This window comes from Tasmannia lanceolata, unplaced genomic scaffold (assembly GCF_043159265.1).
Source record: "Tasmannia lanceolata isolate RefF3 unplaced genomic scaffold, GAP_Taslan_0.1 ptg000037l, whole genome shotgun sequence".
Lineage (NCBI taxonomy): Eukaryota > Viridiplantae > Streptophyta > Magnoliopsida > Canellales > Winteraceae > Tasmannia > Tasmannia lanceolata.
This window is the reverse complement of record NW_027518714.1, coordinates 50,175,681-50,246,913: the sequence shown is the minus strand read 5'-3', so window position 1 is coordinate 50,246,913 and position 71,233 is coordinate 50,175,681. Positions and strand designations below refer to the sequence as shown.

The 71,233-nt window shown below is 39.9% G+C and overlaps 5 protein-coding genes across 5 annotated transcripts; 4 read left to right on the top strand and 1 right to left on the bottom strand.

The window, feature by feature from the left end:
- Positions 1-8,537: 8,537 nt before the first annotated feature.
- LOC143861534 (uncharacterized) lies at positions 8,538-10,474 on the top strand. Its single transcript, XM_077372448.1, has 4 exons — positions 8,538-8,654; positions 8,748-8,965; positions 9,086-9,599; positions 9,710-10,474. The coding sequence occupies exons 1-4, from the start codon at positions 8,538-8,540 to the stop codon at positions 10,472-10,474; spliced, it is 1,614 nt and encodes a 537-aa protein (XP_077228563.1).
- A 5,968-nt stretch (positions 10,475-16,442) lies between these two features.
- On the top strand, positions 16,443-18,280 carry LOC143861532 (putative aldo-keto reductase 3). The gene is made up of 5 exons (XM_077372447.1): positions 16,443-16,646; positions 16,734-16,934; positions 17,201-17,373; positions 17,543-17,645; positions 17,933-18,280. The coding sequence occupies exons 1-5, from the start codon at positions 16,443-16,445 to the stop codon at positions 18,278-18,280; spliced, it is 1,029 nt and encodes a 342-aa protein (XP_077228562.1).
- Positions 18,281-23,092: 4,812 nt separating this feature from the next.
- LOC143861009 (putative aldo-keto reductase 2) lies at positions 23,093-28,132 on the top strand. Its single transcript, XM_077371893.1, has 5 exons — positions 23,093-23,473; positions 23,550-23,750; positions 23,841-24,013; positions 24,122-24,224; positions 27,505-28,132. The coding sequence occupies exons 1-5, from the start codon at positions 23,270-23,272 to the stop codon at positions 27,850-27,852; spliced, it is 1,029 nt and encodes a 342-aa protein (XP_077228008.1). The 5' UTR covers positions 23,093-23,269; the 3' UTR covers positions 27,853-28,132.
- An 8,232-nt stretch (positions 28,133-36,364) lies between these two features.
- On the top strand, positions 36,365-49,228 carry LOC143861531 (uncharacterized). Its single transcript, XM_077372446.1, has 11 exons — positions 36,365-36,563; positions 36,807-37,207; positions 37,300-37,821; positions 38,251-38,495; positions 38,581-38,814; positions 39,150-39,332; positions 39,953-40,076; positions 40,119-40,196; positions 40,442-40,507; positions 40,592-40,660; positions 49,196-49,228. Exons 1-11 carry the CDS (start codon positions 36,365-36,367, stop codon positions 49,226-49,228), a joined length of 2,154 nt encoding a protein of 717 aa, XP_077228561.1.
- Positions 49,229-53,128: 3,900 nt separating this feature from the next.
- On the bottom strand, positions 53,129-70,947 carry LOC143861772 (succinate dehydrogenase [ubiquinone] iron-sulfur subunit 2, mitochondrial-like). Its single transcript, XM_077372689.1, has 2 exons — positions 70,248-70,947; positions 53,129-53,636 (listed from the first exon to the last, which is right to left on the bottom strand). Exons 1-2 carry the CDS (start codon positions 70,883-70,885, stop codon positions 53,456-53,458), a joined length of 819 nt encoding a protein of 272 aa, XP_077228804.1. The 5' UTR covers positions 70,886-70,947; the 3' UTR covers positions 53,129-53,455.
- Positions 70,948-71,233: the final 286 nt, after the last annotated feature.

Sequence of the window (71,233 nt, the reverse complement as noted above, 5' to 3'; positions counted from 1 at the left end):
CTTAAAATGTTATGCTCGTTTTCTATAAAATACCGAGTTTGCCCTTTTACTTTAACGGGAATACCTCCATTTAAAAATCAGCTAGACTAACTTCTGTTTGTGTAAATTTCTTTTTCTAGAAGCAAAAGCTTGCATTGACCAAGCAACTGAATCTCAGACCTCGACAAGTAGAGGTTTGGTTCCAAAACCGCAGAGCATAGACTATTTTCTTTATTTTTATTTTTATTTTCAGTTTAGAGCCGAGATGTATTATTTGTATCTAATAGGGAAATTAAAAACAAGACGAAGCTGAAGTAGAGGGTTGACCCTGACCCTCTATAGATAGGAGGGTTAGGATCAACCTATGAAAATAATTTTTGGGGCACAACCTATTTAGGCCGTGGCCTGTCTAATGGACAGTTTGGATCATCCTATGTTGCGGGCGATACTGTAATTTTAATAAAGTGAGAAGCGCGATCATCAAAATACAATAGTGCTTATAACATTTTCCTAAGTTTATTAGCTTTAATGAAATCGTTATTTCGATCTCCTATTCCCATCTCCTAGAATCCTCAGTTGATCTCTTTCTCTTTCCCAGGTAAGTCATCTTGGAACCGCTTCATGGATTTGATTCTTTTTTCTTTTTTTTTTGGCCTAAATTGCTGCCATTAGGGGCTGCAACAGGTCAGGTTGGGCCGGGTTTTTCAAAACCCTAGCCCAACCTTGGATCCCATAATCTTAGCCCTGACCCGCCCTGACCCTAGTCAGGGCCAAAAATCCTCAACCCAACCCTTGCCCACCCTGATTGGCCCTGATTATGTCGGGTCGGGCCAAGCAATTATACATGTTTTCGGTCTATTTTATTGTCAAAATACTTCAACATGATCTATTTGATATATGTGATTTTTGGTCACATAAATACCGAATCAAAACCCAATAGATGGAGAAATGAGAACAGAAAAATCAATTTCCCATACAACATTACAACATGAAAGTGGTAGTATGCTAATTGGCCCCATTAAATGAAGAGAAAGGAGGTTGTTGCATATAATCCGAGAATGAAATCAAGAATACATTTATGTAAAAGTGTAAACAGGGTCAGGCCGGGCCGGGTCGGGTTGGCCCGTGATATCAACCCTTAGTCCGACCCGACCCTGAGTCAGGGCCTAAAAAATGAATCCAAGCCCGCCCTTAGGTTGGAAAATCCAGCTCAGACCCATGTTCGGGTTCAAGGTGGGTCAGGGCGAGTAAAGGCTCACAGGGCCAAACTTGCACCCCTAGCTGCCATACACTTGTTGAATTTTGTAAACTGCTATCGAATGGGTTAGGGCTTTGATCTGCTAATGAAGTTCTACTTCTACTCTCTGACCTAATTCTTCCACAATAGTTGTACGAACCCCCTTCTGGACCGCATACTATGCTTGAGACAATAACCTTCACTACAATACCAATTTGATGCAAGCCACATCGTGGAACAATGTTGAATATGGAAGAATCTATCCATGAACTATCAAAATGGTTTATAATCAATCTAAGGTTTCAATAAAATAAAAGAAAACAAAAAAGAAGAAACCTAAACATTTTATATATGAGTTTTTATACAGTGCCCGAGCGTGAAGTCCCATGCAGGTGGTACCACCCTTGATATTTGATCCAACAGCAGCCCAGATCAAATATCAAGGGTGATACAAGTATCGTACCGCATTGTATCAAATATCAAGGGTGATACTTGTATCGTTTTGCCTACACCGGACCTAATGCTCGGGCACCATATAATTTCTCTTTTATATGTACTTCAACAATTCTCACCACCTACTCAGTCTTCGCATTTTTCCTATGTTCTATTCCGAGAGACAAATAGATGAGAGAAAGGTAGGGAGAAGCAAAAAGGGTAACAAAAGAACCAAGGAACAGCTCACATATAGCATCTAGTTTGGCCTAGATATAAAAGGAAATTCTTTATTTTTTTACCCTACAAATATCTCCGCGAATGCAAATGTTTACGGCCGGTCAATGTGCCCTTAAAAAATTCAAGAGACTCCTCGAGTTAAATTGAATCAACATGTTATTGACTAAGAGAACCTAAAACTTACTCGAACAACCTGAGTTTGATGACGAGTTGACTCAAATTCCGTTCAAGCCGAGCCAAATTGTCTTAGTTTCGAGTTTTCTCAATAAGTTCTAATAGTATGATTCTTATTCCTTATCACTTTATAGAACTTTGAGGTTTACCTTCATCTAAGGAAGAGGGGGTGGGGGGTTCGGGGGTTACACTCTAATGCTAAATTAAGGGATTTTTCAAGGGACATGATATTTCTAACTTTGTTGGATTTTGCCTATTTTCAAACCTAATAGGAGGATATACATGGCATATGGATCTATCTTCCATAGGCTAGAGTTCACAAGGAGGAAATCTTCTAAAAGGTTACCACATCTCTACTTTATTTAGCATTATCTTATATATAGAGACTCGATTAAGTCTAAAAGAGCCACCTGATATTCTTTTCCATTTGCTTGAGTAGTCAAAATTGATATCCTTCTACCAACTCTGCAAGCTTTCTTCAACTTGAATATGTTAGAAGTTCTGTTGAGGATGGTGGGAAAAAGAGAAGAGAAGAGATGCTTCAAGGCATGATTCGCCCCCACCAGTAAGTGTGCAAGGGTACCACGAATTTGCTTCCAAGATACAATGAAGCCTGGTGTTGTAACGTGGCCACATATTCCGATTGCAAGGGATTACGATTTGGAAAGTTTCCGAAGTCCAAAATGCCTATAAATCCTACGCATCTCTGATATCTTGTTCTTCGTGGATTCGAAGAATAGCTCTTCGTGGACTCGACAAGCACCCTTCGTGGATTCGAAGGTTTATTTGATCGGTGCTTGACGGTGATCAATCCTTGACTCGTTCTTCTCGCTTCCGGCTATGCCAGGTGGTATCAGGGCCCTGCTACATTCCATACATGGATTCCCACGGAGAATGGAAAAATCAAGAAACCGTGACGGTGGATATGTTTAGCACTCTCCAGGCTACCGTCAATCGAATAGCGGAGCAACTGGCACGGTTTAATCCTACTGAGCGCGAGCAACCCCAAATCGACGATGGTGATCGGCAACGGTATGCTCAAGCTCTACGTCGAGTTCCACGCTCCGGCCCTAGAGTTACATATTTTTCTAACGATTATTACTCTAGCGATGAGGAATTCGAAGACATCATCCATCCGAGGTATATTCGTGATTGCGCTCCGAAATCCGCGGTTCGTAATCGCGATTACTGTATTAAGGTGGATTTGCCCAATTTTAATGTCCAACTCCTTCACGAAGATTTTCTTGATTGGCTAGCGACATTCGAAAGATTTTTTTGACTACATGGAAGTTCCTGAGGAGAAAAAGACAAAACTTGTGGCCATCAAACTCAATGGAGGTGCTTCGGCATTGTGGGATCAACTACAACTCCCACGTACAAGGATGGGGAAGCGACCAATCCGGACATGGGCACGGATGTGTCAAGTCCTTTGTGAGAGGTTTCTACCCCTTGATTATGATTATGATCAAACGACTTTTTGCATGAGTCAAACCGTGGTAGAGACACCGCAGACCGTGAAAGAGAAGGTGACTTTGGATGTTCCTGTTGGAACAAAAAAGCTGCCACTGGCATTTCCAACACAAGGAAAAGGATGCGGAGATGTTCTTTCTACTTTGTCAACAACCAAAGCCCCATGTCATGATTCGTACGAGTCACAGTTTGAGCAACGAATCATGTACTACAAGAGCAACCAATTGGGTCACAAATCCGATCTGTGTCCCCAAGGTGGTCGGCGTACTACACATCTAGCTGTTGGTGACGATCTTGAAGATGACGATCTGAGGCAGTGTAATATAAAGGAGCATAAAGAGGAGCAAAATATGGAAGAAGACTTCATTCCTACCATTTGTGCTTCCGAGCAATACTTAGTGATGCATCAAGTTCTGTGTCCAACAAAGTAGAGGAGGACCCCAAATCCTTTCAAGTGGAGCAACAATTATGTTTGGCACTAAAAGAATCCCTTGTCAAATCAAAGAAGGAAAAGAAAAAGAAGCGAATCTACAAATGTGTCAAAAAGAAGAAAAAGAAGCTCGACGAGTCCAAATCTAAGTACAATGCCAAAAGGACCAAGCATCAATTTAGTAAGGTCTTTGAAGTTGGAGATTCTATAACGACATCACCAATGAACTCGAGGTCAAGTTCTCTTCAAGTGGAGGGGAATGACGTGGCCACATATTCCGATTGCAAGGGATTATGATTTGGAAAGTTTCTGAAGTCCAAAATGCCTCTAAATCCTACGCATCTCTGAAATCTTGTTCTTCGTGGATTCAAAGAATAGCTCTTCGTGGACTTGACGAGCGCCCTTTGTGGATTCGAAGGTTTATTTGATCGGTGGTTAACGGAGATCAATCCTTGACTCGTTCTTCGCGCTTCCGGCTATGCCATGTTGTATACACCAAATGGTTGTTAGCACTTTGCACTCAGCGGGAACTAACCCAAGAATCACCTTTGAATGGAACAAGTACGTGAGATCCCTAGTTACTGCTTCTACATAAAATAGTAAACTAGAATAAGTTTGTAAAACAGTCACTTTGAAAAAGGGCTTTTCAAGAGAGTAATTGCTTTGGAAATTGTCAAACAGAAGTCCACAAGTGTATTTCTTATTCTATCTGTAATGGAACGTTTCTGCTATTTTTTATGCAGTTTCTGGCACCCTTTCTGTATGATTTGCACCCTTAGAGAGCACATATTCAGAGCGTGTTCAATTCTGGCCGTTAGATCGTGCTCATCCGTGAATCTACCGTCCGGATCGATCCTGGAGTAACTATTGGTTTGTGTAAAACCTTCCTCCAGCCCTGTAACTGCTAGATCAATCATCCATGGTCCAGATCGCACCCTCTGGGCTCATGACCATTGTGACAATGGGACACAACCCAACAGTCATCATCCACTAGCTATTACAAACGATCCAACGACTCGGATCGCACCCGCCCAAGCACTAGCTGTTGGAGCGCACTGGGCTGACTGTTTGGTCATCCCACAGGCCCAAGCCTCTTGACCGACCCAACCCGACCGAGCTACCTGACCGACCCCGATCAGACCTATCTACTTGACCGATCCAATCAACGGTCCAGATCTAATCTGAAAAAATTTAAGTGCTCCAATTGCTCCCTCCAGCCCCCTAACCGCTAGATCAATCATCCATGATGCAGGTCGCACCCTCTGGGCTCATGACCATTGGGACAATGGGACACAATCCAACGGTCATCATCCAGTAGCCATTACACACTATCCGACAACTCGAATCTCACCCGCTCAAGCACTAGCCGTTGGATCGCACTGGGCCGACCGTTTGGTCATCCCACGGGCCCGAGTCTCTTGACCAACCCAACCCGACCAAGCTACCTGACCGACCTACTCGACCCATCCAATCAACGGTCCAGATCTAATCTAGAAAAATTTAAGTGCTCCAATTGCTCCTTGTGAAGTGAGCCATAAAAAGCGCCCTACAGCCCACGCCGCGCGTGTGCGAATGGTGCATTGTACCATCCCGCGGGTCCACCCAATGGCTAAAACCCATTGTGCCATAAAGCAATAGAGAGAAGTGTGAAAAGCTATATAAACATCTGTCCTACTTTTTACCTAACCGATGTGGATTATCTTTTCAAAGCTACTTTACTCTCTTTTCTAAATGCACCCACTTGTACAAAACAAAAGCGCTTTTCTTTGTAAACTACTTTCAAAAGCTATTTATTTTGAAAATATATTAACGGAATATCCTCAAAATAATCAACATTTTTGGATGTAGCATGAGTAATTCTCGACACCTCATTTTTCTTCAACCATTCAGCTTCGTAATGTAGACCCAATGCCACGGAAATCTAATTACTTACATGTCAAGAAACAGACATAGAAGGAGCAGTCTCAGTTGGTGTAAATACCCAAAAATACCCCCACTAAAATTTTCGTCCCCTCTTTTAAAGAGGGGCATTTTTGTCCGCTCAAGTTTTACTCTGATTAGGGCTTTCTAATAAAGCCTATAAATAGATTATTGTGCTAAACAAACCCTAAAAACGGTTGTGCAGCCCTAGAAGGAGAATTTGGAGAAAGAGAAGAAGAAGAGCAAGGAGATCACGACTTTGGAGTCGAAGCCGCGAATCCAGGTAAGATCTATGAACTATGAAAGCTTTGGATAATTAGAAACTCTAAATCTAGGGTTCGAAAATATAAAAGAAATAAGAACCTTGATCAATATGGATTAGGAATAAGAAACCTCCGGATTGATCTTGAGTTTTCTTGGTTTCGATATTAGACTACGATTCCAACAAACTCAAAGTTGATTATTAAGAATCCGAATTCTGAATTTTTAAGTATGGAGATCCGAATGAAAATCTTTAGCTATTTTTCATAAATCATGCGTTTGAACTCAGAGCATGAGATTGGATTAGATGGATTCCTCTCGTCGATACCAGTCCAACGAATCCAACCTTGCACGAATCAGAGCTAAATCGAAAAAGTTATGGCCTCGTGAAGTTTCGGGACGAATCTGGAATTTTCCCGAAAAACCCAGTCTGCGACCTTCGGACTTCCGAAGAAACCTTCTGACTTCCGAAGGGAGGCCAGTAGTATTGGTATGTGACCTTTGGACTTCCGAATGGAGGCAAGTAGTATTGGTCTGTGACCTTCGGACTTCCGAAGGGAGGCCAGTAGAATTGGTTCGAGGCCTTCGGACTTCCGAAGAAACCTTTTGACCTCCGAACCCTGAAAATGTGTAAAACTTTGAAAAATCATAACTCCTTCATCTCTTATCCGTTTTCGATGATTTTGTACTCTATGAACTCGGCAGAAGACGTACTTTATGATAAAAATAGATTCAGAAGTGTTTGAAGACTACATGATAATGATAATTCTAAGAACACCCTTATTTGTTGTCTATGCCCTGGTCAGATTGGAACATTGAAACATAATCAGATTTAAGGAAAGAACGAACGGCATTTAGGTACGTAATAACGTACTAATTTAGGTATTATAAACCCTTTTTCCCTTTTGAATCAATATTGACTTTAGAAATCTGTATTGAGACCTTTGAACTACTGAACTAGCTTTGGTCTAGTATGTCTGTTTCTGTTTGGCCGATCTAGTGTTTTACCACTATTATTCTGAACCTTAGAAATAACTGTTATGAATATCTGTTCTGACTAAATGCTTAGAACTATTTGAATAAGAACCTTGGACACTTTTGAACACTTCTGTCGAGGCTTGGATAATTTCTAGACCCTGCCATATGGGGTTAAAACATTTGGCAACTCTGGACCCACCGTGGGGGTAGTACACTGGAACTTCTGGCCCGTCAGTGGGATAAAACGCTGGCTCTGTCGACTTGTATCTGAACTTTGAGGAACTGGTTCCAATACCGTGGACTGTCGGTGTATAAGCAATAACATGTCTTCTGAACCATGCTGATGACTCCGAAGTGTATTTGAACTCTGAAAACCTTTGAATTGATCAGAACTTAGACTTTGAGTTTGCTTTATTGCACCTTTAAATCAGAACCATATTTGATATACATTATATCTACCTCGTGCCCACTGTTCAGTCAAGAATCCAACATTCAGTTTTGACTTTGTTAATTGACCCTATTGAACCCTGTTAAGTTTAGACTGTACTTAGAGTAGTGCTTTATTATGTACTGAGCTTTTCAGCTGACTGTGGTTATATATTATTCTCAGGTTTTGATCCTCGTGAGGTTAACGGGGAGCAGGACGCTTAGTTCTGGATTTTGACTTTGGCTCAGAGACTAGTTTAGTTTATTCATTTTCAGATTCTTTAGGAAGTGAGTACTTTGAATAAGATGCAAAGACCTTATTATATTATTGCTTATTTCTGCTTTGACTCTTTGGGGAGAGATGAGTTTTGATTTGACTCTGATGGGTCCGTATTAATTTGACTATGACACTTTAATTATGAATGCCAGGTTATTTCTGTTTTCTGCTTTGTAGCCTTGTACATTTGTGGGACTTGTCTTGCAGGTGTATGGCGCTGCCACGTCCTACGCCCAGGGTGGGGTTTGGGGCGTGACAGAAAGTGGTATCAGAGCTTAGGCTTTAGGTCCTAAGTAGAATTATCTGAGCAAAAGATTTTGACTGCGAGAATTGGGGATTTAAATAAGGAGCCATTAGAAAGCGCTTGATAAGTTTGTGTGTATCGGGGACGCCTGACAACATATAAATCAGTCGCGCAATTAGATCCTAATTATAAATTCAAATGCACCTAGGGACGCTTGGGAAGCATGCGAATTTGTGGTTGGGTAACAATCATGAGAAATATGTGATGGATAGATATTGGCTCTAAATGGGAATGTTTTGTATTACTATATGAATACGATATATGTCTGTAGCTATATTCTAGTTAGTTACTGATCAAGCATTCTATTGGATTGAATTTAGGATTATAGCAACTCGAGGAGGACGTGTTGGTCGTGGAACTCGAGCCAATCGTACTAGAGCCCTCAATGACATTATAGAGGGAAATCAGAATGTGGCTCAAGGAGAGCCAGAAATTCAGGAAAAATCAGAACCAAGGAGTTCAAGAAGAACAAATGGTTCAGGATCCTCCAGTTCAAGGAAGTCAAGCACAAAATGAGAATCTTGAGGTACCTCCGCCTCAAGATAATATTGAACAAGAAAGAACTGAAATGAGGAATTTCATGAGAGCCATGATTGGATTGGCAAATTAACAATGTCAGCAACCTCAGCAACAGCAACCACAAGTTCAAGTACCACCAGTGGCAGGACAACCACATCAAGTATTTGGAATTTCTGAATTCATGAGACTTTCACCAAAAGTCTTTAAGAAATCGACTGCGGCGGATGATGCCGAGTCTTGGTTGGAGAATGCTGAGAAGGCCTTTGAGGCAATGAATTGTAATAGAAATGAAGACAGGGTGAAATATGCCACCTATATGTTAGAAGGGAGAGCCCTTCATTGGTGGAAGGGAATCCAAATAAAATATGAGCACCATCGGGGACCTTTCACTTGGGCAACGTTTCGCACCTAGTTTCTTGCGAGATTCTTTCCTCGCAGCACTCTGTACCGCATGCATCAGGAATTTACCCAGTTGGTGCTAGGAGATATGACTGTGGATGACTATGAGGTGGAATTTGATAGGCTAGCTCGTTGCGTACCTTCTTTGGTACCTGACGATGAAGCCAAGAGAAATAATTTTGAATTTGGATTAGCAATGTATCTAAAGAAGGGGATAGCCGGATCTACGGCCCCTGAATCTTATGAAGATTTAGTAAAAAGGGCAAAGAAACTTGAAGTAGTTCATCAGGAAGCTAGGGCCTATGCTCAAGCCAATCAGAAGAAAAGAAATAGAGAAGGTGAAAATAAAGGACAAGCTCGTAGGGATCACCCCCGAGTCAGCAAGCGCCCAAACCTCCTGCCTTCAAAGAGCCTAGAGGAAAGCAAGGAAATCATGGGGGCTATCAGAATAAGTCAGCATCGAATAGACCAGATGCCCCTAAATGTGAACGTTGTGGAAAGAACCACCCTACTAAGACTTGTCGGTGGAATACTGGGGCTTGTTTCCGATGTGGCGAGATAGGCCACAGAAATGCAGAGTGTCCTCATCCAGCAGGAGATACCCAATCAGTTCAGGGGACGCCAACTGTTCGAGCTTAGACAGTTCAGACTCAGACTATTCAGAGTAGAGCTGCACCTGTTAATTCTCAAGGGCAGCAAAGGAATGAAAGACCTCGTGTTCTAGCTCGAGCTTATGCTCTCACTCATCAGGACGCTCAGGCTGTTGGCACAGTAGTATCAGGTACTTTGCCTATAGCATTCTCTTATAGTTATGTATTATTTGATTCTGGTGCGACACACTCATTTGTTTCATCTGCTTTTGTTACACTACATTGTTTACCTACTTCACCTCTTGATTATGATCTGTGTGTTAGCACCCCAATAGGAAAAGAAATTTTGACTAACCGAATTAGTAAGATGTGTCATGTCAGAATTGGAAATAGGGAACTATTAGCAGAACTTATCTTGCTAGAGATGTCTGATTTCGATGTGATTTTGGGTATGGAGTGGTTGTCTACCCATTATGCTTTAGTACATTGCTATAAGAAGGTGGTAAATTTTGAAATACCGGGAGAAGAGAAGTTTTGTTTTGAAGGGAGTGGAGCTCACTCAACTCCTATGGTTTTGTCTACTATGCAAGCTTGTCGACTTCTAAGACAAGGTTGTAAAGCTTTCTTGGCCTCAGTAGTCGAGGCCAATGATAATGAAATGAAGATTGAGAATATCCCTGTGGTTAGGGAGTTTCCAGATGCGTTTCCTGAAGACCTTCCAGGTCTGCCTCCGAATAGAGAAGTTGAATTTTCTATTGACCTCACTCCTGGAACGGCACCTATTTCTAAGGCCCCGTATCGTATGGCACCCTTAGAAATGAAAGAATTGAAGACTTAGTTGGAAGAACTCTTAGAGAAGGGTTTTGTGTGACCCAATGTTTCACCATGGGAGCACCAGTGTTATTTGTTAAGAAGAAAGATGAAAGTATGAGATTATGTATAGATTACAGGGAATTGAACAAGGTTACTATAAAGAATAAATATCCGCTTCCGCGGATAGATGATTTGTTTGATCAATTGCAAGGGGCATGTGTATTTTCCAAAATCGATCTTCGATCGGGATATCATCAGTTGAGAATCAAATCAGAAGACATTCCGAAAACGGCCTTCCGAACTCGGTATGGCCATTATGAGTTTCTTGTTATGCCATTTGGTTTAACTAATGCCCCGACAGCTTTTTTGGATCTAATGAACAGGATATTCAAACCTTTATTAGACCAGTTCGTAGTTGTGTTCATTGACGACATTCTGATATATTCTAGAAGTCAGTATGACCACGAGCATCATTTGAGAGTTGTTATAGAAATCTTAAGAAAAGAGAAGCTTTATGGAAAACTGAAGAAATGTGAATTCTGGCTTGACTCGATCTTCTTTTTGGGTCATGTGGTCTCTAAAGACGGTGTCTCAGTAGACCCAAAGAAGATTGAGGCAGTAACATTGTGGAATAGGCCGAATAATGTTCTTGAAATTCGTAGTTTTCTGGGATTGGCGGGATACTACCGTCGTTTTGTTCAGAACTTTTCACGTTTGGCTGCCCCTTTGACCCGTTTGACACCGAAAGGAATAAAATTTGTTTGGTTTGAAGATTGTAAAAAGAGCTTTCAGGAATTGAAAAAGATGCTAGTTTCTGCTCCCATCCTAACCTTGCTTGTTGGCGGAATGGGATTTGTGATTTACAGTGATGCCTCGAAGAAAGGCTTAGGTTGTGTGTTGATGCAGAATGGCAAAGAGATTGCGTATGCTTCACGTCAGTTGAGACCTTATGAAGAGAATTATTCGACTCATTATTTGGAATTAGCAGCGGTGGTGTTTGCCTTGAAAATCTGGAGGCATTATCTGTATGGAGAACCTTGTGAAATCTTCACTGATCATAAGTGTCAGAAGTATATCTTTACTCGGAAAGAATTGAACATGAGACAGAGGCGTTGGCTAGAACTATTGAAGGACTACGACTTGATCATAAGCTATCACCCTGGGAAGGCTAATGTGGTAGCTGATGCTCTAAGTCGAAAGTCGTCTGTGAATTTGGCAACTTTGATTACTTCTCAGAAATACATTTTGGAAGACCTCCAAAGATCAGGGATAGAAGTTCGTGGTCCAAACTTTGGGGTGTTGATGGCAGCACTCCAAGTTCGGCCCACATTGCATGAAAGAATCAGAATAGCTCAGGAATCCGACCCAGAATTTTGTAAAATCAGAAATAAGTTAGAAGAAGGATCTGAATCTGAATCTGAATTCTGAACTCACAATGACGGTACCCTGATGTTTGGTAACCGTATTTGTGTTCTGAATGACTCGGTTTTGAAAAATGAAATTTTGAAGGAAGCGCACAGTTCGCGTTATTCTGTACACCCTGGAGGTACAAAAATGTATAAGGACCTGAAAGGGAATTTCTGGTGGATTAACATGAAGAGAGAAATAGCTCAGTATGTATCACAGTGCCTCACTTGTCAGGTGATTAAAGCAGAACATCAGAGACCACCCGGGACATTGCAACAACTTCCTATTCCCGAATGGAAGTGGGAGGAGATTATGATGGACTTTGTGTCGGCTCTACCTCGTACTCCCTCAAGCAATGATTCCGCGTGGGTAATTGTGGACAGATTGACAAAGACAGCTCATTTCATACCCATCAGAACCTGCCTGACACCTGAAAGGTTGGCCAAATTGTATGTTGATCAGATAGTGAAGTATCATGGTGTGCCTAAAACTATTGTATCAGATAGAGACCCTCGTTTTGTATCCCAATTTTGGAATAGCTTACATTCAGCAATGGGATCTTCCCTTAAATTCAGTACAGCTTTCATCCTCAGACAGATGGACAATCTGAAAGAACTATTCAAATTTGAGAAGATATGCTCAGGGCTTGTGTTTTGAATTTGAAAGGATATTGGAATGACCCTCTTCCCTTGATTGAATTCTCCTACAATAACAGTTATCAGACCAATATTAAGATGGCACCTTTTGAGGCCTTTATGGGAGAAGATGTAGATCACCTATATGTTGGGTGATGTAGGTGAGGGAAGACTCTTAGGCCCGGATTTGGTTCAGCAAGCAGTGGGTAAAATCCATTTGATTAGGGAGTATCTTCGCACGGCACAGAGCCGGCAAAAGAGCTATGCAGATATCAGACGAAGAGAATTGAAATTTCAGATCGAAGATAAGGTACTTTTAAAAGTGTTACCCACAAAGGGAGTGATGCGGTTTGGGGTTAGAGGAAAACTCAGCCCAAGATTTGTGGAACCATATGAAATATTAGAAAAGATTGAAAAAGTAGCCTATCGATTGGCTTTACCTCCATCATTGTCTGGAGTGCACAATGTGTTTCATGTTTCTATGTTACGAAAGTACATATCGGATTCGAATCATGTGATTGCATTAGAACCTCTGAATCTGAGAGAAGATCTGTCATTCGAAGAACCGCCTGTCCGTATCCGTATTGTGGATCGTAAGAACCAAGTTCTCAGGAGAAGAAATATTCCATATGTGAAAGTTCAGTGGCAAAATCACTCAGAACGTGAAGCCACCTGGGAGCTGGAAGAGAAAATGAGATCGACATATCCGTTTCTGTTTGAGAACTCAGGTACGTGATAAGTTAATTTCAAGGACGAAATTTTTGTAAGGAGGGTAGAATGTAAATAACCAAAAATACCCCCACTTAAATTTCCGTCCCCTCTTTTAAAGAGGGGCATTTTTGTCCATTCAAGTTTGACTCTGATTAGGGCTTTCTAATAAAGCCTATAAATAGATTATTGTGGCTAAACAAACCCTAAAAACGGTTCTGCAGCCCTAGAAAGAGAATTTGGAGAAAGAAAAGATGAAGAGCAAGGAGATCGTAAATTCGGAGTCGAAGCCGTGAATCCAGGTAAGATCTATGAACTATGAAAGCTTTGGATAATTAGAAACTCTAAATCTAGGGTTTGAAAATAGAAAAGAAATAAGAACTTTGATCCATATGGATTAGGCATAAGAAACCTCCGGATTGATCTTGAGTTTTCTTGGTTTCGATATTAGACTACGATTCCAACAAACTCAAAGTCGATTATTAAGAATCCGAATTCTGAATTTTTAAGTATGGAGATCCGAATGAGAATCTTTAGCGAGTTTTCATAAATTGTCCGTTTGAACTCAGAGCATGAGATTGGATTAGATGGATTCCTCTCGTCGATACGAGTCCAACGAATCCAACCTCGCACGAATCAAAGCTAAATCGAAGAAGTTATGGCCTCGTGAAGTTTCGGGACGAATCTGGAATTTTCCCGAAAAACCCAGTCTGCGACGTTCGGACTTCCGAAGGAAGGCCAGTAGTATTGGTCTGCGACCTTCGGACTTCAGAAGGGAGGCAAGTACTATTAGTCTGTGACCTGCGGACTTCCGAAGGGAGGCCAGTAGAATTGGTTCGAGGCCTTCGGACTTCCGAACCCTAAAAATGTGTAAAACTTTGAAAAATCATAACTCCTTCATCTCTTATCCGCTTTCGATGCTTTTGTACTCTATAGACTCGGCAGAAGACGTACTTTATGATAAAAATAGATTCAGAAGTGTTTTAAGACTCCATGATAATGGTAATTCTAAGAACACCCTTATTTGTTGTCTATGCTCTGCTCAGATTGGAACATTGAAACATAATCAGATTTAAGGAAAGAACGAACGGCATTTAGGTACGTAATAACGTACTACTTTGGGTATTATAAACCCTTTTTCCCTTTTGAATCAATATTGACTTTAGAAATCTGTATTGAGACCTTTGAACTACTGAACTAGCTTTGGTCTAGTATGTCTGTTTCTGTTTGGCCGATCTAGTGTTTTACCACTATTATTCTGAACCTTAGAAATAACTTTTATGAATATTTGTTCTGACTAAATGCTTAGAACTATTTGAATAAGAACCTTGGACACTTTTGAACACTTCTGTCGAGGCTTGGATAATTTCTAGACCCTGCCATATGGGGTTAAAACATTTGGCAACTCTGGACCCACCGTGGGGGTAGTACACTGGAACTTCTGGCCCGTCAGTAGGATAAAACGCTGGCCCTGTCGACTTGTATCTGAGCTTTGAGGAACTGGTTCCAATACCGTGGACTGTCGGTGTATAAGCAATAACATGTCTTCTGAACCATGCCGATGACTCCGAAGTATGTTTGAACTCTGAAAACCTTTGAATTGATCAGAACTTAGACTTTGAGTTTTCTTTATTGCACCTTTAAATCAGAACCATATTTGATATACACTATATCTACCTCGTGCCCACTGTTCAGTCAAAAATCCAACATTCAGTTTTGACTTTGTTAATTGACCCTATTGAACCCTGTTAAGTTTAGATTGTACTTAGAGTAGTATTTTATTATGTACTGAGCTTTTCAGCTGACTGTGGTTATATATTATTCTCAAGTTTTGATCCTCGTGAGGTTAACGGGGAGCAGGACGCTTAGTTCTGAATTTTGACTTTGGCTCAGAGATTAGTTTAGTTTATTCATTTTCAAATTCTTTAGGAAGTGAGTACTTTGAATAAGATGTAAAGACCTTATTATATTATTGCTTATTTCCGCTTTGACTCTTTGGGGAGAGATGAGTTTTGATTTGACTCTGATGGGTCCGTATTAATTTGACTGTGACACTTTAATTATGAATGCCAGGTTATTTCTATTTTCTGCTTTGTAGCCTTGTACATTTGTAGGACTTGTCTTGCAAGTGTATGGCGCTGCCACGTCCTACGCCCAAGGTGGGGTTTGGGGCGTGACAGTTGGCGCAAAACAGACATGGCAATGCTTTGAAATTTTAAATTCAATGAACCCGAATGCACCTAATTAAAAAACATCGGATCAACAATTAGTATAATAATCGGGATTTGAGCACTAGATGCACATACCTCCATGTGCTTCTTGGAAAAGTACAATTTCTGCTCTTCATTGCCAGTTTCAAAATTGAATGGAGAATACAAATGACGTTTTCATCAAGAAAGGTAAGAAAGTCTATTATGGTTAAGGGTGTCAATTTTGGCTCGGGCTCGGAGGCTCGCTCGAGCTCGGCTCGAATCCTTAATGAGCCGAGCAGAGCTGGCTCTCCAGGCTCGTTAAGCTTAACGAGCCGAGCCCAATTTAGGCCAGGCTCGGCTCGGCTCGGCTCGTTAAGGCTCGTTAAGAATTTATTATATATTTAATTATGCATTAAAAGGGTTGTCCAGGGAGTGAAAGGGGGGGGCAAAATATGTCACTTCATTTTTGGAACCCCATTTGTTACTAGGACCACCCCCATAGTGTAAAAAAAGTAGTCAAATTACACTAATAGGGCTGTCCAGGGAAGATGAGGGGTGTGAACATAATATAACCCGAGCTTGGTAAGGCTCGCGAGCCGCTCGCGAGCCTGACCGAGCCGAGCCGAGCCTGAGTCTGGTTCGAGCCTGAGTCTGGTTCGAGCCGAGCTTTTGAGCTTAACGAGCCGAGCCGAGCCGAGCCGAGCCTGGCCAAGCTCGGCTCGGCTCGGCTCGGCTCGTTTACACCCCTAATTATGGTATGCCATGAGATATGTACATGGATTTAGTGCGGGTCAATATAAACTATTGAGTAACTAATAACCCATGGCCAACGGTGTGCACAAGTGCATACGTCAGGTCTCACTTTGGGACATACTTTTTTCTGAAGAAGGCTTTTCATGTCGACTCGATGGGAACGCCAGACTAAATAGTGAGAAATGATAATTCCATGGGCAAATCATACTTATAAATTCTCTGGCTCGTGGATTAGAAGTTGCATATCAATTTGCATTCAACTGAGAAGTTCAATTGGAGTCTGAAATTTGTGGTTGTGATGGAGAGAATTAAGCTTGGGTCACAAGGTCTAGAGGTTTCATCACAAGGGCTAGGTTGCATGGGCATGTCTTATAATTATGGACCTCCCAAGCCAGAAGATGACATGATCCGCCTCATTGGTCATGCCGTCCAGACCGGAGTAACATTTCTCGACACCTCCGACCTTTATTGGCCTGTCACCAACGAAATCCTTCTCGGAAAGGTCTGTTTTCTCTAATCAGTGACGGGTGTCAGACCATATAGCATAAGTTTAACTGAATAGGAGCTTTTGATGGTTTGTTTTTTGCAGGCTCTGAAGGGAATAAGGGATAAGGTGCAGGTTACTACCAAGTGTGGTGCTAGATATTGTGGTGATGGGAGTGTACAAGTGAGGGGAGACCCTGCATATGTTCGCTCGTCGTGTGAGGATAGCTTGAAGAGGCTCGACACGAACTATATCGATCTCCTTTACCAATGTCGGATGGATACTAAAGCTCCCATTGAAGTTACGGTATGACAGATTAGGCATTAAAAAATTATGTCAAATGGAATTAGAGATTTTGTTATAATTTCACTAAACCTCTGTTTCTTTGGACAGAACCGAGCAAAAAAAAGGAATTTTACACCCATTTTTAAGTTGGAAAGGGCGTAAAATTTGTTTTACGCCCATTTTTAAGTGCGAAAAGGGCGTAAAATTTGTTTTACAACCATTTTACGTGGAAAGAAATGGAATCTAAAGATTTTTGTAATATGGGTTTAGAGATTTTGTATTACTAGATTGGAGCGATGAAGGAACTCGTAGAGGAAGGGAAGATCAGGTATATTGGACTCTGTGAGGCTTCGGCATCGACGATAAGAAGAGCGCATGCTGTTCATCCGATAACAGCCATCCAATTGGAATGGTCACTATGGTGTAGAGAAGTAGAGGAAGAGATAGTCCCTACATGCAGGTGAGCTTTGTGAAATAGGAAGAGATAGTCCCCCTTTGGTGCTGTGTGTTCTTTCTTCTACTCTCTTTGCCTTCTATGAGTTTTTGCCTTTGTTGTTGTACCTTTTGTTCTCTCCTTATAATAAATTCAGCTTACACCATTGACTTGTTTAAATTTCTTTGGTGATCAGGGAGCTTGGAATTGGAATTGTGGCATTCAGCCCTCTGGGCAGGGGTTTCTTTTCATTGGGTCCCAGCGTCGTCAATAATTTGGCACACAATGACTTCAGAAAGGTGTCTTTCTCTTCTCTTTCCCCTTTCCCCTTTCCCCATAGTTATACAGTATCTTAAACCATCTAGTAAAGCTCTGCACTCTCCCTGCATATTTTTGATAAATATGGACAATTGCCTTTTAATTTTCTAGCGTTACATTTGAAGGCCTCACAAATTGGAGTGTTTGTAGCATCACTCATCCACAATGAGGTCTAACAAATGAATGGTTTGGATAATCAAATATCAACAATTACTGTATAGCAGCTTGTTTTTGGGATGTATCAAGGAAACTAGATTGTCTTGTTCAGGTATTGCCGAAGTTCCAAGGAAGTAACATGGACCATAATGCAGCCTTGTTTGCGCGATTGGAGGAAATATCGAAGAGGAAAGGGTGCAGTCCGGGTCAGATGGCATTGGCTTGGGTTCATAACCAAGGAAGAGATGTGTGTCCAATCCCAGGAACCACCAAAATCGAAAACTTAAACAAGAACATCAAGGCCTCTTCTATCAAACTCACAGATGAAGAGATGAATGAACTGAATGTCATTAGCGGGGAGGGTGGATCAAAGGGTGATAGGTATCCTGAAGCAATTATGAAGTTCACTTGGGCCAATTCAGACACTCCCCCACTCTCCTCATGGACACCTCAACCATGAATGTCTTTTTTCCATTCTTGATAGTAATGTTTGTTGGTAGTATTAGTTGTTGTTAATGTCCTTTATTTTCATGCTTGGAATTAGATAGAATAATGACCCATGGAATGGATTCATCACACGTTCCAAATTATGTCTTAATTTGTTGTCTTAATCGGACTTGTTTCTATATGTTGCAAATTATTTCTTTGCAGTCTGAATCGGAGTTGGTTTTGGACAGTTCTGTTTGTAGACTAGACCCTTTGGGTCTATTTACCACGGGGGGGTCCAAATGTTGTCTATAATTGAATTTTAGGTGGAAATCGAATTGTTACCTCCGGCCATGATGATCAGCCGGAAACTACATACAATGCTCATGATCCAACCGTTGACGAAGTTCCTGGCGTTTCCTTGGTAGATCAGGGACCACCCAGAGAAGAACCTTAAAAGCCTTAGTTTCTCATAACGTTTATTGCTCTCATTAAGCAAGCACACAGAAAGAAAAATGTTGATGAGATGTTGTCTCTACATGTAGGGGTTTAAATGGATATTCGAAAATTCGATTACCGTCCCCATCCGAATCCGTTTAAAGCGAATATTATCAAATCCGTTTCAAGTGGATATTATCCGAATCCGATTATGATGGTGAAGGTCGGTCTTGAAGTTGAAGGTGGCAGTGATAGGGGAGCTCGGAGTCGGTGGTGAAGAAAAAGAAGAAAAGGGGGTATTTAATGGAGGTGGGTTTGGTTGGAGTTTAGAGGAAAGCATTGCCGGAGTTAATGGAGCTCGTCGGAGCTAGGGTAAACGGAGGTGGTAGGTGGCGGATCTAATGGTGGCTGGCCTGAGAAGATGGGGTGGAGGTAACAATGATGTAGAGGTGGCTGACGTTGGCGATGACAGGGGGTGGCTGGTGGTGGTTGATTTCTTGAATAAAGATGAGGATGAGGCGGAGAAGATGGGGTCGAAAGAACTCGCCGGCGGGAAGGTGTGGGTTGAGCTGAGTGATGAGGGTGCGAAGAAGCTCATGGGGTCGGCCTCCCCCTCTCTATTTGCGCCGCCCCCCCCCCCCCCCCCCGAATGAGAAGACTCTCTCCTCCTTGAAACCCTAGTTCGGTGGGGGTTTAACAAAGGGAAGTGATATATTTTACCCCTCCTTCTTTACTTGGACAGCCCTCATCTAGTGTATTTACTACCACTCTTTACCTTACAAAAGGGGTGGCTCGGGTAAAGAAACAGGGGATAAAGAAAATGCTATGATATATTTAATCCCCCTTTATCTGATAGGCATCCCCCCATTCAGACCATTCACCCCACTGCTGTAAAAAACGGAAATGTTATTTGCGCAACCCCGCTTTGATAATTACCCTAATTGACCCTATTTTCAATTATTGCACAGCCTTCCTTATCTTTTAATATTGAAAAGAGGCCGATGTAAGCACATCCAGGTTCTAATAAAGGCACTATTCAGCTGGTCCTTAGTTTTGCATAAGCGAATTGATATCAGCACACACGTATTTGATATCTGCACAAATTCAGCATGCCTTTTCTGTCAATTTTCGTCCATTTCACTTGAAATTTTGCGGGCACCCTCCTTGAAAAATTAACCATCCTTTAGGAACTTTACACTTGTCATCGAGCACCACAGGTTGACAAAACTTCGGATTTTCCTTGCATTTGGGCCTAACTCCTCGGGAATTTCTTCAACTTCGAGACCTCGACTCTATTTGGGGACTTTAGGGTCCAGTCAAAATGGGGTGTCTACACCCAATGATTTGTTGCTGAAAATAATGCCCAAGTGGATGATAAATGGGACATCTAAAACCAACACAAGACTGCTACATCTTCAATACAATGGGATTAAACCATTTTGATACATTTCAAAATATAATGAAACCAATATATGCAAGTCTGTCTTTATTGCAAACTTCTCTATATATATGTATATACATATAGGATTTCATATGGTGACAGTGTACCTAAAGTTCAGTACTTTTCAAAAACTGGTGTACGGCTTGCACCATATGATGATCCAACCGTCCAATTGATGGGCCATTTTGTAAATATGTTATGCCTAATAAATGTTTCCATAGGATAATCCTAGAACAGTTGGGTTGCTAATAAGGCTCACTAGATCCATTGGGGGGATAGATTTTGAACCCAAAACTGATTGTTGGCACAAAATTAAGGTCCCAAATCATTTTTAGGTTTTTGTTTTTTTTTTTTTTTTTTTGAGAATTTATGTTGTATCTAAAACTGATTATTAGATTCAGAAAATTAAACCTACAAAATATAATTGTAGCCTCTTATGTTAAAGGCACCCTATTGCAGAAAGAAAATTACTCATGTTTTAGTTTTGGTAATGACACCCCATCTCTACCGTAAATAAAAATAAATAAATTCTAATATGTGTGCGGGGCCGGTTGTTACACCAACACTGTGAAATTAGCACTTATTTTAATTTTGGGATTTGCTAGGTAATTTCACGGAAAGGCATTTTGGGGTTGACTTTTGCTTGAGATTTGCTTGAGAATACACCTCTAATAGATTAAGATCCTGGTTGGATGCCAATTGCAAGGGATCCCCAAGCATTACCTAAGCAAACAAAATGCACTTTTTGGATTACTTGGTGTGTTTGTTTGCCAAACTAACATCCAAATCCTTAGAGATTACCATACAACAAAAAGGTGTAATAATTGTGTGTTTGGTGAGGTGGTGTCACTACTTTTTCCATATGAAATATCTCAAAAAAGACAAGATTTCATGGGTAATCCTCCTCTCCTCTCTTTCTATCTCTCACATTCCCGGTTAACTTGCATCCAAACATAATAAAGCTCATGGTTTTCCCAAAGTTTGCATGACATCCAAAATCCCGCCCCCCTTCCATAGAAATCACTTCCCTAAGCATCCAAACAAAGCCCGCATGGTTGTTCTCTAATGCAAAAGTCAGCTGCGAATCCCTAGCAAATCCCTTTAATATTTGTATATCAGCCACGCTTCCTTACTTACAGCCAGTGGCGGAGCCAAGATTTATACATAAAGGGGGCAAAATAAGATAATATATTTAATCCAAAAAAATACATTGTTAATGAAAAACTCACTACAGTTGTCCTCGACGAGTCGATCATGTTCTAAAAGCAATGCATGATTGTTTCATTATCAATGCTACAAAATATATCATTTTCAATGTAAGTAATCAAACTCTCAGTCATCCATTGATCTGTCATCCGATTCCGTAAATTTCTAGGGTTTTATCATAAATATCTAGGGCAAATCTCATCAATCAAATGCTTTAGTCTTCAGAAATACAAAAAATAAAAGAAAAAAGGAAAAAAATCTGCCCTTACCTCCTCCTCCTCCTCCTCCTCCTTGTTCTTCTTCTTATTCTTCTTCTTTACTTCTTAGATGAGAGTGGGAGGGGCGAAGTTGAATCGAATGACTTGAGAGTTGCCGAGTTGGGACGGTGGGACCATGGGAGTGGAGGGGCGAGTAGTTTCCAGAGAAAGGAAAAAAAAACTCTATTTTTTTAGAGTGAATTTCAAGTTAGGGTTTATTTTAGGGCAGTGATATTTTCCTAATTTCCCCCCTTTGATGGATAAAATCACCCCCGAGTCCTAGACATTTTCCTTTAAGTTTCAAAAGTAAAGGAAAACGTCAAAAGTGAAGAATTTATCCTCGTGCAGTGAACCAATCTCATTAGGGGTGTAAACGAGCCGAGCCGAGCTGAGCTTGGCCAGGCTCGGCTCGGCTCGTTAAGCTCAAAAGCTCTGCTCGGCTCGGCTCGGGCTCGGCTAGGCTCGGTCAGGCTCGGCTAGGCTCGCAAGCCTTACCGAGCTCGGGTTATTCACACACCCTCATCTTCCCTGGACAACCCTACTAGTGTAATTTGACTACTTTTTTTACACTATGGGGGGTGGTCCTAGTAACAAATGGGATTCCAAAAATGAAGTGACATATTTTGCCCCCCGCTTTCACTCCCTGGACAACCCTTTTAATGTATAAATTAATATAATATATATATATATATATATATATATATTTAAATATATTAAATTCTTAACGAGCCGAGCCGAGCTGATTCTGGCCTAAATTAGGCTCGGCTCGTTAAGCTTAACGAGCCTGGCGAGCCAAGATTCGAGCCGAGCTTTTTTCGAGCCTAGCTCGAGCGAGCCTCCGAGCTCGAGCCAAAATTGACACCCTTAAATCTCATGATCTACGAAAAGTATCATTGTCCTACTTTAATTTTATATTTTGCTACTTTTCAACCGTTGTTTTCTAGAAAAGTTACTTTTCATTTGTTGTTTTCTAGAAAAGCATAGAAAAACTTTTCCAAAACTTTTAAAACATGTACTTTATTTAGTTTTTTTTTTTTTCAACTCATGGGGGCAGCTGCCCCCTTATTACATACCTGGCTCCGCCCCTGCTTACAGCTGAATACTGACGATAGTGATATTTTTCAATTTCTTTACTTATTTTTTTATGCAACTACCATTTGGTTTCCCAATAACAAATATTATATACCAACTAGAACTTTCAGCTGTGATGCAACTACCACGTGGTTTCCCAATACCAAATATTATATACCAACTAGAACTTTCAGCTGTAATAAAATAGAATAGGTAAACACTTTGAAAATGGAACTTCTCTCTCATGAGTGGGGTAGTTTTGTCATCTTCAGAAAAATAGCAAAAATGGGGGAAATACTACCAGCACAACCATGTTTTAATAATTGCACAAGCTTAGCTTGTCCTTCTTTCTTGGCTTTTGCCTACGGCACACTTAAGATTGCACCCACTCGTTAGCAAAACCCTTCTTTTATAATTGGTTTGTAGACAAGATGAGTTAGATCAATTATTAAAACATTGTTGTGCTATATCATTCTCCCAAAAGCATGTGAATAGTTTCCTATTTGTTGTCTTCCACTCATTCCCCAACTCGATTTCTAACGGGTGAAGTTGCCCCTCAATTTCCATTCAACTGAGAAGTTCGATTGGGAGTCTACAATTGTGGGTTGTGATGGAGAGAATTAAACTTGGATCTCAAGGTCTAGAAGTTTCAAAACAAGGGCTAGGATGCATGGGCATGTCTTCTAGTTATGGACCTCCCAAACCAGAGGAAGCCATGATCCACCTCATTAGACACGCAGTCCAAACCGGTGTAACATTTCTCGACACATCTGATTTTTATGGGCCTTTCACCAACGAAATCCTTCTTGGAAAGGTCAGTTATCCCTTATGGGTTGTAGGAATTTCAATAAATTTGGGCTCTTGATGGGTTTTTTCCTTTGTTTTTGTAGGCTATGAAGGGAATAAGAGATAAGGTGCAACTTGCTACTAAGTGTGGGGGTAGATTATGTGATGATGGGAGTGTAGAAGTTAGAGGAGACCCTGAATTTGTTAGGTGGTCTTGTGAGGGTAGTTTGAAGAGGCTTGACACAGATTATATTGATCTCCTTTATCAGTGTAGGATGGATACTAAAGTTCCCATTGAAGTAACGGTAAGATTGAGATTACCCATTAAAGATTTGTGTCATTTGGTATTGGATATTTTGTGTAATATTGGTTTAGAGATTGATTTTGTTTTATAGATTGGAGCAATGAAGGAACTAGTAGAGGAAGGTAAAATAAAGTATATTGGACTCTGTGAGGCTTCTGCCTCATCAATAAGAAGAGCACATGCTGTTCATCCAATAACAGCTGTGCAATTGGAATGGTCTCTTTGGTGTAGAGAAGTAGAGGAAGAGATTGTCCCTACTTGCAGGTGAGCTTTGTGAAATTCAGCTTATACCATTGTTGTATTTTTTTTTTTACCTTCTTATACTAAATTCAGCTTATACTGTTGATGTGTTTAATTTTCTTTAATTTTCAGGGAGCTTGGGATCGGAATTGTGACATTTAGTCCTCTGGGAAGGGGTTTCTTTTCAGTGGGTCCGAGCGTGGTAAATAATTTGGCAGACAACGACTTCAGAAAGGCATGTTTCTCTACAACTCCCACCTTTCCTCTTTGTTGAGCTATCCTAACTGTTAGAATATGTGAGATCCACCGTTGGATTAGGTGTAGATCTCACTGTTAGATCTTCTTGTGGGAGATTAGGCAAGTTGGTTAATGAGGCAACCCACTAGAATAGGCAGTTAGATTTAATTAGTAAGTAGATTAGATTAGAATATTCCATCATTATCTCTTTCCATAGTCTGCTTAATCTCTTTCTATGTTTATCATGTATGTGCTCAACATAAGCACACCTTGAGCTTTAGTGAAAATCTCCAAAATTCTTCATGGTATCAGAGCCTCCGATCTTGGAGTGACCACGGCCGATCTAGCCGTCCGCCCGGCCACCCTAGCCTCTGCCTGCTGCTTTTCTTCTTCTTTTTTTCTCAAAATAACTTCAGTTTTTGCATTTTCCATTGTTTCCGTCCTCGTCCTTGCGTTGATATCTTGCTCGGCCTTTCTCTATCCTGCCTCTATCTCTGCCTGGATCGTGTGTCCCATTTCTCTCCTCTTACCACATCTCCCGGCCATAGTTTTGTCGCTGTTTTGAGTTTCTAAATAAACTAGCCCCAGGTACCGTTCTTGGCAATGTAAGGTGCACTCCCGAATGCGACAATCTATGCGCTTCTCACTAGCAAGAAGTCGCTGATTTCATCCTTGTTGCTACCACCTCCAAATCATTTCAGAGGCCTGCATTCATGGTATGACCGGATCCCAAGCCCCGTATCTACTTCTCTGGCATGTCCCCGCCACTGTTGCTTCTACAAAACATCACAAGGGTAATATCGGGTAATATCTCGAGGGGGTCCTGTTCTTGAGGAGATATCAGTGATGGTTCTTACCCCACCTTTTTCAAAACAATATATTTCTGTTGCTTAGTGCTACACAGAAACCCAAGAGTGAGCATTGCTTAGGTCTTGTCATCTCCTCAATTCACCCACTTCCTTTGTCTCCTCTGAAATGCATATCCTCTTCTATCTTTAGTAAAATGGTACACCCCCAAATTTGATATGCACACCAAAAAACAAAAACAAAATCCTTGTGCCATCTAAATTTCCGTCCACCATTGTGCCTTTCCGATGTCTTTGATATCATTGCCATTATCCTCAGCCGTCCGTTGTCACTTTTCTTTCTACGCTCCATTTCTTTCTTCTTTTCCAAATCCTAAGTTAATTTTCCCATTTATCTATTTCAGTTGAGATACCTCTTTGAGGTGCGTGCCTCAGTTATGCATTCCTTTCAGTTTATGTACTTCATTTCTTTTGAAGTGCGTGCTTGAAAGAGTTTCATTTCCATGAGGATCGGTATCTAAAGCCGACCCATGATGTCCCGCCCATCGTGGCCCTTTCTTGCCCATTCCAGCATTGGTCCATAGTAACCCACCATTTCTTGCCCATTCCGGCATCGGTCCATAGTGACCCACCCTTTTCTTGCCCATTCCGGCATCAGTCCATAGTGACCCACCATTTCTTGCCCATTCCGGCATTGGTCCGTAGTGACTCATTATTACTCGCCCATCGAGGCTTGAGTCTTCTCTAGGATCTATGATCCATTGGCTTTTATAAGCCCTCTTGGCGGCATATCAACAAGCGGCGTTTCATCAACAACATCACGATATTATAACATCAAGGGATATTCATCATCAAAATTTGTCAGCGTGCTCAAATCATAGGATTCTATTTTCCTATGGGAATTTCAAGTGGAGGTTTTTATTTTTCATGTTGGGGATTTTTATTGTAATCAAACGTATATTGATTTTCAATCCATATACGTTTGAGGGGGCATGTTAGAATATGTGAGATCCACCGTTGGATTAGGTGTAGATCTCACTGTTAGATCTTCTTGTGGGAGATTAGGCAAGTTGGTTAATGAGGCAACCCACTAGAATAGGCAGCTAGATTTAATTAGTAAGTAGATTAGATTAGAATATTCCATCATTATCTATTTCCATAGTCTGCTTAATCTCTTTCTATGTTTATCATGTATGTGCTCAATATAAGCACACCTTGAGCTCTATTGTAAACCATCCAAGAATAATAGAAATTTTCTATTCTCTAAATTTATCATGGTATCAAAGCTATAGGGTTGGCATTTTCATCTTCTTTACCTCTTATCTTCTTTTTCTCAAGGCCCTTACAAGTCTTCTCTTTTGCCTTTAATAATATTTTGTACTCACACAAATCGAAAAACCCAAGGAGATCTATGGAAAGAGATAATGATGGAATATTCTAATCTAATCTACTTACTAATTAAATCTAGCTGCCAGTTCTAGTGGGTTGCCTCATTAGCCAACTTGCCTAATCTCCCACAAGAAGATCTAATAGTGAGATCTACACCTAATCCAACGGTGGATCTCACATATTCTAACACTAACCCTCTGACCTGCTGAGAAATTGGTGATAAATAAGGGGAGTAACTTGGGTCCAGCTCAACCCGAACCCAATGGGTTCAACCTGATTTTGGCTTGGGTTGAGTGGTATTTTCCCTTGGCCCATGTGATTCTCTTTTCATACATCTCAAATTTATTGCGAACAGTGAGGGTTGGAAAAGGCCAAACCAATTTAATTTGAGTTGGGTTAGGGTTGAGGCTTTGAGTAACCCAACCCAATTTGGAAGAAGGGTTGAGATTCAGAGGAGTGTTGCATTAGGGTCTGACCCTCCTCGACCCAAGGCTTGGGTTGGTTCAGGTTAGGGTTGAGGGAATGCCACCTCAGGCTGCGTCAGTGTAGGTGTCAACCTGCCCAATCAGACCCAAGTTTCACCCCTATTAATAGATGTGAACTGGTCACCTTTGAACTCTCTAATGTCACATTTGAAGGCCACACAAAATGGGGTGTTTGTAGCATCGCTTTTCCACAGTGAGGTCTAACAGATGAATGGTTTGGATTATCAAATCGGTGAACACATGAACAATTATTGTATAACTTGTCTTTAAGGGCCTGTTTGTTTTAGATTATGACAACCGATTGGGGAGTCCCGAACCGATTATTGCACTCAAATTAGTGCAATTTTCAGTCCAATAATTGGTTGCGGACTCCACAATCAGTTGTCATAATCTAAAACAGACAGGGCCTAAGGAAACTAATTGTATGGTTTGTGAAACAACCAATTACTCCAAAAGCTTAAGCTGTTGGAGTTGGCATTATTTAATCTTTTGTACTGAGGTCCTTCACTCTGATACCTTGTGAAACAACCAATTACTCCAAAAGCGTTAGTTGTTGGAGATGGCGTTACTTAATCTTTTATACTTTAACATGGTTCAGGTACTGCCCAAGTTCCAAGCAACTAACATGGACCACAATGCACTCTTGTTTGCACGATTAGAGGAAATATCGAAGAGGAAAGGGTGCAGTCCGGGTCAGATGGCATTGGCTTGGGTTCATAACCAAGGCACAGATGTGTGCCCCATCCCGGGAACCACCAAAATCGAAAACTTAGAAAAGAACATGGAGGCCTCATCTATCAAACTCACAGCTGAAGAGATGAATGAACTGAATATCATTAGTGGAGAGGGTGCAGCAAAGGGCGATAGATATCCTGAAGCAATTCTGAAGTTCACTTGGGCCAATTCAGAGACTCCCCCGCTCTCCTCATTGACACCTCAGCCATGAATGCTTTTCTTTTGGTAAGAGTAGTAATTGTCGTCTGTGTCCTTTGCTTTTCTCCTTGGAAATAATGTCTTTGTTGTCTTAATGGTACTTGTTTTTTGGGCAATTCTGTATGTGGACTTAACCCCATTTGGGTCTGTTCACCAAGGGGATATAAATCCTTGGATATGCTGTTCTAGGGATTGGCTATCCGAATTGGAAAATTTTAGCTTGTCATTATAATGTCTATTGTTCATCAATTTATTTTGGTAATATATTATCCAAAAACAGAGTTCCTCGTTAACAGCACCTTCGAATTATGAACCACTTGTGTCATTTTGTATGCCAATCTGAACACAAAACAGAGAAGTAATAGAAAAAAGAAGAGAAAATGAAGTTTTACAAACAATGTGGAATTGGGTTAATGCGGGTTAGTGCGCATAAGTGAGCGATTACTCTGTTTTGTTATTAAGATTACTCTGTTATCTTATTAAGAAACAGTGCTGATGCTTGTTTTGATAGAGACCCTTTCCCTCTTTACTATTGTCCCTGATATAATTAAGCAAGCGTCAACCTTTTGTTCTGATTGAAAAGAAAATTAATTGAAATCCAAAACACATGCCTTTCTTAGGCCCTGTTCATTTCAGATTGTGACAACCGATGATGGGGGTCCCAACCGATTATTGGCCCGATGCCTTATCGTGACCACCGATTGTGACTCCATCAGTGTCATAATGGAATTTCTATATAAGCATAAGCCCGTCCCAATGCCTTAAGATCGTGATAACCGATTGTGAGTCCATCAGTGTCATAGTGGAATTTCTATATAAGCAGAGGCTCGTGCTCTTCGCCAAAGCATTGACCATTTTCACTAGATATGTGGAAAGGGAACAGTTGAGACTCACTAATCTTATGGATGAACTAAAAGATATCTTTGTTTAGTATTTGTTCATTAGAAATGTGCAAAGCGATTTGAATGATTGTCTAAGCTAAATTTAGAGCTTCCAGAGGCTTATTGTATATAGGGCAATGCTTATTGTATATGGAGCAATCATTACCAGCATTTGTAATCTGTCTCTTACTTAATTAATTGTTATCTTTATAATAAAAAATATAATTTCTACATAAAAAATGGGATTTGCTAGGGTCCATACCAAAAGGCATTTTGCGGACTGCCTGTTGCATGAGAGAGCAACCACATAAGCTCACTTTTCAACAGATTTTATCATTATTCATGAAGTGGCGACTCTCACGCAAATGACGTTCCGTGAAATGCCTTTTGCGACGGACCCTAGCAAATCCATGTATGGTTGGTTGCGTGAGAGTGGCTCGGAGAGTACTGTAATAAGAAGTCAAAAGGGAGGAGACAAGCATTTTGATTTGTTAAGAATTACCTCGGAGAATAGTGTGAGTAGTGTTTGGTTTCGTCCCTTATAATCGAAGAGTAGCAGAATAGGTAGGGGATGTCATTACCAATATAGGAAGAGAGAGAGAGAGAGAGCATCATCCCCTCAAAAATTCAACTAAAATTCCTTGTTTTTGGAAGAATTTGGTTTAAAAGTCATAAGAAGGGACAAGGAATCCACGCCGGCAGGCAAGCAATTTAATTAAATGATTTTCTACTCCATATGTACAGGAGGATATTGTGTATATTACTCGATATTAAATATGTGTTGGTGCCATGGGGGTACAACATAGGTGTTGTACTAGATATTTGATCCAATGAAATCTTATTAGAAAGTCAGCTGTTGCTGGATCAAATACGGAGGTTGGAGGCACCCTTGACCGTAAACATGTCATTTTCGTTAGCACTCTTTGTTTTTATACCTATGCAGTGAAAATGTTTTTTGTTTATTTAAAGGGCAATGTTAAATTCACTCCCTTCACGGCGCGTTAAAGGAGTGAATTTAAGATTTAAGGGAGTGAAGCTATCACCACCCTTACTTAAAACCTGCACTTGCTCGTACTATTTTAATTAATATTTTATTGTCATTAGATCAAATATCAAGAGTGGCACGTTTCTTACGCACAGAAACCCACATAGACAATATAAAAGTAGGTTAGCATTGAGTTTAAATTTGTCCTGTTTTGGGAAAGATGCCATTAATTCATCGAGTCAAAGAAGATTGCAAATTTTTCCTCTTATCACTATTTTCAATCCTATGTACTGAAAATGTTTTTATTTAAACCCTGTACTTGGTCCTTAATATCTTAATTAATATTCCATTTTTTCTTCTTTCTACATTATGCTCTTAAGCCTTAGGTCATGTTTGGCAGCTATGAAAGTTTTCCTATGGAACATTAGTTTACCGAGTGGCACGGACAGGGAGATAATTGAGACGGCATGAATGAGGAGAGGGTGAGAAGTGGCCGAAAAACAAGGAAAAGATAAACTTTGCTCAAAATAGAGTTTGCAAGTTAATATTCCAAGAAAAATAATTTCATGGTTGCTAAACATGGCCTAAAGGTATGCTCAGTGGTCCCACTGTTCCACTTTCATTTTCTCATATTAGTTTCCTGAGATGATTTTCACCTTATAATTAAAAATTTATTTACACATTGTTTATATTTTGGAACAAGTTTGTACCTTGGAGAACATGACGCTTCTCATAATATAGGAACTAGGCCTTGATATCAGCCCTCGATTAATTCTTATTACGAGCTTTGTGTAGATCTTCTTTGAGATAGTCAGCCCGATTTGGGGCTGAAACCGCCCATTTCTGTTACGTGCCTAATCGGCCGTAATACAAATAAACAAAAGAAAAAAGAAGAATCAAAAAGAGGATGGTTGATTCGAGGCAACCGGGACCTCTTAATGGCTCGGTTCGAGAGGAGCCATTACTCTCCTAGAAACATAGTCTCTATTTCTGTAAAATCTCCTTCTTTATTAATGATAAAGATGCCAACTACATACATCGCCTTCACCCACGTTTTGCAGATACGTGGGAATATTTGCATAACTAAAATAAGAAGCAATGAGAGAAATAAGGAACTAACAGATAAATAAAATAATTAGAATCCTAAAAATTAGGGATTTATTTGTGCACGCATCATTCCTTCCCCCTTGAAACAACCTTGTCGTCAAGGTTGAATTCCTCACTAAAGAAAATACTTCAATCCACCGGGGTCCCAAATCCTATTGGCCATAGTTGATATTAGCCTTTGATATCCTTCAAAAATAGCGATCGCGATCATTCGAACTCCGCCTTCAAAATCTGATGCGATCCATGTTGGAAAGAAATATGATTTTTCATGGGGTCGCATCAAAACAACAAAATGATCGGATAGTTGAACAAAATAATTGTTGGTATTTTAATAATAAAATAAAAGAGTTACCTTTTACTTTATTAGAAAAGATTCCTTTTGTTTTTTAAACTTCCCACCCAAATTTGAAGTTTTCAAATTGATTCTCTTTATTATACTTTTCCCACCAAAGAATTCAAATACTTTGAAGTGAACTCTTACCTCTTTGAAAACATAGTCCAAGAAGGGAAAGTGAGAAAAATTCTCTCATCCTTATAAGATGGAGTGTTGAGACAAAGGCTTGGGCCTTTCAAGGGCATTCAATTTGTTTGTCTTGGGAATTTTACAAAGAACAACAAGAACAAACGAAAACACAAACGTGCGCGCACACCGAGCCGTGTCGGGGCGGGGCGAGGGGCGTGGGTTTGGGTTTTCCTTAAACGAGATTATCTTTTTAACACCAAGAGTTGTGTCCCTTTGTTTTATCTTAAACATGTTTTTCTCTTTGATAAAACCCAAAAGTCATGTCTATTCTAAAGAGCGTCTTTACTGTTTTTAAAGGGTGTTTTCAACAGACACGTTTCGTCTATGAAAACAGATCATTACCACATTTTAAACACACGATTTTTACATTTGTTCTAGAGCTTCTCACTGCTTTTCTTAAAACAGAAAGACATATTTGCTCTCGTTGGTTCGGTCTTTAAAAGAACAGTTTTTTTGTCATTTTCTTCCCTCTTTATTTTGTTTTATTTGCTGGGCATTTGGAGTGTTCGTCGTTTGGTTCGAATTTATCTGATCGTGCAGTTCAGATAAATATCGACGGTGCGTCAGGCTGTTGTATCCTGGGGGTAATTGCGTTCGGATCTATTGCACCGGAGGTTTTTCCGCAGAGGCACAAATTCACCTTAAAGAGAGCGACCTAGTCCGTGCCTCATCTCGCCGCATCAAAAAGGTTTCATCTAATCGTTTACTTTTCTGCTTTTTCACAGAAATCAGAAATCATGTACGCCATATTTTTATATTAGAGGAAAATTCTACAACAATAACTATGCTCTTCAGTAATTTCTTCAACTAACCCAGCCTTGTCGCCATCATATCTTGCACTTTTCTCAACCTGAGCATCAATATTTTCAAGACTCTTCTTTTCTTCATCTCTACGCAATGGCTCAATCATTATGCTGATTCTGTCTAAGCCTTTCGCATACCGTTTGTGCCCTTCTGTCATTTTTAATACAAGTTCCTTGATCCTTTGAAAATCATCTTGTAGAGAATCCAAAATCTTCTGTGATGCATCCATGGCACAAGATCGACGGCTTTGATACCACTTGTTACAAACCCAAATCGGTTCACAACGGATTTGATCTTCTCGGAGGGAAGATCAGCCTCCTCTTGATCCAATTCGAGGGAAGGATTCGTCCTCCTTTGTGCACAAGACACTTTCTAGAACAATTTTCTTCATTCCACGAAAAAGGATGCTGTAAGCCCAAGGGTTCCCCTTGGGTTCATTCAATCATCTTGTTTTGATGATTAACAAACGCAAATTGATTAGTCGTTTATGGACTGATCATTTGCCTTGAGTGTTGTGCTTTAGACAGGTCCTACACAAGTCAAATCATACTACCACACACCTTGTTGGCCTATGCTTGAAGATAAACCAACCATGGATAAAGGAGCTAGAGCATTCTTGGACAAACCACACCTTAGAGGATCTGCCAAGGAGAAGCTCAACATCATCCATATCAAGCATTGAACAGACAGAGAAGATCATGAAGGCCAAAGCTGGAGGACCAAGGAGCTTGTACCACAACTTGAAGATGTCAAGCATGGAAGCTCAACCATAGAAGCTCACAGCTCAAGAGAAGAGTTCAAGAGAGTGATAGAAAGGGTAGAATGTATTCCTATCTCTCTTGCATTTTCTCTTGTCAAGGCACATTGTTTAAACCCCTAAAACTATATTTTTCAAAGAGACTAACACACCCTTTAAGGACTTAAATGGATAAGTGAATGGCCATGGTGGTTTACCAACATGTTGGGACCCATATGACATTCAGCACAAGAATGAACAAAACAGAGTTCCGAAGCAACAACCTTGACCAACAACTAAATCCTATCAAAACTTGTTTAAAACATTTTCAAAAATTTTAAAAATATTTTTAACAGATAGCTCTCATTTTTCTCATATCCGTGGAGTTAAGAACATCGAAATCCGATGATAAACGAAGGAGATATGAATTTTTCAAATGAGACCCTGTTTGCTGGAAATCCAGTCTCGGAGGTCCGAGAATAATCTCGGAGCTCCGAGAAATGATCCAGGTTCTAAAATCAAAAGCTCTGTTTGAATCCTCGAAACTCTGAGAAATGTTTTTGCTCAAAAAAATATAGCCGTTGTGGTCCAACGGCTAGTTGACTATTTGACCCAGTTTTGACTGTTTTGCCCCCCAAACGGTCACATGAAGTTGGGACACCACATATACCCATCTAATGGGTCTAAAACATAAGAGGAACATTGTCCAACTCTAACAAACCCTAGAAATCCATTTGTGAATTATTTTTGGGTTAATCTCTCACCAATCCTTCATTGTGCCTTGACTTTGGAAAAATCCACTTGAGATTGGTTAGGTTTAAACTTGTTTATCTTTGAGAGCATCCTTGGAGCTACAACTTGTAATCAAGCCTAGTAAGAGGCTAATACTTCTTCTTCTTTATTTGATCGGTGGTAAGGGCATCCGTGATTTTTAATTTCCTTGGGTGAAGCGCTTAGAACTCAGCGGAGAAGGTTGTAAAGGTGGAACGGCGTCCTCATTTAATTCTCTTGGGCTCTGTTCACTTGCCTTCTCGAGAAATGAGAGGAAGGGAAAATAGACAAAATTTTCTCGCGATTCTTGCTTTATGGCGTTCGTTACATTTCCCGTGAAAATCGAAATACCAATGTGGAAAAGTAAGAAAATGATGTGGAAAATGGATTTTCCCTCTGAATCACGATTTCCCTTTCCCGTGAAATCTTGCAAAAACAGTGGGAAAATCGAAGACAATCGCGCACGAGAAAATCTTCTTTTTTCTCATCGTTGTGTCTCTCTCCTCTCGAAACCCTCGTTCGACGAAACCCTCGACGAACCCACGGGCAACATCATCTTCTCCGGCGAGCTCCACCACCGGCGAACACTACAAAGGTTAGTGCTCTTCTTCCTTACTTTCATTTTCTATTTTTTTTCGCCCAAACTCGCCATTCCCTCTCGGTTTTTCATTTTATTCGAGATTTTTTCGTATTTTTTCGTGGTAAAACGTTGGTAGGGTTCAGATATCTCCTCCCTCTCCCTCATTTTTTTCATTTTTTTTACTGAATCTCTGCATTCCTTCTTCGTTTTTCATTTATTGTGGGATTTTGGCCTTTTTTCTTGCAACTATCCTCGACAAGTCCTGATCTGCACTAATATTTTTTTTCATGGAAATATCAGTGTTAGTGTTGAGAAAGCTTTTATTTAGGTTTTTTAGGGTTCAGATCCATTTTCTTCCCTGTTTTAGGGTTCGGATCTGGAGAACCCCCTCTCCCTCGGTTCTACGGTTGTTGTTGGTGTATGGCTGTTTTGGGTATGCATGTATTGGTGGTTGTTAGTGTATTTGGGTTTTAGGGTTCGGATTTGGTTGTTATGGCTAATTTTGGGGGCATTTTGTTTGCAATGGATTGTCTAAAAGCTTTTATTTGTTAGCTTTTATTTGGGTATTACGGTTCAGATCCCCTTTCTTCCCTTCTCTCTTCATTTTTATGCTATTTTTCTGTCTGCAATGGCTTCATACAGATTTTTTTTTCTTTTTTGTGAAAGTATGTACGTGTTGTTTATGCGGTAGCATTAAATGTGAAAAAAAAAATTGGTTGTTGGTAATGTGGGTTGGGGATGCATTTTTTGTGGTGGATTTGAGGTGCTAATGTGGGTTGGGGATGTATTCTTTTTGTGGTGGATCTGAGGTGCTGATCAGGGTAGGGGATATATTTTTGTGGATGATGTTGTTTGGTGTTACGGTGGTTGTGGTTGCTTGTTGGTGCTTTGGTGGTTGGTGGTGGCTGTAGGAGTTTTGTTTCGATGGTTGTGACTGTGGTTATGGTGTCTTTGCCGGTTGTGTTATTATCCTAAATGTTATTTGTTTTAGTATTTGGTAGGGTTACCATCATGCCTCCTCAACTAGCAGATAGGCGGATGTTGATCCTTCGAGCTGCAGCTATAGTAATCTCTGTGGCGGCCGCAGTTACGCTTAGGGTTCGACTATACCTTGAGCAGAATATTACAAGAACCCCTTACGAAAGCGGGTACTTAACCCATAGGACCTTTGTTAGACGTATCACGCACGCAGAGAACCATTGTGTTGCTCTTCTTCGAATGGATGTTCGGTGCTTCCGCTCCTTCGTGGGCCTTTTCAGAAGCACAACATTGTTGAAAGACACAATTCACTGCACTGTTGAGGAACAGGTGGCTATTTTCTTAAGTGTGATTGCACACAATGAAAGGAATCGTACTGTTAGGGCAACCACAAGAAGGTCAGGGGCTACTGTTTCAAAGTATTTTAATAAGGTTCTCGACGCTGTTCTCATCCTACAAGACATGTTCATAGTACGTCCATCAAGGGAGACACCACGGGCAATCCTTGATAATCCTAATTTTATGCCTTACTTTAAGGTACGTTTACGATAGCTACGCATTTCGACTGAAGGTTGTTAGTAATTGAGGGCAGTATGTTAACACTTACGGTTGACATCTGAATGTCCTTATTATAGGATTGTATTGGTGCAATTGACGGGACCCACATTCATGCAAAAGTATCTGAGGATATTCAAAAAAGATATATTTGTCGTAAGCACTTCCCATCCCAAAATGTGTTAGCCTGTTGCGACTTTGACCTAAAGTTTACCTACGTCCTTTGTGGGTGGGAGGGGTCGGCATCGGACTCACGGGTGTTAGCATCTGCTATATCAAAGCCGAACGGGATTCCCATTTTGCCAGGTAATAATTAGCTTATTAGACTGTTTGTATTGATGCAGTTTCTGTAGTACTTAGCTAATTTAATTGTAATCATTTGTTTCATTGTAGGAAAGTTTTACCTTGGTGGTGCCGGGTATCCGTGTCTCTCCCATTTTATAACTCCAATCCGAGGTATTGGTTACCATCTCAATCAGATTAGAGGGCGCAGACCTAGGAAAGCCGAGGAGTTGTATAATCAAAGGCATTCTTCAGCCAGGAATGTAATCGAGCGAACTTTTGGTGTCTTGAAGAAGCGATTCAGCATATTAAATTTAGCACCCATGTATTCATATTCCAAGCAGATCGACATAGTGTTGGCCTGTTGCTGCGTCCACAACCACATTAGGAGGGAGATGCCTGACGACTCCTACATTCAGGATGTTGACGATGAGCTGGCATCGCTTGTAGCTGAGGAGGAAGAGGAGGAAGAAGGACCTGTTCCTCCTCCTCCTATGACCAGGGCCGAGGATGTAAGGGAAGGTCGTAACATTCGAACCGCAATCATGAATCAAATGTGGAATGATTTCGAAGCACGTCGTCGTTAGGAAATGACATGGTAGCAATAGTTGTGCACCACCTGTGTTTGGATGTGGATTTCACAATTTCGATGTGTAGTTTGCTGGAACCGTAGCTTATATTCCTTGCTTTCTTGAGATTTATGTAATTTCTATGTTTGCATTAGTATTGGTTCATGGGTTAATGTTACTTCTATGTTTGCATTAGTACTGGTTATCTATACTTCTTTGCGTGAATATTTTTTATATGAATGCTTTTGGAAAGTTGCAGGCGAGATGGCAACAACTGCAGGTACTACGGAAAAGAAGGCGAATGTCGCGTGGAATGGAGCTATGGATGGGGTTCTTTTAGCAGCCCTTAAGAATCAGATAGCTGAAGGGCAAAAGACTAGTGCCGGGTTCAAGGAGTGCGCTTACAATGCTGTTGCGCATGAAGTGTCTGATGTCCTGAAGAAGACCTTGACTAAAGATAATGTCAAGAATCGGTTAAAGACACTCAAGACAACCTACAGGACTCTGAACTCCATTATTAATCTCAGTGGCTTTGGCTGGGATGAAACCTTGTGCAAGATATTGGTTGACGAAGAAGTTAAGAATGATTACTTGAAGGTAATAAATTTTTATCGTATATCACTGCGAGTCATTTATAAGTTACGTGTTTAAATCAACAACTGCAGGACAATGACAATTATTGTTTGCAGATGCATCCAGAAAACCAGAGGTTCTTTTCGAAACGATATCCACTCTACGAAGAGATGAAAGCTGTATGCAATTATGATTACGCACGTGGAGAGGAGGTGAGAGATAGGAGAGCGGTCCCCACTCAGGCGACGCAGGAAACACCGGCTGCTTCTTCATCGACCCTACCGGTTGGGGTCGATGAGATGGACGACAGCTTCCTCCGTACTCCGCCACGTGCTAGACCTTCTTCATCTACACCTGCCGTAGATGCATCCATGGGCTATAGTGACTCCTCTCCTATCAGGGGCCCAACTTCTGCTACTGGTGAGAAGAAGTCAAGGAAGCGTCCTAATGCTGCACTTCTATCGGAGTTGCAAGTTGTGTCTTCCAGCATTAATAGGGTTGCTGATGCCATAATTTCTACTGGTGAGGTGCACAGCCTCCCTGACTTGAAAGATGCTGTGCTGAACATTGGTGGTTTCCCCAGAGATGACCTCATTGATGCTTATGTGTACCTACACGAACGTCACAAGGAAGCTGAGGCATTCCTTTCTTTGGACAATATGGACCGCGTTTCGATGTTGGGGCGCATAATGCGGCGCTTGCCTATGCAGTTATGAGTTCCTTTTTTCGGTCGATGTTTTTTGGTGGTTGGGTCTTTTTGTTGAACCGTTTATATTTGAACTAACCATGTGATGGGTTTGATGGACTAACTTATGTATGGGTTTGATGGGTTTGTTGGTATGGATTTGATGGACTAAATTAGTATGGGTTTGATGGACTAAATTATGTATGGGTTTGTTGGTATGGGTTTGATGGACTAAATTAGTATGGGTTTGATGGACTAAATTATGTATGGGTTTGATTGCATCAATAGTTTTTGTATGTTATCTTATAAAGCTTCTAACTGAAAATGTTGTTTATCTATCATTTATTATTGCAACTATTATGTGTTGTTTATGTGGTACCAGGTAATGGCGAAGGATAAATTTTATGTCGTTTTCAAGGGACGGCAGGTGGGCATATTCGACAATTGGGCAGATTGTCACCTTCAAGTGAACAGGTATAGTGGAGCATCTTATCGCTCCTATGCCACAAGGAAGGAGGCAGAAGCAGCCTTAAATGCATATGATAAGCGCCATGAGGATTTGCAAGACAAGCGTGAAGAGGACATCCACAGTGTTCCTTGGTTTTTGGGGTTTGCCATTGGTGTGGGGTTAGTACCTATGATAGCAGTATTTTATACTTTTTTCCCACTTGTTTATGAGGTATGTTTACTCACATTATGGTTTTATATGCAGACTGGGCATTAAAATGGTTGCTGATGCAGGAAGTTCTACTAGTGAGGTACACAGCCTCCCTGGCCTCAAAGATGCAGTGCTGAACATTGATGGTTTCGTTAGAGGTGACCTTATTGATGCTTATGTGTACCTTCACGGGCATCACAAGGAAGCTAGGGCCTTCCTTTCTCTCGACGAGATGGACCGAGTGGAGATGTTGAGGCGCATTCTGCGCCGTATGCGTCATTTGGCTATGTGATGTTTATCTTTTTTTTTTTCAACCATTTATATATGAACTTTATTTTGGATGTATGAGTTAGGTGGAAATGTTATGATAATTTTGTTGTGTTGTGCATCTTTCACATCTATTTTTTCAAACCTTTTTCGGACTTTTTTTCTTTCTTGTGTTGTGCATCTTTCACATTGTTTAACTAGTAAACCTGAGTGTTCTAATATATTATGCAGATTGAGTTTCTCTGTATCTGAATTCTATTTGTGTCCTCTTTAAGCACAATGCATTATATGCATGAAATTCGACTCCTGAAAGCAACCTTAATGAAAAATATTCTTATTTTTGTGAAATCTGCCAGATGCTTTAGCTCCTCGGGTGAGGCGCCAACTGTAGATGAGTACCTGTGGCTGATGGGAAGAGCTTACTACAAGCCTGTCATTGAGTATTGTGGTGGCACTGAGATTGGTGGGGGATTTGTTACTGGGTCAATGTTGCAATCCCAATCATTGGCAGCATTCAGTACACCAGCTATGGGCTGCACGTTGTTGATCCTCGACAGTGATGGATATCCCCTTGAATGCTAATCATTATGATAAGTATTAAGGTTATTCTGATTATCAAACACACATAACTGCTCACTTGATTGACTTGTTCTGGCTGAGACTGCAGAACAATCACACCATTGTTCATACAGATACCATATTAGAAAAGAGTTTTTTGGAGTCGTATTTTTCCAAAGAATAAGGATGGGAAATAGTACAAGGACCACTTTTTCATTGTTTCAAGCCTTTTAGTAATGTGGCCCATTATGGATGAACCATACTTCCTCTTTTGATGATCCCAATTCTCCTTTCCATGTAGATTTCGTGCTGAATATGGACCGTGGGCTTTTATTTTCTTTATCTTCCATCTGCAGTCACCAATCAGATGGCTAGAATCATTTGAGGAAAAGATTATGGGCATGGGCTATTCACGATGAGGCCCAGCAAATGAATGGTTCCTTTTTCTTTGGAAAAATATGACTGGAAGCCATAAAATTCTATTGACATATATATCACTGTTACAGTTGATTCCTTGTGAAAACTGTGGTTAAGTCAAAATGTGCTTAGTAGTACACCGATATGGGCAAATGCATGCCTCTTTATTCTTTTCTTTTGCTAGCTTGACACCAACCAATCTTATACTACATGACACTAATTCCATCATTGTTTCTCTTGCATTGAGTTTAACGTTCAGAATCAGATTATTACTGTTTGTTGTGTGCCTAGCACATGGTGAAGCAATTGTTAGTAAGTTGATATAGACATTCACTTTGATTTTTCTGCAGTTGCTGGAATGGGCATTTGATTGGAAATACATGGTCAGGGGTTTAGTTCTTGATAAAAAGAGAGGCAACATCTTAAAGGTTAGTTTTTCGCATTTGTAACATGCTTATGTTTGGTTACACTGTGCTAGTTTAAGGAACAATTGTACTTGGTAAAAATTTCCTTTAAATTCTTTGTCTTTTCCCAATAAAGACTGAGGATACACCAGTTTGTACCTGGCATTACTAGTTAATTGTTTGTGTTGTCAAGATGTCATTACAGTTCTAATTGGTGGTTGAAGCAAAAAAGAGTTGTTAGAAGGCTAACTTCCTCATTTTTTTTGCAGACCGACAAGGCATCGATGGTTGATGAGATCATAGAATATGTCAAATTTCTGCAGCGTCAAGTCAAGGTAGACATCCATTTTTACTGTGACAAGATAACTCAAGCTTTATGACCTCATTGATTGGCCTGATCTTTGGTACCTGACCTGTAGGTTCTAAGCATGAGCAAGCTAGGTGCTGCAGGAGCTGTTGCTCCCCTTATCACAGATGTTCAAACCGAGGTGAGTACATCCCTTTTCCTTTCCATTTTCTTGTACATATGTCCGGGATTCATTCTGTTTTATAAGCAACAAATATGCATATGAGCTGGCTGTTCTCATTCTAGGTGGTTTTTTTTTTTTGGGAGAAATTGTTTTAGTTCGAACCTAATTTAGTAATAATCAAAACTTCTCTCCATGCATTTGAGAACAAGAGGAGAACTTGGTTTTGAACTGGCCCTAACCTCAGCCCATCTATCTCTCAACTCCCTTTGTTTCTCACCATCTCTCTTAACTCCCTATCTCTCAACTTCTTCTCTGTCTCACTCTCTATCTACCCCTCTCATTGTCTCACTCTCTCACTCTCCCACTCCCTCTACATCCCTCTATGTCATCCTCTTAATTCCTCTCTTTCTGTGTCTCTCTCGCTCTCGAACCCTCTCTGTTATTTCATTTTCTCTACCACTCTATCTCTCTCTCCCTCTATCTCTTTCTCATCTCTCAAGCTCTTATCTCTCCATCCCTCAAGTTCTCTATCTCTCTCTCTCCAACACTCTCACCCTATCTATCTCTCTCACTCTCTCTCGTTCGCTATTCATCTCTCTCTTTCTCTCCACAGTGAGAACAATAAAAGGAAAAAACAAAGAAGAAAGAGAAAGAAAGGAAGACGGATCGTACGTCGGCGGGGTTTTTCGGACTCTGCGGCTTGTGGATTCGGCGAGGAACTCTATCACAGGTCGGTACCATATTCTTGGATTTTTCCCGAATCATCTGGTATTTTTTTTACTTATTTTGCATGGTTTTTAGCATTTAAATGATTTTAATTGAATATTAAATGTGTGTGCTTAAAATCATGATCTGCATGAGTGTTTCAATTCCGTTTTGTCTCGAAATTTAATACAATGATCCACTTAAATAGACTAAACTAACTATCGGATCGGATCGGATAGTTAGTTAGTTTGGCCGAACCAATATAAATCCTTGTGTCGCTGGCGTTGGTATTTCTCGATTTCTCACTCCCTCTCTCACTCTCTTATTTGTGCTTGTCTTATTATTTAGAATTGAGTGAGTTTCCATTGCCATCCAACGTGGATATCTTTACATTGCTAATTAGCCCACTAAATCTCCTAATTAAGTTGGTTGTTTAAACAAGGGTTTTTAAGCTTATATACATTTGTGAAAATTGGTTAAGCTTAACTAATTCAAATTAATTAACCAAGGGATAAAATTAGAGTGAAAGTAGTAAAAGTTTTCAAAAGGCAAAAGTTTTATAAACATCTTATTCACCCCCCTCTAGGTTGTCAAACCAAGTCTCTACTTGGATTTCAGATGCGTACATGTTATTTATAAAAGATCTCTACTTGGATTTCAAATAGTCTTGGAGCTCCGAGAAATGATCCAAGTTCTAAAATTAAAAGCTCTGTTTGAATTCTCGGAACTCCGAGAAATATTTTTGTTCAAAAAAATATAGCCGTTGTGGTCTAACGACTAGTTGACTATTTGACCCAGTTTTGACTGTTTTTGCCCCCTAAACGATCACATAGAGTTGGGACACCATATATACCCATCTAATGGGTCTAAAACATGAGAGGGACATTGTCAAACTCTAATAAACCCTAGAAATCCATTTGTGAATCATTTTTGGGTTAATCTCTCACCAATCCTTCATTGTGCCTTGACTTTGGAAAAATCCACTTGAGATTGGTTTGGTTTAAACTTGTTTATCTTTGAGAGCATCCTTTGAGCTACAACTTGTAATCAAGCCTAGTAAGAGGCTAATACTTCTTCTTCTTTATTCGATCGGTGGTAAGGGCATCCGTTATTTTTAATTCCCTTGGGTGAAGCGCTTAGAACTCGGCGGAGAAGGAGAGTCATTGTAAAGGTGGAAGGGCATCCTCACTTAATTCTCCTGGAGTATAAAACCTTAGAGCCGGGCGTCGTGGAGGTCTCAATAGTGGGAATCCTCAAGTGCGACCTTGGGTAGAGTGGAGTAGGCCTTTGGCCGAACCAGTATAAATCCTTGTGTCGCTTGCGTTGGTATTTCTCGATTTCTCACTCCCTCTCTCACTCTCTTATTTGTGCTTGTCTTATTATTTAGAATTGAGTGAGTTAGCATTGCCATCCAACGTGAATATCTTTACATTGCTAATTAGCCCACTAAATCTCCTAATTAAGTTGGTTGTTTAAACAAGGGTTTTTAAGCTTATATACATTTGTGAAAATTGGTTAAGCTTAACTAATTCAACTTAATTAACCAAGGGATTAAACTAGGGTGAAATTAGTAAAAGTTTTCAAAAGACAAAAGTTTTATAAACATCTTATTCACCTCCCCTCTAGGTTGTCAAACCAAGTCTCTACTTGGATTTCAGATGCGTACATGTTATTTATAAAAGATCTCTACTTGGATTTCAAACAGTCTCGGAACTCCGAGAATTATTCTCGGAGCTCCGAGCTCGGAACTCCGAGAACATTCTCGGAGCTCCGAGAAATTATCCAGGTTCTAAAATTAAAAGCTCTGTTTGAATTCTCGGAGCTCCGAGAATTTGCTCGGAACTCCGAGAAATTTCTCAAAACTCCGAGAAATATTTTTGTTCAAAAAAATATAGCCGTTGTGGTCCAACGGCTAGTTGACTATTTGACCCAGTTTTGACTGTTTTGCCCCCCAAACGGTCACATGGAGTTGGGACACCATATATACTCATCTAATGGGTCTAAACAATGATAGGAACATTGTCCAACTCTAATAAACCCTAGAAATCCATTTGTGAATCGTTTTTGGGTTAATCTCTCACCAATCCTTCATTGTGCCTTGACTTTAGAAAAATCCACTTGAGATTGCTTAAGTTTAAACTTGTTTATCTTTGAGAGCATCCTTGGAGCTACAACTTGTAATCAAGCCTAGTAAGAGGCTAATACTTCTTCTTCATTATTCGATCGGTGGTAAAGGCATCCTTAATTTTTAATTCCCTTGAGTGAAGCGCTTAGAACTCGGCGGAGAAGGAGAGTCATTGTAAAGGTGGAAGGGCATCCTCATTTAATTCTCTTGGAGTGTAAATGCTTTGGAGCCGGGAGTCGTGGAGGTCTCAATAGTGGGAATCCTCAAGTGCGACCTTGAGTTGAGTGGAGTAGGCCTTTAGGCGAACCACTATAAATCCTTGTGTCGCTTGCGTTGGTATTTCTCGATTTCTCACTCCCTCTCTCACTCTCTTATTTGTGCTTGTCTTATTATTTAGAATTGAGTGAGTTAGCATTGCCATCCAACGTGAATATCTTTACATTGCTAATTAGCCCACTAAATCTCCTAATTAAGTTGGTTGTTTAAACAAGGGTTTTTAAGCTTATATACATTTGTGAAAATTGGTTAAGCTTAACTAATTCAACTTAATTAACCAAGGGATAAAACTATGGTGAAATTAGTAAAAGTTTTAAAAAGGCAAAAGTTTTATAAACATCCTATTCACCCCCCCTCTAGGTTGTCAAACCAAGGCTCTACTTCGATTTCAGATGCGTACATGTTATTTATAAAAGATCTCTACTTGGATTTCAAACAGTCTCGGAACTTCGAGAATTATTCTCGGAGCTCCGAGCTCGGAACTCCGAGAACATTCTCGGAGCTCCGAGAAATGATCCAGGTTCTAAAATTAAAAGCTCTGTTTGAATTCTCGGAACTCCGAGAATTTGCTCGGAACTCCGAGAAATATTTTTGTTCAAAAAAATATAGCCGTTGTGGTCCAACGGCTAGTTGACTATTTGACCCAGTTTTGACTGTTTTGCCCCCCAAACGGTCACATGGAGTTGGGACACTATATATACCCATCTAATGGGTCTAAAACATGAGAGGAACATTGTCCAACTCTAATAAACCCTAGAAATCCATTTGTGAATCGTTTTTGGGTTAATCTCTCACCAATCCTTCATTGTGCCTTGACTTTGGAAAAATCCACTTGAGATTGGTTAGGTTTAAACTTGTTTATCTTTGAGAGCATCCAAGGAGCTACAACTTGTAATCAAGCCTAGTAAGAGGCTAATACTTCTTCTTCTTTATTCGATCGGTGGTAAGGGCATCCGTTATTTTTAATTCCCTTGGGTGAAGCGCTTAGAACTCGGCGGAGAAGGAGAGTCATTGTAAAGGTGGAAGGGCATCCTCATTTAATTCTCTTGGAGTGTAAAAGCCTTGGAGCCGGGCGTCGTGGAGGTCTCAATAGTGGGAATCCTCAAGTGCGACCTTGAGTAGAGTGGAGTAGGCCTTTGGCCGAACCACTATAAATCATTGTGTCGCTTGCGTTGGTATTTCACGATTTCTCACTCCCTCTCTCACTCTCTTATTTGTGCTTGTCTTATTATTTAGAATTGAGTGAGTTAGCATTGCCATCCAACGTGAATATCTTTACATTGCTAATTAGCCCACTAAATCTCCTAATTAAGTTGGTTGTTTAAACAAGGGTTTTTAAGCTTATATACATTTGTGAAAATTGGTTAAGCTTAACTAATTCAACTTAATTAACCAAGGGATTAAACTAGGGTGAAATTAGTAAAAGTTTTCAAAAGACAAAAGTTTTATAAACATCTTATTCACCTCCCCTCTAGGTTGTCAAACCAAGTCTCTACTTGGATTTCAGATGCGTACATGTTATTTATAAAAGATCTCTACTTGGATTTCAAACAGTCTCGGAACTCCGAGAATTATTCTCGGAGCTCCGAGCTCGGAACTCGGAGAACATTCTCGGAGCTCCGAGAAATGATCCAGGATCTAAAATTAAAAGCTCTGTTTGAATTCTTGGAACTCCGAGATTTTGCTCGGAACTCCGAGAAATGTTTTTGTTCAAAAAAATATAGCCGTTGTGGTCCAACGGCTAGTTGACTATTTGACCCAGTTTTGACTGTTTTACCCCCTAAACGGTCACATGGAGTTGGGACACCATATATACCCATCTAATGGGTCTAAAACATGAGAGGAACATTGTCCAACTCTAATAAACTCTAGAAATCCATTTGTGAATCATTTTTGAGTTAATCTCTCACCAATCCTTCATTGTACCTTGACTTTGGAAAAATCCGCTTGAGATTGGTTAGGTTTAAACTATTTTATCTTTGAGAGCATACTTGGAGCTACAAGTTGTAATCAAGCATAGTAAGAGGCTAATATTTCTTCTTCTTTATTCGATCGGTGGTAAGGGCATCCGTTATTTTTAATTCCCTTGGATGAAGCGCTTAGAACTCGGCGGAGAAGGAAAGTCATTGTAAAGGTGGAAGGGCATCCTCATTTAATTCTCGTGGAGTGTAAAAGCCTTGGGGCCGGGCTCGTAGAGGTCTCAATAGTGGGAATCCTCAAGTGCGACCTTGAGTAGAGTGGAGTAGGCCTTTGGCCGAACCACTATAAATCCTTGTGTCGCTTGCGTTGGTATTTCTCGATTTCTCACTCCCTCTCTCACTCTCTTATTTGTGCTTGTCTGATTATTTAGAATTGAGTGAGTTAGCATTGCCATCCAACGTGAATATCTTTACATTGCTAATTAGCCCACTAAATCTCCTAATTAAGTTGGTTGTTTAAACAAGGGTTTTTAAGCTTATATACATTTGTGAAAATTGGTTAAGCTTAACTAATTCAACTTAATTAACCAAGGGATAAAACTAGGGTGAAATTAGTAAAAGTTTTCAAAAGGCAAAAGTTTTATAAACATCCTATTCACCCCCCCTCTAGGTTGCCAAACCAAGTCTCTACTTGGATTTCAGAAGCATACATGTTATTTATAAAAGATCTCTAATCTAGCTAATACTTATCAAGAAGACTCCTACTTATCCTAAACAACTAGAAAACAAATCTAAAAATAACAGAAATCTAAACTGATTTGTTTCAGCCAAGTGGGACCCATTTAGTAACGTAACATTCCACCCCCCTTGGAATCAACCTTGTCCCCAAGGTTGGATTATTGGAGAGGACAATTTATTCCACCAGGATCCCAAATCCTATTGGGTATAGGTGATATTAGCCTTTCATGTTCTTCAAGAATAGAGACCGTGATCATTCAAACCCCGCCTTCAAAATCCGATGTGATCCAAGTTGTAAAGAAATGTGATTTTTCATGGCGTTGCATCAAACTGATAGAACAATCTAATAGTTGAATAAAATCAATTTGCTCTTTGGTAATGTATTCAACTAACTCAGCCTTGTCGCCATCAATTCTTACAGCTTACTTGACGAAAACTTCATTCCGCTTTTCTTCAGCATTGCGCAATTCCTCGATCATTATACTGATTTCGTCCAAACCTTCTGCAAATCGTCATTGCTCTTCTATCCTGTTTGAAAAAGATGCTTTGAGATTCTGAAAATCTTCATGCACGGAATCCAAAATCTCGCGGAATGTAGTCATGGTGTAGGACCGACTGCTTTGATACCACTTGTTACGTGCCTAATCGGCCGTAACACAAATAAACAAAATAAAAAGGAAGAATAGGAAAGAGGATGGTTGATTCGAGGCAACCCGGACCTCCTAACGGCTCAGTTCGAGAGGAGCCATTACTCTCCTAGAAACATAGTTTCTATTTGCTGTAAATTCTCTTCTTCTTTATTAATGATAAAGATGCCAATTAAATACATCGCCTTCACCCACGTTTTCCATATACGTGGGAATATTTGCATAACTAAAAGATAAGAAGCAGTGAGAGAAATAAGGAACTAACAGATAAATAAAATAATTAGAATCCTAAAAATTAGGGATTTATTTGTGCAGGCATCAATTTCCAACCGCATCATTCACATCCCTAAGCACAGCTAGGCCCAAGGCAAACAGCAAACTAGCCATGCCAAAACAAAGTTTGGGTTATGATCCTAAGTGGACCAAGTGGCAATACTCAGCCTCCTTTCTTCTTCCTTCAACAATCAGCATTTTCTCTAAAGGGTTTTGATCTTCAAATCAATAATTGCAATCTGCCTTTCCATTTTATTTATATTCTGATTTCCATCAGTACCAAAAATCGATTTACCTAATTGAAGATTATTTCATCATATATAATTTCTTCAACAAATGAATTATATTTTCCACTAGGTGTCGAAGCCTTCAACACAATGGCTATTTTCTTCAACGCATTTCACATGGCTTACTAACAAAACTCCCAATATCAACCACCGACATTCCTGAGTTGACACAATTCTACTATGGAAGTACTCATCTGAGTCTGTGTTCAGAACTACTGAGTCAATGAAAAACTCCTTTGACTTGCTCGAATTAATGAAATTGTCTACATCAATCGATGACTAACGCGAGTCAACTCGGTTCAACTTGTCTAAGTTATCGTCCGAGTCACAGGAGAAAGACTTATCATCTCTACGGGATTAGATCCCAAGTTATTGTAAAGCAAAAAAAATGATGAGATTATGGAAGTCAATATTATCGTATTTATTGCTATTGCGCTATACATTCTAGTTCCTACTGCTTTTTTACTTATCATCTATGTAAAAAAAACAGTCAAATTGATTAATTTGAATGAAACTTGATTGATTAGTTCTTATCAATGATTCAATAAATGAAAGAGATTCATGTTCCAAGTTTTCAATGAAATTAGTGGATTGGAATCAGTATTATAATAGATAATATGGTAGAAAGATTCTTATCTTTTCTCCAGCTATTGGGGATCCCATTTCCAAACCAACTCAAGATATGCTCATTGGGCTCTATGTATTAACTATCGGAAATCATCGAGGTATTTGAGCAAATACGTATAATCCATGGAATCACAGAAACTATCAAAATGAAACAGTTAAAGAGTATAATAATAACTATAAGTATACGAAACAGAAATAACCCTATTTTTGTAGTTCCTATGATACACTTGGAGCTTATTGTCAGAAACTAATCAATTTAGATAGTTCTTGGCTCCAGTGGCAACTAGATCAACATGTCATTGCCCCAAGAGAAGTTCCCATCGAAGTTCAATATGAATCTTTGGGTACCTATCATGAGATTTATGGCCACTATCTACTAGTATGAAGTGTAAAGAAAGAAATCCTTTGTATATACATTCAAACCATTATTGATCATATTTCTTTTTATCGAGAAATAGAAGAAGCCATACATGGGTTTTGCCGAGTGTACTCATAAGGTACCTAAGTTAAGTAATTATTTGATACCTTGGGAATTTAGGTCTCTATGGTTCGACTGATATCCTAATTCCCAAATTTATATTTGAATAAAGATCGAGGAAAGGAAGTCTTCGAATCACTGACTCAAACCTATTGTCGGATCCTACCCAACAAAATATGGAGGTACTATGGTAGAACGGGTCAATCTGGTCTTTCACAATAAAGTTATTTGTTTATTGTCAGATACACAATTAACATAGTTACCTCGACAGCAACAGAGTACTTTCCGTATTGAATTAATCTTTTTTTATTCATTTTTTATGAATATTAACAATATTCATTTTCAATAATATGATTTTCAATTCCTACTACTGAAAATGAAAATACTCTTTCATTTATTTTTTTATAGGAAACCCAAAACGTTGCTTTCTACCAAATCGTTTAAGTTTTACCATAACATTCCTCTAATTTTGAACCAGTGTGGAATTGATTCAATATGGAATCAAGAATAGTCATTGACTCAATCGGTACATAGCAGTCCATACCAATTCGTTATGTGTGGATGATGAGATTCCACTGATACAAAGCCTATTCCAATAGAGTTATTGAACGTTCCCATTTGTGTGCATCCGCAGGAGTTGAACCAGAGAGGGAAAATGAATAAATCCACGCCATTTCCGAAATCCATAGTCAATCCTATTTCCGATAGGAGCAGTTGACAATTGAATCCAGTTTTTCCATTATTTTACTATACATAGTCTAAGGTCATGGGACATTACCTTAGACTACTTGGGAATGTTTGTGAGTTGGAAAGAAACCCTATATTATTTTGAAAGGAAAATCAATGGACTGGGAGGTCTCTCCTTGATTGGGTTTAACATTAATGGAAACATGCCCTTTCCATTGCTTGTGTTTTCCTTGATTAGGACTAACTCAATTGTACTAAGAGAGAGTTAGAGAGAGGTAGAGAAGGAGACCTACTAGTCCATTAATGGAATAATGGCTTTTACAATTTTACATAGTTCATTCCAGCTCTCCCATACTTCACAATTTTATCAAGACAGATGCACACTCCTTCACTTCACACCATATTGATGTCATTGTATTCAGAAACTCTTATCTGAAATTGGTTGTGTATGAACAAGACTTAGTTTGAGCAGCACATCTCACAAACTGGTTGGTTTTTGTAGATGTTACAGTAACAACAAGCCAAGTCACAGTCATTGTTGCAACCTACACATCAAAAACAAGTACATAGTTACAAAGTTCTTCAAGTAATTGAAAATTTCTTGAAAAGATCCCGAATGTATGATACCCCATTTTAAGCTTTAAAAACCTCTAATATTTTAAAGTTTCCATTTGAATTAAATGCAAATTTTCCCAAATTAAATCTAAATTTTCTGAAAAAAAAAATGCAATTTTGATGAATGATTATCAATTTTTTGAAATTTATTTGTAAATCACATGAAAAATTCAAAATTATTGGGAAAGAGATTGTAGTGAAAACCAAACTCACATCCTAATCTAGCAAACAAGTGCAATTAACCATCCTTCCATAATTAATTGTTTTATTTGGGAAAATAAGTAGATATACAATAGATCTACATGTTGTAAATTGAAAAACACATGCATTTTTTCCAACTTTTTCATACAAACATGTCCCAAGTTTTTCAACATTTGCTTTGCCAAATTATTCTCATCCAAACCTTGTAACTATGAACAAGAAAGTCCATAAACCGATTCAAGGAATTTAGGTTAGGGATTAATATGGTATATATATTTGAAGTATACACTGAATATCAATGTATAGACCATCTCTACCGTCCTTTGTTGCGTAATGACCATCAATCCAAATCTTCCAAGTAATCGGCAAAGCTTCGAAATTGCATCAATCAGATGTTCCTAACCGTCGAATCGACACCCATAACCTCTTTTGACCGTTCAATTAAAAGTAGGCCCTCAATTTCACAGTTAATAGCATCTCAACCATGCAATTTTTAGCCTTGGACGGTAGAGATGATTTATACACCAGTGATTGGTATATACAGGATCAAAAGGATCTTTGATTTGAAGAAGGAAAAAAATAATCAAGCAAACTATTTAAGGGAAACCATCTTCTGAAAATAGGAAGGAAAATATAGTAGTTGACTCACCTCTTATGATTATGTTTTGTGAGGGAGGAAGATCCTTTGGATTGACAAGAAAAGGAATACGAGGGGTGGCTGAGGCCATGAAAACCATGAAAGCCAACACAAAAGCAAAAACATATGGTTTCATTATGGCCTAACAAAAGAATTGCAAGTTGTGTTTGGTGTAAATCCTCCCTTTAGACCCATTTATTTATGAGGTCTTTTTTACAGTTTGGATTTAGGAACAAGGATCAACCTTCCAACATAAAATAACATTCTCTACGTCGCTATAATAATAATTTGTAAAAAGCAGGCTGCATTGTACCTGTTAACAATTTCAAATGAGATTTAAGGGTGCGTTTGGATTGCAGGAATCGGAGGCTGGAATCGGCATTCTATTTTGATTCCTCCTGCTTTCGCAGTTTGATTCAAATAATTGAACAGAATAGTCGGGCAAAATCGAAACCGGGACAATAGGAACCGGAATCCGATTCATGATTCTGACAATCTAAGCGTACCCTAAATTGGCAGAATCAGATGTTGGAATCGGCATCTTATTCCAATTCTGCCTGATTCCAAAGCTTGCGAGCGTGGGGGGAGGGGTGACAATCTGAAGTACCATAATATTATTTTGGGAGATGATTTTTTCGGCCCCCTGAAGGATATCACACACACCTTTAATGTGAATTGTGGGCAGACTCATAACGCTTTTTGACGTCAAATCACGTCAAAAGTGGGGTGTATTATCCTGCAGAGGGCGAAAAAATCACCATGCATTATTTTTCACTGTTTTTTTGGGATCTCTTGCCCTCTCTATTTGTGTCACATCCAGCCTCTCCTCACTAGGACTGTCAATCGGGATGGGCAAGCTCGTAGCCCGCCCGTTCGGCCCGCTAAAAGTCCGCCCATAATTAAAATGAGAACAAGCCAAACCAAGTTTGGTCAAAAGTTGAAGCCCGAACTCTAATTTGGGCTGAGCTTGATCAAGGGTCGTCCAGCCCGTTATAGGCCCGGGGCAGATAATATATTTACTATATAATTTTTTCAGGATTTTTTAAATGATGATTGGTTCAACATCCATTACCAGTATGGTTGTATACCTCATTCTCTGTTACTCTTTATGATATTAAATGGTTTTCTAGTTCAACACTTAAACAGGAGTACGTTCAACAGGTTTTTTGTTTATGAAATGTTCAACAGGTTTTTGGTTGTTAACTTGTCTTTGAGCTGGTACCTGGTCTCCTTACTCTGTGCTTGCCTTATAATCTTTTCTCGTGCAGAAAATAAGAGGTGATGGACAAGCCCGAACTCGGCTCAAAGCCCGTTGTGGAGTTTGGGCTGAGTTTGGGTAAGCGAATTTTCTAATTTAGTCAAGCCCGAACTCGGCTCGTAGCTGTAGTATAGACATGGGCTGAGCTTGAGCACCTCAGGCCCGCCCATGCTCGGCCCGATTGACAGTCCTACTCCTCACCACCTCTTTTACAATCGGGCCCATGAGTATTCCATGGAATAATTTTTCATGGTTGCCAAACATGCCATACGCATGAATAACTATAATAAGTTTAAAATTATCATCTGCTATCTAATAATGATTTGATGACTATGTTCCACAATTTATTTAGGGAAATGTTTTGATGAGGGCACTCCTCACTTTATTAAAAGTACGGTATGGCCCGCACCATAGGATGATCCAAACCGTCCATTAGATGAGCCACAGACTAAATAGGTTGTACCCAAAAAATTATTTCCGTAGGTTGATCCTAACCCTCCGATCTATAGATGGTTAGGATCAACCCTCTAACATTAAGATCGGAGGGTTAGGATCAATTTATGGAAATGAATTTTGGGGCACAACCTATTGAGGTTGTGGCCCATCTCATGGATGGTTTGGATCATCCTATGGTGCGGGCCATACAGTACTTTTAATAAAGTGAGGAGTGCCCTCATCAAAATACAGTAGTGCTGATAACATTTCCCTTTATTTATGTCTATTCATGATGGGTATTTTTGTAACATTCAAAAACCCTACTCAAAACGACAAAATATTTCATTTATGTCCCACATCTAGCATAGTATAAAATATTAAACAAGTTCCCTCTACCACATGGAATTAAACACCTCCAAATGCAACTTGATCGAAATCTCCTAATACCATTACATTTCAAACGGAGATAGTGGCAGTGGGGAGAGGTAGAAGATGGAATAGCTAGAATATACTTCACAAACTCAGGCAAAAATCCCTTCCATATTTAGGCCTGACCTCGATGTTAGAAACTTGTGATATTAAGTACACATACAATATTCTAGCATGTTATTATATATAACAGAACGACCAAAACCTCCTCAAATTCGGTCCCAATACTGAATGTAGTTGAATATAACAATACTATGTGCCACCAGACGCAGCCTAATAAAGAGAATGACCAAGACAAAGGCAGGTGATCTGGTCTATAAACACTTATTGAAACAAAGCTGCAAGGCCAATACTCAAAAATACAAGGACAAATAAAACAAACAGAACTTAATTCAGATTATTTAGTCCATGGTAAATTAAGTCCATGAATAGGGAAAGAAGTCTTGGGCTAAGCCAGTGATTTTGAGGATATTTGACTACATCACTCCTTTAGCAATCTGAAGTGATTTAATGGTTGCTATTTGCTTTCCTGGGTTCAGTCCCTTGGGGCAGGCACGGGCGCAATTCAATATGGTATGGCAGCGGTACAGCTTGTACTCGTCACATATCGCATCCAACCGCTCCTTTGTGTACTCGTCTCGGCTGTCCTGAATCCACCTGCAAAGCACCAAATAGCGGGGGTGAAAATCTTGGACCAACCACAAATTTTATTAATAATTAGTGTGATGAATTAGCAATACAAATTAGATATTTTTTCCCATATAATTCCCATGCTTAATGACTAGTGAGGTTAGTGAGCTCTCTTAAATAATTTGAATGGCGGTTTCTTTATGGAATGTTTCGGCATGCAATCAGTATGCAAGCTATAAAGAACAGATATTGTTCAACAGCACATAAAAAAATTAAAAAAATAAAAAAACACTTAATGGTTCGAGTGGCTATGCACTAGAAAAATGCTGTTATCTGGTTCTTCCTTATATGAATTGTGATAAAACAAAATTTGAGAGGATATCGACTCTCAGGCAGAGAAAACAAGACAACTTGAAGGTGCAAAACCAATTCACTGACTGTTGCATCCATGAAATAAAACAAAAATAATTTTGACAAAGTACTTCCAAGTCCTACAGTGGATACGAGCCTGTGCGAGGTCAACTCTATGCTGTATAAACTCCCATTTTCAAACACTTTCAGCTGTTGACAGATGATTTATACTATCACAAAATCTTAAGTTGGGTTGTATTATTAATGGGCAAAATCACTGTGTGGCATTGAACATATGTAATATATGTGAACAAAGTGTAGATAAATCGCCAACACGAAAGACTCTCTGTAAATATTAGCCTTTTTGTATTGTTTTTGTCTTCTCTTGTATCAACCATCTCCGTCTTTCTTGTTTTCAATAAAATTGGCTTACATTTTCGAAAATAAATTGCCAACATGATTGAGACGATAACTTGAATTTAGTGATGCAAGGGTCTAGAACTCGGGATACCGTGGTAGATAAAGAAGAGAACGAGAGAAGGATCAACAAGAGATAAGAAGAGGATCCACTGGAAGTGCTGGAGCTTGGAATCGAAGTAGGAGTGGGGTCCTGTAGTTGCGGCAACAAGATAGACTGCTCGAAGGGTGTTTATCTGGATCTACTCCAAGGAGGGTATTCTGTTAAGGAGGCTCTGGAAGCATCAGAGATTGAGAAGGATTGCTGTAGAAAGAACTTGATATTGGTTGGTAAGGGATACCAGCTTCAAAAACTTTCAGCCAAATCCGTCGAGAGTCAGATGAGGAGGGTCTGACACAAACCAAGACGAAGAATGGGAACAGAAGACAAAAAGAAGAAAAATCAAGCTATGACTGCCCCCGAGCAGAGTAGAGAAGCTACCTGGAGACTGGATTTGCCAAAAATGTGGATATCAACTTTAAAAGACGAACAATGTGCAGATGGATGGTGTGAGTCTCAGAGGCATTCAGCGTGAGAAGATTTCTAGAGCCAAAGAAGCTCACCCGTTCACACATTGGCCGGTGAATGGGACGGTGACCATTGAGGATGGATGAGTCATGCAGACAGTGAGAGTCTCAGGTAGGGAAGTCGATGAAAGCATGGGGATTCTGAAGACGTGTTTGATTGGAATAGAGAAGCGAGTTAAAGGTACCACGGAGGAGCTCCACTCATGGGTGAAATGGTTTTGGAAACTCCCGGATCTACAAAAGTCTAGAAGACTGGGTAACAAAGAGGTTTCTTTTTGTTTTGAATCCAAAACTTAAGCGATGCGAGTTCAGCCTATCGGATAATATGTTGTCGGGGAATGGCTGCTAAGATTAGAGAGATGGAACCCCAGTCATCAGTCCAGAGCCAAAGCGATATGGATAAGATTTCAACGTCTCCCTCTCCCTCTCCATGCATGGGTCAGGTTGACGGTGGAAGGTACGGCAAGAACTCTTGGATCATTACTGGAGGTGGAAATGGATACATCCCCTGGCGAGAACCTTGAATACCCAAGAGCAAATATCTTCATGCCCCAGTCGGATTGCCACTGAGACTGAAGGTTAGCCAACAAAATGTTCGCAAATAAGTGTCATGTAAGAAATGGAGTTAACTGAGAACCTAGCTAGCGGTCCCAGCAAAGAATCAATCAGCAGGAAAGGGGTTGGTCAGATGGTGTCGGAGTCCCACAAGGATTCTATTAGATCTCTGGACAGAAAGGAGGATGTCGCGGAGGATGGAATGTGCTTCCAACATCGAGACCTCTGTGCCAGAGATAATTGGCGTAAGGAAGACGACGAAACTGAAGCCATTGATCGTGGAGAAAAGGAACGATCAAGACGTTTCCCCTTGGAAAAAAAATACAGTTGGGAAGAAAAAGCAAGAAAAAAAGATTGTGGGCCCCAAAGCTTTTGGTGTCGAGTTAAACAGTATTTGGGGGGAGCTTTAGGAAAATGCACTGGGAAAAAAGGGAAGCTTTTCAAATTTCAAATCACCCCTCGAACAGTGCAAAAAATATGCTGAAAAAGAGAAGCCGATGAAAGCAGGGGTCTATAGTAAGATTCCATAAAAGAAATACTTCTTCGAATTCGAAATCAGAGAAAGGAGGGTCTTCTCGGGGACAACAAGAAAATACCCTGGCGAACTCCTGCGCTAAAGTGAAGATCTTTTCTCGGCTCAACACCCAAAAACTGAGTCTCTATTCCTTTGTCTCGGCGTGGAGGAGATCATTGACAAGGTACTGAAGAAAGACATCCCATTAGAGTCGGCAAAAGAGTTTGACCTTATTTTGGGGTTCTTATGGCAGTCGGTGATTGAGGAAGCCAAGCGTGCCTTAGCAAGAAAAGGAAGAAAAAATTGTTGGCCTTTGTGGTCTGTTGGGTGATAAGAAGCAACTCCAATCGCCGAAGAAGAAACGAAAGATGGTAGAGGTGTACGAGGCCGAAACTCTATGAGGCGTCCACCTATGGCAACAGCCGCGGAAGGCAACTGAAGTAAACAAGAAGAAACTCTATGAGGAATTACGCAAAGAAAACATCATGGAGGATCGATTACTGCCTTGAGAAAAGCTGCCTGCAATTGCTGAAGTGGAGACCTATGGAGACCCGGAAGCAGCATTGGAAACAATCCCTGGAAACATTATAAAGACAGCTCCAGAGAGTTTATTCAACAGAGACTAAAGTAGGCTGTGGATATTTCAGCTTTCTTAAGCTCACTATCAGCATCTGTTGATGAGCCAAATGGTGGTCCAGTGTTCTTGCAGAAAAGGATTAGCTACTCGCGATGATGAGCTAACAGAAAATCAAGTAGAAAAAACAAGCACCCCATGAAGAGGATGATTGAATGCGCAGCAGGGTCAACGCAGAGAAATGAAATGAGGCTGACTTGAAACCAGGCACCAAGACCATAGGCAGTCTAGGGTGGCTTCACATGCATCTCAACTTGACTTGAACAGACCCACCCTCAACTTGAGAGGACCCCAAGCCTCAACTTGATTTTGGCATGATGAGCTAGGCTTGAAGACACTTGATGGATTCAAAAGGCTCGTTTGGGGGCAGTATTGATATTTTAATGGAAAACAATAGCATTGGTGAAACTTTGAACAACAAACAATAACAATTCATTCAAAATGTGAAACTCTGAAAAACAAACAATAACAATTCATTCAAAAAATACAAGAAAAAGCAATAATTTCGCAACTATGCAAAAGCCACAACATTGTCAAGATGCCAAAAAAAAAAGAAAATAATGCATTATATATAAAGCAGAGGATATACAGAAACTCAAGCAATCGATGACGAAAAATCAAGAAGAACACTTCGGTAGAATTGTTTGAACAGAACGAGAAGCAAAAATAGGTATGTGACCATGTAAGGACTCTGTAGGATGCGCTGATGCCACACTCTATAACGACCCTATGTAATGATGCTCTTATCATGGTTTTAAATTTCCACCAAAACCGACACGAATGAAACGGCCAAGATGTTTGCATTTCCAACCCACCAAAATCAAAACTGAAATGAGTCGATTTCAGAACGGAAGAGAAGCTCCCCGAACGGAAACCCCCTTTAGGCTCCCCCCAGGCGACGGAAACCCTAGAAAGGGGAGCAGCCTCTCTCTCTCTCTCTCTCTCTCTCTCTCTCTCTCTCTCTCTCTCTCTCTCTCTCTCTCTCTCTCTCTCTCTCTCTCTCTCTCTCTCACAGCCGTGATGTTGACCAGAACTGGAGCCGTGGCTCCTCCATGGAGGTCGGATTTGGAGCTGTGGAAGCCGGATCTGAAGAGTGACTCTCACGCGAAGGCCGGATCTGGGTCTGTTAAGGCCGGATCTGGAGCTGTGGAGGCCGTAAGGCCAAATCTGGAGTCATGGAAGGCTATGGGTGGCTGTGGAAGGCCAGTGGGTTTTCGGATATGGAATCGTGTATGGCTGTGGAGGTCGTGGGAAGGTTGCCGGATCTGGAGGCTGTGGGTTGCCAGATTTAGCGATGAGATTGCCGGATCTGATTGTAGGAGGCCGTGGGACCCGGACTCAAGATCATTGGAGGTGGCCTGAAGTTGGGCTTGGTGGCCAGCAATAATGGAGGTCGCCGGATTCTGACTTTTTTGGAGTTAGTGGAAGTAGGAAATTGAGGGGATGGTAACAAAAACAGCTACGTTGCCAGATTTAATGGGGGTTCACCGGAGCGAGGTGGTGGTGCAAGGTGGAGGGCACCGAAGATCGCGTGGTGAAAATGGGTTTTTTGCTATCGTGCACGGTTAGGGTCGCACAATAGCTCTAGGTCTTCGAGCAGGATTTTTGAAAATCGAATTCGCCAACTGGAATGTGGTGAGTAAGTCTGTGTGGTATGGCGAACACGGATCTTGTCTTGGTGGGGCCCACAAATTTGACCCTTTTTGTTTGGATTCGATACAAGTTAGGCTTTTGGGTAATGTAATAGGGAATGGGGATGGGTAGCATATAACGGATATGTAAGCTTATCCTATTGTATGTAGGAGCGGTACTGTTGTATCCTGTTAGGGGACAGCTTGTCCCTTATTTGGCACTCATTGGAATAATAAATGTCAATTTTCAAAAAAAAAAAAAAAAATCAAAACTAAAATGACCAAAATGCATAACCAAAATCGTAAGTGTAATAGTGGTATACTATATTAGAGTGTATTACATAATTATATTTATACGAATTGCATGTGAAATGTGGTGCGGTTATTATGTATCAATATTTATATGAATTAGATGTTAAATTTGATATGTATATATGAAATGTAGTGCAGGTATATTATGTATTAATATTTCCATCCCCACCAATTATCAGGCATGCGCAATAGTATATGCCACTAGGTGTTCGATGTTTTTAAACCATTATGGATGATTGTCTTGCTTGTGTAATGGTTTCTAAGAGTGTATTTATGCTTATTCTAGCATTTCATGAAGTTCCATCTTTAAATTCCATCATTTGCATATGGAAATATGTTTCCATGATTTTACTGGATTTCCACTAAAATTTTCAACTAACAAGGAAACGTTTCTGTTTCCATTGTGACCGAAACTGAAATTTAAAACCTAGGCTCTGGTTCCACTTTGTAATGTCCTAAGAATCTCCATGTCCCAATCTCAGCAAACAGCGTGGGATGATCTCAGAAAAAAAGAACCAATGAGTGCCCTCACGAATAAATAATCTCAGCCATGAAAACCATATTCAAGAAAACTAAGGGGAAAACAATGACAATGTTCCCTACACAAGAGAATTACATTCAAATATATATAACTATCAAGAGGCAAAGGAGTCAGAAATCAAGACCCAAATGGAATCAAGAATCAATACTGAAAGTCGGAATCATATCAAGGAATGATACGGTAGAATCAAAGAGGATAACATGGATAACTAGAGCATGTATTCAAAAAACATATGAATGAACAACGAAAAGTCTGAAAGATTAATGGGTATTCAAGAGCCAAAAACTGATCATAAAAATTAAAAGAATGTAATGTCCGGGTATGAGATAACGCAGACCACGCAAGAACCTAAAGTATCTCAATCAGCTAACTAAGATCCACAGTCCAAAGAGAGTAGTCCCTGGGATACGTAACTTCAGATTCACAGCTATTCTGGACCCAAATCATGTATCATCCAGCTGATGTCACAGAATGATAGAGCTGAAATAAAGAGACACAGCTATTCTAAACCGAAAATCACGTATCATCTAGCTAATGTCTCACATTGATAGAACTACAATAAAGAGTGATAGTAGTTCAGAATGCAAGGACCACTCCAAGGTCTGGAACTTCAATGAAATGTTTACGTTTGAAACTTGTAAACTCAGCTAGTGCTAAGCATTCCGTCCAACTGTCTACAAACTAGAATTGAAGAACATGGAATCAACTTGTTGAAGTCAAGAATTCTAAATCTTCCGCACTCTAAATCCCGAAGCCAAAACAATCCAGATCATTGCTGTAAGTCAATGGCCGATTCAATGCTCAGAAACACATACAAATTGTACCAAAGCTCCACCATCATGTGTAGCAACTTCAAGAATGATTCCATTTTTAACAAAACCACGACTCTCATCAGCTGATTAAGAATGCATTATTGATAGGTTTCTTCATGATTGGTTCCAGAGATAATAAAGAACTTCCCATGCTCACGAACTTTGCTACAATCGACGATTGATGGCAATCAGAGGCAAATCTGGTTGCTCAACCATAGAAATCTTGGTTCGTGGTGCAAAACCCCGGAACTTCATATTTCTGAAGAAAATTCAAACCCAAACGGTTGGATGAAGCAGACAAAGAACCCTAGGAAATGAACTCGTGGAGAAGCCAGGAATTCATGTAACTCGTCACGGTTTTAAAGATTGCAATCCCATGTTCAAATAGGGCTGAAACCAAGTTTCTGCAACCTTTGATCCTGTTTGAACAGGGTATGAAACCAAAGTGATGATAGCTGTTGTGGATGGCTTAAAGAGATATCAGGAGCCCTTCCAATTCGAAGGACTGCTAAGGTACCAAACAGTTCAGGATTCTAGATTTGCATCAGTTTAATTTAGTAGGACGATGAGGTCCTTAAGCTTGAGAACAATCTGCAACTTCACATGTTTGTGTTTCTCTTGACCTCTTGCTATAATTTTAACAAGAGTAAAAACCTATGATTTGCGGACACGGATTCGTGAGTCAAAGTGTCAACATGGATACTCCAAATATTAATCCCCTACTAACTTTACTCTAGCCTCTCAACCCAACAACACTTTTTGAACTCAACCCGAGCAATTAAAGAAGCCTAACTATAAATTTACAATAATTTGCTGATTGAGAAACCAAAACAATCCTAAACTTCACTTCTCTACAACCCAACCTAGTAGCTTTTAAAATCGTGAAGAAAATAGCCATAGATCAAAATATCATGCGTCGACTGACACAGCTGCGAATTTTATTTTTTGGCACAATACCAAAAATACTACCAATACACTACGTAATCAGCACTTGTTTATAGTTCTTTTAATGATATTTGCATTGTTCTATTAACAAGTATCTATTTTCAGATAATTTTAATGTGATTTATCATATTTCTAGTGTGTTGCCAGGCCTATCAGGCTCGTCTTGTCTGCTTGTTTGTCAATTTTTTTTTTATCTACTTCTTGAACTATAAGTGTAAAAAGAAGTAAATAAGTAAAGAGATGTGTAGCTTCACAGATCTAGCATGTGTTAAAACATGGAAATTTAAGGAAGAGAGGAGGGAGGGGATGTATCCATAAAAGAAAAAAAAAAGGAAGAAGAAAAATAATGATAAATAAACAAAAACAAATACTAATCTCATCCAATCTAACCAAGAACATGCACATCAGTGCATAGCATATGGTGTTCATATTCTACAACTAACCAATAATATAAAAAGAGAATCAGGTCTTTACATAAAATAGAGAAAATCCTACAATTACACGAATCTGCATTTTTGACCACTGTATTCACACTAACATTCACATCTGTATTCTTGATCGATAAATCTTTGTGGTATTTTGCCATATTAAATCAAAATCCCTTAAAAACAACCCTACCCCAATAAAGGGCCACATCATTGCGATAAAAACCGATACGGGCCTATACAGTCTATACACCCCACTATTAAGCGAAAATCCAATAGGGCTGTTTGGATACGCAGATTTTAGAATCTTGGATTTCCTCAGAATCATGGCTGGTAGATGAGAGAAGGAGACCGTCCGTCGTTTTCTGATTTCTCGCCCCTCTTTCAGTGGAGCGAGAGAGTAGGAGATCCTACCGTTTCCCGGTTTTCGAAATCTTAGGATGTGGGAGAGATTTCTAAAACCTGGATTTAGGAAGATCTCCTACCCCCTGGCTCAATGGAAAGAAGGGCGAGAAATCAGAAAACAACGGGTGATCTCCTTCTTCCCTTGTATACCATTCAGGATTTTGAGGAAATCAAAGATTATAAAATCTGTGTATCCAAACAGTCCCTACCTTCATTTTGACCACTGGATTCCTATGATTTGTGGACACGGACACGGGTGTCGCGTGTCGACACGGACACGGAGTGTCGGACACGGCAAACCCCCAAGATGGAGAAACGGGGACATGGCTAGAAACAAAAAAATTTGACCGTTAGAACAATTTTGACAAAAAAAATCTTGAATTTTGACCGTCAGAACAATTTTGACAAATAAAATCTTGAATTTTTTTTCCTTTCCATGATTTAGGGGGAAATGATACTATTATGATTACATTAGAGGAATATTATTATAAGTTGAAGATCCTTTGAGTAAAAATTAAATAGTGTGGGTTCAGATTGTCTTATTTTTCGTGTCAAAAAGGTAGGAAACAAAACAAGGCATGAGTAGAGGGGGAAAAAATGAGGATTGCCATTATCAGAACAAGGCATGCAGATGCTATTTTCCATATAAAAATCCTAAAACTTCTTTATTTCTTATATGTGTTGCATGTTTTTTGAGATTTCTGACGTGTTGCAGGTTGTCTTTTCTTTTATAAAGGACTTTTTATAGCCTTTTGGGAACTGTAATAGCCTACTGACACCTATTTCTGTAATTATTAAAATCTGGTGGTGTAAGACTAAGTAGCCTGAATGAACAGTGAACAGCAATCCCAGACATGCCTTTCTATTCAGCCTTTATTTTCTTTCAAGTGCAAACTCATCAAAATGATTTTTTTGTTTTTTGTTCTTTTTTTAACGGTAAAATGATTTTTTCGTTCAGCTTTCTCTTTCTTTAAAGGACAAGCAGCAGCTTGTCTTTTCAGCAGAAGATAAATATCCGCAGCTTTTTAAGGACAAGCTAGTCTGCAGCTTGTCTTTTCAGCAGATGATAAATATCAGCTTCTTTTCTTTTCTCTGATGTGCTGCAGGTATCTTCCACTATACATTGAGAAAATTCTTCAAAAGAAGATTTTTGATGGCATAAACAGAGGGAAAATGTTACTGAAAAATACTAACAAATGAAAATTTTGTGACGTGTCAAAACTAGTGTCGACACGTGTCTACACCAGTGCCAAAAAAACTACCGTGTTTACGAATCATAGCTGGATTCAAACTACCATTCATGTTTGTATTCTTGATCGAATAATTCTTGGTGGTATTTTGTCATATTACCCTTTAGTCGTACACATATCAGCCCATTAAAATCTGTCACCCCACCATCTTCCTGTCACCTTGACTCAGCCCATAACAATCCCCAACAGCCTCATTCACATGAACCAAACCTCTTATCAAAAGCCCAAACCTCCATATGAGAGCATCCACTCTTAATCCCCAAAATTTTAACCCTTCAAACAACCTTGTTAACCAGCCTTTAAAATCAGTTCCATCCAACCATTAACCCAATACACCATGTTGATTTTTTATCCTTAATCAACACAATAACTTCCCCTTAACGACCTTTTGCTTCCATTCTTAGAATCTTTCACACTTCTTTAACCACTCCATTCTTTAACCTCCCATTCCTGAACTAATTCAAGAGCTTCCGCTATCTGCCCTTGCGTTATTTGGTATCAGAGCTCAGGGAAAAAAGGATTCCACCTCCTTAGAAATCTTCGGTCGGAAAAAAAAGAGTCACCATCATTCCTCCATAACGACCCTCATACCTAATATTGGAGAAATTGAAGATTATTCTTAAGATCCAAGGCGAGATGTAGGAACAACAGCGGGCTTGCGAAGAACAACTCCAAGCTCAAATCAATGCCAGACAAGAGGTGATGTTTGATAGGCTTGACAAAAAAATTGACAAACTCTACCCACGCCAAACACCTTCTCAGACCGTCATTGATGATCCACAGATGCCAAAAGAATGCCTTCTTGAGGATTCTCTCAAGGAAGAAAATGAATTGATGAAGATCCACCCTGCCTTGATGAATGTAAAGCTCTTGATCCCGTTCAAAGCGAACGCTATTTTCTTCCTTTGCCACCAAAGTTGAAAGATTTTATTGAGGGCGTGTTTTTCGACCAAATTAAATTCCATCATCATTCGAAGCATGCAAGAGTACTTTCTAGATTGAAATATCTGATCCGTTGGAAAGGCATCTAATTCGAAGTCGGAGTGCGAACCGCATCTGGCACACTAATTTTTACTCCAAATGGTATTATCGGCCTGAATTTGAACTCGTTGACGAGTTCTTTACAATAAGTGGTATGATGTGAGTGCATCTATGTCGTTCAAAGGCCAAGCATGTCACATCCATGATCGGATCACTACGGGTTAGTGGATCACCAAACCAACTGCCTAGATTATCAATCAAACTCGGAATGATGCCGGATTACATTTTCAAGAGTCTGATTGTCCTCAAATTGGAAGGTATCGGACGGTGTCTAAATCAATGCTCCACATTTTCTAGAGTCTGATCGTCCTCAAATTGGAAGACATCGAACGGCGTCTAAATCAACGCTCCATGTGGTTCTTCCCTGAGCTCTGATACCAAATAAAGCAAGGGAAGATAGCGGAAGCTCTTGAATTAGTACAAGAATGAGAGGTTAAAGAATGGAATGGTTAAATAAGTGTGAAAGAATCTATGAATGGAAGCAAGGACTTTAGGAGGAAGTTATTAGGTTGATTACGGATCAAAAATCAAGATGGTGTATTGGGTTAAGGGTTGGATGGAACTGATTTTAAAAGGCTGGTTAACAAGGTTGTTTGAACGGCAGTTTGGGGGGAGGGGGGGGTGTTAAGAGTAGAGGTTCTCATATGGAGGTTTGGGTTATTGACAAGGGGTATTGGGCATGTGAATGAGGATGTCGGGGACTGTTATGGGTTGGGTCTGAGAGGAGGGAGATAAGAGAAAAGAGGTCCACTTGCATCAGTTTCAGAGTCTCCAGATGACAAGAGGTGGTGTTATGTTACCCGGACTAGCTATATTTCGGACTCATTATCTAAGGCTTGCCGACTTTGAGTATGATGGGTTGGTTGGGTATAAACGAGCCCAGCTGAACCTGCCTCAAACATCAAGCAAACCGCGCTCGTTTCGATTAAATCATTGGGTCAAGCGAGCAAGGAGGCCACAAGGTGACAGGAAGATGGTGGGGTGACAGATTTTAAAATGTTGATATGTACGACTCAAGATGGCGTTGTTTTTATTGTAATTACAGGAGGTGTTGGGCTGGCTTTAGGCTGATGTTATGGATCAAAACCAATCCTAAAATTCAGGGGCTGAAAGTAGGTTGGAAGGGGACTGATTTAGAGGTGTCGGTCAGATGCAAGTATAGGAGTGAAATAAGGTGGGTTGAATGGAAAATAGGGTAGTGATGGAATAACCTGAAGATCGATTGATCTTGGTTCTTGTGGGTTCTAAAAAATAATTCATAAAAATAAACCTAAGCTAGGACTCTTGAGCTTTGTGATCAACGTGGACAGTTGATTTAGACATCGTCAAATATCTTCCAATTTGAGGACAATCAGATTCTAGAAAATGTGATCTGGCATCATCCGATGTTGATTGATAAACTGAACGGTTGGTTTGGCGATCCAATGGTCAGTAGTGATCCGATCATGGATGTAACATGCTTAGCCTTTGAACGCGTAGATGCACCTGCATCATACCGCCCTTCTTGAAAAGAACTCGTCCACGAGTCCAGATCAAAGTCGATAATACCATTGGGAGTAAAAACTCTCACGCCGGATGTGGTTCTCCTTCCGACTTCAAATTGGACGCATTTCCAACGGATCAAATTTTTTCATCTAGAAAGTACTCTTGCATGCTTCGAAGGATGATGGATTAGGTCGGAAAGAGCGCCCTCAATAAAATCTTTGAACTTTGGTAGCAAATGAAGAAAATAGCTTTCACTTTAAACGAGATCAAGGGCTTTACAATCATCAAGGTGGGGTAGATTTTCATCAATTCGTCTACAACCTCAAGGGAATCCTCAAGAAGGCATTCTTCTAGCATTCGTAGATCATCAATGACGGTGGAGAATGTGCTGGCACGGGTAGAGTTTGCCAAAAATTTTGTCATACCTATCAAACATCACCTATTGTCTGCTAGATAGACGATTGACTTGCTCGGTAAGGGCATTGATCTGAGCTTAAAGTTGCTCATCGCGAACCCGTTGTTGTTTCTGCATCTCGTCTTGGATCTTAAGAAAATAATCTTCAGGTTCTCCAATATTAGGTCTGAGGCTTGTGGTGGAGGCATGGTGGTGACTTGTTTTTCCGACCCAAGATTTCGAAAGGAGGTGGATTCCTTTGTTCCCTGAGCGTTGATACCAAATAACGCAAGGAAAGATAGCGGAAGCTCTTGAATTAGTTCAAGAATGAGAGGTTAAAAAATAGAGTGGTTAAAGAAGTCTGAAAGAATCTAAAGAATGAAAGCAAGTTCGTTAAGGGGAAGTTATTATGTCGATTAAGGATCAAAAATCAAGATGGTGTATTGGGTTAAGGGTTGGATGGAACTGATTATAAAGGCTACTTACAAGGTTGTTTGCACGGCTAAAGTTTTGGAAATTAAGAGTAAAAGTTCTCAGATGGAGGTTTGGGCTATTGACAAGGGATTTTGGGCATGTGAATGAGGCTGTTGAGGACTGGTATGGGTTGAGTCAAGGTGGAAGGAAGATGGTAGGGTGACAGATTTTAATTGGTTGATATGTAAGACTCAAGATGGGGTTGTTTTCACTACAATTCCAGGGGGTGTTGGGCTGGTTTTAAGCTGTTGTTATGGATCAAAACCAAGGTTGCCAAGGCGGGAATCGAAAGCGGGATTCGATTTGGGATTCGAAAGCGGGAATCGAAGGCTCCTGTGATGGTTGGAAGCGGGAATCGTGGGTTTGCCAAAGAGTCGACGGAGATTCGTCGGGGATTCGACGGGGAATCGCCGGGGAATCGTTGGGAGTCGCTGGGGATTCGCAAGGAATCGCCTGGAATCGGGGTTCCTATAAAGTGGGAATCGGGGTTTTCATAACTTGGGAATCGAGGTTCCCAAAATTGGGAATCGGGGTTCCGACGGAATCGATTCGGGATTCCCCAGAATCGGGGAATCGAATCGAATCACGATTCCGATTCGCGATTCGCGAATCCCCACCCTCAGGTACGAATCCTGCTTCCCTAATCAAAACCATCATAAAATTCAAGGAAAGAAAGTAGGTTGGAAGGGGACTGATTTAGAGTGTCGGTCAGATGCAAGTATAGGGCTGAAATAAGCTGGGTTGAATGGAAAGTAGGGTAATGATGGAATAACCTGAGGATCGATTCATCTAGGTTCTTCAATGGTGGAAGACAAAAGTTGCAGATGGCTTTTTCTTTGATGGGGCAACTCGTTTTCTGAAGGCAACAATGGCAACCAAACTTAATTTTTATTTAATAAAAGATGATAAAAACGATTACAAGACTAGTCTATTTATAAACTTTTCTAAAAGCTTCCAATCCTTTTCAAACTAGGAAAAGAACAAAAAAAGAATCCCTAATAAAAAAACAATAACTCAAACAATTTCGTCCAACAATAAAAAAACAATTTAAAATTCTAAAATATCTCCTAAACATTCTCCTCACAATTAACTCAAACTTTGATCCAACCTAATCTTCCTAAATTTTCTATTCCAAAAACAACTAAAACTCTTTGGCCAACTTGGGAGAATTCAGCCAACAATAGAATTCTAATGAAACTAATTCTAAAAAATAATTAATAAAGAAAAATAAACCTAGTCTAGGACTCTTGGGCTTTGTGATCAGCGTGGAGCGTTGATTTAGACGCCGTCCGATATCTTACAATTTGAGAACGATCAGACTTAGGAAATTATGATCAGTGTTGGGATCCGATTCGAGGGGTCAGATTCGGCAAACCTCAAAAAGAAGGATTCGTAGATTTCGTAATTTTTCTTAAATAATATAAAAAATAAGAAAAGGGGGGAAAGGGGTCGATGTTTGAGGGTGGAGGGTGGAGGCAATAGGGTTTTTATTAAGAGATAGCGGGTTGTGCTTTTATATAAAAAATTAATAAGAAAGTGTACTTGAAGGGAAAATATACAAGATTTGCAGTTTAAAAGAGACAACAATGTGTTGGATGATAAACAAGATTCGTGAGGGAAGCGCCTACGAATCTAGGTGTGTCCCATGCGAATTCATGTCTGATTTGCATGTCAAAACGTGCAGACACGGCTTCGGCATAGGGGCAAAGAATCCATGCAACACAGCTCTAAAGCTTGCAATGATAATCTTAGGAGTTAGGAGGTTGAATGGGCTTGAGGTTGGCTGTAAGCCCAATGGTTCCCACCTTGGCATTCCCATCTTATTTTGATGATTCCAATACACAAGTGATTTAAGATTACTAATGTGTTTGCATGTCTAAGTTGTAGATCATATTGGTGTTAAGACAAGATTGCTTGGATTGAGGCCAAGAAGCTCTCATTAAACCACATTCAGAAGGCCAAAGACATCGAAGATCCAAGACAAATGAAGACTTGAAGAATCAATTGAAGATCGAAGTCTTTCTTAGAATGTATATGATCCAATCCTAGGATAGATTTTAAGAGGCATAAATTAAGTTAAACTCACACACCCCTAAATGATTAAGAGATTGTCCTTGTGGTGTTCCAACACCTTGGAACCATCATAGCAATCCCAACTTGGTGTAGAGTTAGAAGCCCAAGAAACAGAATTGAAAATCTGCTGCTGATAGGCTTCTCGGAGCTCCGAGATTTGGTCCAGTAGAAATTTTTCATCTTCTGTTTGTATTCCCGGAACTCCGAGAGAAATTCTCGGAACTCCGAGAACACTATAACGGTAAGAATTATAGCCGTTGGGAATTTTTGCAGGAATTACCACTATGCCCTCAAACGGTCATATTTGGGTTTTTCTATAAATATGGGCATTCTAAACTTCCCAATGATGAATCCTAACACTCTAAAACTCTACTTGAATATCCCAAGAGTGAATCAAAGCTTGTTTATGCCTCTCATCCTCTGAGATTTGGATTTGGATCATTAGGCTCAATTTGTACATCTTCTACAAATCTTGTAAACCCTTGTGAGGGATTTTTTGTTCTTTCTTTCTTATTCAAGAACGTTGTATTCGGGCAAGTGTTCGGAGAAACGTAGCCCACTCTCCGTGGTGAAGATTGCCACCAAGGTTAAAGGCGATCGGAATTGTAATCGGCATTGATCTTCGCCGAAGTTAAGAAGATCCTATAGTGAAGCCATCAACGGATTTGGTTGGTGGAGTGGAGTAGGCCTCGCGTTTGGAAGACCGAACCACTTTAAATCTCGGGTGCAATCTCTCTTAAACTCTTGCTCTTTATTTGCATTGCACTTAGGATTTAACTTGTGTGCTTAATTTTCATTGTTGATCTCTTAATCTTCAAAATTGGGTTTGAGTTTTCAAAAGGTTAAAACTTGTTAGCAACCTAATTTTTTATCTCCTCATTAGTTGCCAATTCGGGACCACCCTTGGAATTTCATTGGCTCTGAATCGCTGATGCATTTGAAATGCATCAGACAGTGGCCAACTGATTTGTCGTCCGAGTAGTAAAAGATTAAAGAAGACTTTTTTTTAACATCAAGTGGTTCTTTCTGCTTTCCTTTTAATTGTTGGGGGAACGTTCAGTCCCAAACATTTCTCCAAACACCTATTCAGAAAAAAATGGAGCTTCAAGATGATCTCACGTATCCAACTCTATCTAATATCGACAAAAACTATCTATCCCACCAACCACACCCACCAGCAGTCCACCAATTCAAACTAAATAAAGCAAAGCCTATCAAGCATAGATATGAATAACCCACCAAAAATCATTTTAAAAAAAAAAGAGGACGTCCATCAACTATTATTCTGATAATTACAAACCAAAACATTCCACCCATCAATCCAAAAAAAAAAAGAGGAAAACAAATAAAAAAGAATAACACTCATCAATCAAAATTGATAGAGAAAAGATAAAAAGGGAAGAATTCATGAATCTAAAATATAAATCAATTCTACTCCAGTCGCATAGCAACCAAGTAATCAAACCATAAAAATCCATATGTCATAAAAACTCAAATTTTGAAGAAAACCCGTAACAGAGAAACCCTAGAAGTCAAGAACCCATAAAAATAAAGGGGAGGAAACCAAATTTTCCATTAACCCGTGAGCGTGGAGAAGTGACATCAATAAAAAATTGATAGAGAAAAAGATAAAACAGAGAAGAGTTAATGAATTCAAAAATATAAAGCAATTCTATTCCAATCAAATAGCAACCAATAGATCAAACCATAAAAATCAATATCTCATAAAAACTCAAATTTTGAAGGAAACCCTAAAATGCAAAAAACCCATAAAAATAAAGGGAAAAACAAAAAACAAAATTTCCCAATCACCTGTGAGCATGGAGAAGCGCGGCGGGACCGAGATACGATTCCGGGTTCCACCAATAACTAGGGCAAGATGTACTACAACAAGCACAGAGAATACACTCATACATCCCATCAAGCTTAGCCCTATCCTTCTTACTCTGAGGAATCTCCTTCCCAGGCTCAGGAGCAGGGCTCTTCCTCTTAAGCCATGGCTCAATACTCTTATACTGATTATAAAAATTGGTCATATCAACAACCAAATCTTTGATCACAAACATGTGGGGGAGTGGCGTTACCATCGATTTGGGCGCCGCAGAATCGATCTTTGTCAGACAAGCAAGGCCATTACAGCCATCGATGTTCATAGCGCAAGATCCACAGATGCCTTCGCGGCAGGATCTGCGAAAGGTTAGGGATGGATCAATCTCGTTTTTGATCTTGATTAGGGCATCTAGAACCATAGGTCCACATTCTTTTAGGTCGATTTGGTAGTCTTTTAATTCGGGTTTTGATGGGTTGTCTGGATTCCATCGGTAGATTGAGAAGGTTTTAGGGTTAGGGTTAGGGCTGGCTGAGGAGGAATGGGTTTGAGACTGGATTAGGGTTGAAGCTTGTTTTGGGAGTTTTGAGGAAATGGACCTTCGGAGAAGCCCTATTGCCATGGCTTAGAATGAAAAGGAGAGAAGATGAAAAGAATAGTAAGAGAATGAAGGCGGTTTTAGTTTCTAAAAAAACAGAGATATATATCTCCCTTGGTTAGTTACCGACTTAGTTGGAGGCTGAGTTGTCATTAGGAATGGGACCCATGAAAGATGGGTCCCATTCGTCACTTTTTTGATAGGGGCATATTGTAAGACTAAGATCGAGACCGTTGATCTTGTAGAACATCATGAGGAGACCAACATGGTCTTGGTCCCATCTTAAATCTATCTCCCACGCATAAGATAAAGAAATACAAAAATTGAATGGTTTAGATTTTCTCAGTGAAACACTGGAATCAGCTTGATCAA

Bases quoted from the DNA above. Each gene is read 5' to 3' on its own strand.
- LOC143861531 (XM_077372446.1), top strand. From the start codon at position 36,365: ATGTATTCATATTCCAAGCAGATCGACATAGTGTTGGCCTGTTGCTGC. The intron at 37,822-38,250 runs GCATTCCTTTCT...ATGTGGTACCAG, and splicing joins AACGTCACAAGGAAGCTGAG to GTAATGGCGAAGGATAAATT. The intron at 38,496-38,580 runs GTTAGTACCTAT...TTTTATATGCAG, and splicing joins GGGTTTGCCATTGGTGTGGG to ACTGGGCATTAAAATGGTTG.
- LOC143861532 (XM_077372447.1), top strand. From the start codon at position 16,443: ATGGAGAGAATTAAGCTTGGGTCACAAGGTCTAGAGGTTTCATCACAA. The intron at 16,935-17,200 runs GTATGACAGATT...TTGTATTACTAG, and splicing joins AAGCTCCCATTGAAGTTACG to ATTGGAGCGATGAAGGAACT. The intron at 17,646-17,932 runs GTGTCTTTCTCT...TGTCTTGTTCAG, and splicing joins CACACAATGACTTCAGAAAG to GTATTGCCGAAGTTCCAAGG.
- LOC143861009 (XM_077371893.1), top strand. From the start codon at position 23,270: ATGGAGAGAATTAAACTTGGATCTCAAGGTCTAGAAGTTTCAAAACAA. The intron at 23,474-23,549 runs GTCAGTTATCCC...TTGTTTTTGTAG, and splicing joins ACGAAATCCTTCTTGGAAAG to GCTATGAAGGGAATAAGAGA. The intron at 24,225-27,504 runs GCATGTTTCTCT...AACATGGTTCAG, and splicing joins CAGACAACGACTTCAGAAAG to GTACTGCCCAAGTTCCAAGC.
- LOC143861534 (XM_077372448.1), top strand. From the start codon at position 8,538: ATGTGGCTCAAGGAGAGCCAGAAATTCAGGAAAAATCAGAACCAAGGA. The intron at 8,655-8,747 runs GTACCTCCGCCT...TAACAATGTCAG, and splicing joins CACAAAATGAGAATCTTGAG to CAACCTCAGCAACAGCAACC. The intron at 9,600-9,709 runs GCGAGATAGGCC...CAGACTATTCAG, and splicing joins TGGGGCTTGTTTCCGATGTG to AGTAGAGCTGCACCTGTTAA.
- LOC143861772 (XM_077372689.1), bottom strand. From the start codon at position 70,885: ATGGCAATAGGGCTTCTCCGAAGGTCCATTTCCTCAAAACTCCCAAAA. The intron at 53,637-70,247 runs GTGATTGGGAAA...GGTGCTTTGCAG, and splicing joins GCGCTTCTCCATGCTCACAG to GTGGATTCAGGACAGCCGAG.